The following is a 67805-nucleotide window of genomic DNA, read 5'->3' on the forward strand; positions in this document are numbered from 1 at the left end:
AGCCAGGATTGAATGCGTTGAAAAGAATCTAAGTTTGAACGCTGACGATTACGAGGCATACCTATTTACAACCGATTTACCATCCTAGTCGTTTTTATTCCATGAATCTTTTATAGCGTCAGTATTTCGTAAATCTGTGAACAACAGTCGAACGGTATTAGTTACTTTCAATTGATAAAATTTCTAAATAGTCGTACAATCCCCTTTGTCTCCAGAAACTCCATGGTTCTTTCAGATGAGCGTTCAACGCTACGTACTCGCTGCAACTTGCGGCGGCTCAGCCATGGCTATCGCAACCGCTATTTGTCTCACTGTATCGCTGCTAAGCGAAATCAATTCATTCTATGACGAAGTCATTACAGATATGAGCGAGTTCAAGGTAAGCTGAGGAAGAGTCTGACCGAACGATAGAGTTACGCTATTTTCGTTGTTTAGGGCTATGCTGATGATGCTTGGCAACAGATGCTGAAAACTACAGGAGGAGACCACGGCTTTGTGCTGGTCGCGAGAACACGTAGAGGATATCAGATCCCACCCACTGGGATTGAAGCCCCTCCTGAACTAGGAGTGGATGCGGCGAAATCGGCAGGTTCTGATGATGACGGCGGATCTCACGAATGCAGTACGTTCCACTGTCTTGCTTAATTTTTCACCTTTTTTGTGACCAGTTTGTTTGCATCGATAAAGTTGAAGGTATGAAAGTCAAAACGATTTGTTTTGCCTTTTTTAACGAAAAGTTGTAAGTTCTTTAAGAAAAAAAAGCACTGTGAGCTTTTCTAATAAGATACGAAACTGCACGAAAAGTTTCCCCCACACATATTGATGGGAACGGTTGGATAAGGAACAACTACAAAAAGCTCACTTCAATCAGGCGTTGTCAGTTTTCGAAGTGCTCCATTCCAGACTGCGCAGCACAATCAGCCAAGTGCCCTGCGGGACCACCGGGACCACCAGGAATCCCTGGAGCACCAGGAGGTTTGTATCTTGCTCCCATTACTGAACGAGGAATTCTACTTCACCCGAAGAAGCATTCTTTGATCTATCTGAGGATGGTAGTGCGTAAAAGTTTCACCAGCGTTGGTTGAACTCAATGGGCAGCTTACACGAACAGTCGGCTCAAAAAGGCCGAAAGCTCGGTACAGTTGCCCCAGCGGCTGCGCTCGAAGCGGCGTAGTGTAGCTTAATAGTTGGAATCGACGTGGACCCTCGCAAGCATCACCTTTCGCCTCGGTCCAAATGAGGCTAGCGATGGCCCCATCTCGAAAAACAACTTCACTTAGCTTCCGGTCGTTTTGACGGTCTACTTCACAATTTTGGTGATTTTGGTTCTGCAAACAGCATCCTTCCTTTCAACTGGATCAGATATGTAGCTGTACTCTTTCCAATAAGATCCAATACCATCAATTGCTCCCTAACGTCGGGTGGTTCTGGCGCGTTTGGTAAGAAGTTTTGCCGTGTCTGCTCAATCAGAGGTTGAAATCCGCTCTACTCCTTCCAAGTTTTTTATCTCTCTGGGATTGACAATTGGTTCCAGACTTGCCTGGGGGAATAAAAGTACTGACCTGAGACATCGGGTAGCCCCTGCAACTCACTGTATAGGCCAGTTACACGTTCGTAAACCACAAAAGGATTCTGAATTGAATTGAGAGCGATGGCAGATAACCTAACCAGATAAATAAATGGGAGACACTTTAGATAAACTTTGCTCTTTAACCTAATTGGTAGTGGTGTTCTATTACAATGTTGCAAACTTTAGAAGACGGCGAGAATGGAGAAGATGGAAAGGCAGGAGTTCCCGGAATGGCCGTAATGGTTCAGAAGATGATGGGGGGCTGTATCAAATGTCCCGCTGGTCCTTCGGGACCACCGGGACCTGATGGACCTGCTGGACCAGAGGGCCCTAGTGGGAAACCGGGAACGGTCAGTCGCTTTTAAAGCATTTTTGGTGTATTTCCAAAATTTTTATCTGAAACAGGATGGTGCTGATGGAACTGGAGGTGAATCTGGACCTCCTGGACCACCTGGTCCGCCAGGATCAGATGGAAAGCCTGGCGCAGATGGAACACCCGGAGAAGCAGGTATGTATTCAGACATTGCTGTTCCAACAAGTACGAAGAATTTTTTTGCAGGCGCACCGGGTATGAAATCCACAAATCCTCCTGGACCAGCAGGCCCACCTGGTCCTCCAGGACCAGCAGGACCCAATGGAGAGGTACGATTTCTGCACTGTAAACTTTAGCAGTTCCAGAAATTTGCTAAGTTTCAGGATGGTGGAAGTGCTGGTGACGGTGCTGCCGGTCCTGCTGGACCACCTGGATCACCAGGAAAAGATGGTTCCCCTGGCATTGATGGCGCACCTGGTGAGAAAGGATCTGATGGATCTCCTGGATCGGATGCAGCCTACTGTCCATGCCCTCCTCGTAGCATGACTGCAATCGGTGCTGGAGCTCAGTCAGAAACTATTGCAGGCGCAGGTGATGGAGAAAAGAGTGGAAGTGAATCACCAGCTGGCGGTTCTGGAGGAAATACGGCGGCGAATGCTGGAGGGGGAGGAGGAGCAGCTGTAACAGCCGGAGGAGGTGATGTGTCTGCCGGAACAAATGAAGATGCTGCTTCTAGAGCTGAAACGGCCAGTCGAGGAAATGGACTCGACGAAGCAATAGGAAAAGGGTCTTCTGACTCCAGCAAAGGCGCTGCGCCTGGGTCAGCTCCCGCAGCTCCAGCAGATGATGCTGCTCCAGAAGGAGCTGGAGCTCCACCTCCAGCACCAACAGTTCCCGCTCCTGCCTATCCAACTGCTCCTATTGAAGCGCTCAAGTCTGCGACGAGGTTGCGACGGTTCTTTAGGCGTTTCTGGGCCTGATTTGTTTTGTAATCGTTTCTATGCAAGCTGTTATGCTTTACATTAAAACTTTTACAGTTTGCTGTTGCAATCAAACATGTTTTACTAGGTTGTCGTTAGCTCAATTTTTCTCGCACGTTCTTGCACTTCCACGTATAATAATAGAAGCAATCACAGTTTTTGTGGAAATCTGGAATTTACTCGTGACATAATTTACATTTAGCAGCAATATCACTTCGTCATCTGATGGTGACAGATCCGTCATTCCCCTGGGCGAAGCGGCACATTTTTTTCGAACAATCATCTTTGTGCTCCGCTTATTGTTCGTTATTGGTTACTTAGCTTCGCAGCAAGGCACTATAGTCTTCAGTCTAAGTAATTCCTTCACAGAACCCTCCGCATAAAGTGAGGTAATGAAGAGAGATTCAGCGACACAAACAAATATGAACAGAAGTACGGGTTCTAGTAGTATTTATATTGTTTTTTGGTACTTCTAATCTCTCTATTTCATCCTTAGCATTTCTGATGATCCAGGATTATAAAAGAAGCGATCAATGAATGATTTGCGTCAAACATTAAGCGCCGTGCTGTCATCTTTTAAATGCCTTTCCTCGCCTCTTTTTTTGATCTCTCTGTCGATTATTTTAAATGCAACCACTTTCTGCACATTCATATCTACCACTTCGGATAGCAACATTTTGTGATATTACAGATATGAGCATTATCACCCCACTAATTTCTACTTAAGTGAAAAGTGGCTTTGTCATTTCAAAATGCACTCCTAATTTCCGCGAAAATATGCTCATGTCACAGAACTCGTTTCATCACTTGCCTCTAGATTTCAAGCCTTGTAATCAGTGTCACGCGTCCGTTGGAATTCTCTCAAAAGGAGGGAGTCGTAAGAGGGATGTAAGTGTAAAAGGGGGTTGTAAGGAGGAGGGAAGAAGAGGAATGAGGTGAAGAAGGCAAAGAGGAAGAAAGGATGGTGTTATCGCTGTTAAATAAACTGATATTAATGGGTGCAAATTTAAGTTATATATATATATATATCTAATACTTAAGTTTGTGGATTTGGAGGAGGACGGCGGATGTGAGTGTAGTGTAGCGGTTAGAAGATCCGCTTCTTGCATTTCTTCCTCGATCGGAGGCCCGAACCCCAAAAAGCCCCAACTGGTACCAGCCACCGAAAGTCATTGTGTAGGCCAGTTGCGCGTTCGTCGTCGAAACCTCACACGATTCTGAGCTGATGTGAACGTGGGGACGCATCCCAAGCGGATTGGTTAACGCCAGACACTTTATCCTTTATCCTTTGATTTTGTGAGAAGCCCTGGGAACAAATGGATGGGGCAGCGCTGCGCATTGCTGTTCTTATCGAAATGATCATGGATCAATCCCTGGCTGAAGTGAGATTTCTGCATTCAGCGTAAAAGAGCTGAATGAGAATTTTTCATACGGCAACGATGAATCTTCACAGCATCACTCAACAAAGCGACTTCGAGTAAACGATGGAGATAGAGATAAAACTAGTGCAGAGTTGGCTCCACGAGTGTCCAAATAACGACGTTCACAGTAGATTGAATGCACTAACATTTTACTAGGTTGTAGCGACACACCTTATCTATATTTCTGCTGAATTTGGTGGTCTAGCTTACCCAGTTTTTTTCGGAAACATACTAGAGAAACATTCCAAATTTTCCTCCTCATTTTCGAGTTTTTCTCCACTAGCTTTTGAAGGAACGAAGACACCTACAAAGATCAATATTTGCAGCTAAGGGTTTTTCCTAATATCCTGTGAAATATGACGCCAAATTTTTCGACTGTGCTACCGTGACCTCGTAAGGAAGGAGAGTGAACTTTCAGATTTTCGGTTGCGTGTCAAAATCTCTGAAACAAAGTCCAATGACTCAACTCGTCATTTACAAAAAGAAATTTGGTTGAAAGTATGTTATAGAGGAGAATTTTTACACTAGAACTCAATTATTTCTAGTTTCTTTTCAATCTCTCCAAAATAAGTTGTGAAGAAGTTGAAAAATGTGCTAAAATTCTCATCATCAACTCACTTTCAGAAAAGCCAGAAGGTCTCTAAAAAAGACAGTTCGTTTTTTACAGTACGAATCTTTCTTTACAAAACGGATGCTTAACTGTCCTTCTAGGTTTCTTTCTTGCTAGGCTATAAATTTTCGACCTAATAAAATTCTACCACTACAGCAGTCATTTCCAATCAGGGTCAACGTTCATCGATAAAATCACCTCGAAATCGCTCCTAAATGCTGCAAATAATGCTCTAAATACAATATTAAAAAGATTCCGGATGAAGCACTCTTCTGCTTTTTTTCTCGTTTTGCAAAAATCAATATTCCGGCTGAGATCAAACTATTTGTTGTCTGCAAACATTGTTAAAGAGTAAAATTATGTGTAAATAGCAGGAAACAACTGAAAATGTTTTTTAAAACGTGTCCTAATCCGTTATCAGTTAACTTTTTTTGTTTTGCAAAGATCAAGGTTCTACCGGGAATCGAACTCTCGAACATCAGTGTCGAAAGAGAAAAAATGCGGAGTCAAATACACGCTAAGAAATTACTCATACTTTCAACACATATGTACTGACACACTTCTACTCCTTGCAACCTTGCACTGTTGCAATGCAATCTGTGGCGTCTATGTAATATCATATATTTTTATTTTGCATCCAGCACCATATATTAGTATTTATTATAGTACTATTTATTAATATTCATTCTATTATAGTATTAAAAATTATTTATTAAGTGTGTAACTTTCCAAATTCCATTTATTACATTCGAATTTTGATTGCTGTATGAGAGACTATCACCTAGATCCCGTTGCTCTTCGAACTGGTCGAGAGGGCACAAGTGATCCTTCCATTTGGAAAGCGCGAGAGTTCGGCCTTACTTGAATCTTGGCATAGAAATTGCAATTTGTAGATTGTCAATTTGAAGCAAGAGCCAAGATTGAGCAAGAGCCATAATAAACTTTACTACGGCTAACGTTTCGGCGCCGTTACCTTCGTCAGAGCTAGAAAAGTCAGATCATTTGTAGTATATCCTCCCCTTCCCTCATCCACCACCACTAATCAATCCCTAAGATGCTACATCCAAAATCGAAACCAAAAGAGCCCAAATCGTTGTGCTTATCTCAGAAGCCGCATTCCCATGATATTAGCGGACCTCCGCGTGATAAAATCGCTCCGCTAATACTAATTAGGTCGCAACCCGCATATGACCCGGCAGATCAAAACCCGCAAAGGTCTTCATATAGAGCCAGCTCTTTGGTCACGGCTACGCACTCCTCCTTTCTATTCATTTTTGCACTTTTAGCGTTTATCCAAAACGCCTTCAAAGTTCTGTGAGCCACAATTTCGGATTCGTACAAAATAGATAGTATCGTGGCAGCTATGCAGAAAGGAGCATTTTCATGATATTTTCTGCGATTAGCTGCGAGAAGGATTGCTGCGTTTGAATGTTTCATCCCAGATGTAGATGTTCTTCAGTACGAACACAAAGTGGTCGCCCTGTTTCCCCAATATATTGTTTGCCACATGTTTTGCACGAAATCAAGTAAACTACACCAGAGACCGTGCAGTCGCCTGCCCTCGCGGTATTGGCATAACTCGTCCTCAGTCCGCATCCATCCTTACTTTGGATATTAGAATAATTCAAAGGAAAGATTGATTACTCGAGTTGGAATAAATGAGCTAACCAAGGAATTGAATAATTTGAGGGATTTGAAAGTAACGCAAAAAACTTTGTACCAAATACTGCCTTCTGTGAGGTCTAGAGCCACCGATCCAGTTACTTTAAATCCAGCAGATTACAAGATTGTCGTTCCACATTTTAATATCTAAGACTAACAATGAGAATTAAAAATATCGTCAAAAACGAAAAAGATGTGCCACTATGATTGTAATCGTCCAGTTGCAAGCACAATCCTGTGTCCACCTCACAGCCTGTCCAATACGGGCATTTCGAGCACGGTTCTCCAGGCTCGTATATGAGGCGGTCCAAATGATTGCCACTTAAATGTGTATAAATTAATGGCCGATGGTGGCTGACGAAGAACTCTTAGAAACGCATATGCGAGAAACACGTAATGACATATTTATGCCATCTGCTTTAGATTTAAAGGCATCACTCCACGAATCTGGAGTGGTACGGATTTGAGGTGGAATATTCGTATACGGAATAGTAGATTATGGACAGGAGGGTGATTCCGTCCATTTCTTCCTAATTGCCGTACGCTCCAATCCAACAATCCAACTCATTGTAGAAAATAGTGCGCCGGAACGCTCCAAGCCGTATCTTCCGGGCCGTTTTCTACGGCAATTAGGAAGAAATGAACGGGATCACACTTCTCTCCATAATCTACTATCCCGTATACGAATACTCCACCGAAAATCCGTACCACCCCAGATTCGTGGGGTGATGCCTTTAAATATGCTTCAGTTATTTGAATAACAGAGACTGAACAACCCTGTAACTAAAATAGGTGTGATGACCCAACCATTTGCCATGATCAGCATTACTGTTAGCGGTAGAATGACTTGTCAACCCATCTCACGGAAAAAGACCAACTTCGCTCTACATTACTGCGCAAAGGCTTCGCAAAAACGACGTTATGTCCACTGATGTCACCGTCGCTTTCTCTAAAATCCTTGAACAATGACTCTTTGAAAGAAGAAAGTACTACTGGACAGCCCTCACTGAGCTTTTTCAATAAGGATCATTTTTTCAGAAACAGCTCGAGCTGTGCTATCTGATACCCTTATTAATTTTCTTTTTTCAAATACTCATTGTCTAAGCATTTAAAAAATGCTCCGCTGGTTGAGGTGACTGGACATGCCGCTGTTTTTAAGGAAACCTATGGGGAGTGTATTATAAGTCGAAACTAGCCGAAATTCTACCAAGCACTGTTTCTTTTTGTTCTTTTTTTATGATACATCAATGGGTGTTTTCAGATAAGTAAACAAACAAATAATCATCATTTATCTGTCCGTCTCATAAACACATATTCTCTTTATTTTAACAAATAAAAACCCCCTGAATCTATTTCCAGCTCTGGATTTAATTGCTGGAGATATGATTGAACCATATTCAACTCACCCAGGATAATACCTACATACCACGTTGAATATTTCGCCACATTTCACAATTCCGCAACCGATCTCTTCAGTTTCTGCCCAGATCATCTGCAGTATTATCATTAGATGCCCACGGAAATAGAACATTAATATCAGGAACCTGAGTGAAGTAACTAATCGGCATTCCAAGACGTTCGATAGGGACCATCACTGTTCTAGTTACTGGATACGGTTCCCCATGGTGCGATTTCCACCACGATTCTACAGCCTGAATGATCTACCACTGCAAATTATAATTTATGCGCAAGGTTGCCCAAAAAGTAACGTTTTTTCAATGAGTATAAAGGATAAAGCGTCTGGCATTAATTAATTTGATTGGTATGCACCACAACGTCCACTTCAATTTAGAATCGTTTGAGCTTTAGGAACGTGTGACTGGCCTATACGGTGACTGTAGCCAGCGAGCCAACCAATGTATCAAGTCGGTGTTTTTATCCTACCAGACATGACTGTTATCGACCCCGAAAGGATGAAAGGCTTGGTTAGCAAAAGGGCGTTTTCAACCCAGCGGCCGATCGTGCGGTCACAGCTGGACCTCTTACTGACGGCTCCGACACAGGTGCATGAAATTCTCTTGAAAGAAACTTAGTAGCCTTTCAGTAGGTGAACAGACATATTCGTTCACCTTTTGACGGACTACGATTTCATCCAAAGAGGTCCGCCCTGCATATATAATCTAGGTGATTGGCGCACAGAACCGAGAGAATACACACGTAAGTCGGTAGGGCTAGAATTCTTCCTGTAATGTTGTTCAAAAGATTTTTGAGATCTCTACTATCTAATACTAAACAAGTGAAGGTTATTGGGTGTTTATACTGCCAGATAAACTTTTTGTGGTCATTTTCGGCACATTGACATAAAGAGCTAGCCGGACATGTAGGAGTAGCAGGCCTTTAATGCTACACACAAAACTACCTCACACTACCTCGGTCGATGAAAACGTGGTGCGGAAGTTCGGTGCACTTGCGTAAGCGGCTGTCCTCGAAGCGGCACGGTGAGGCTAACGGTTGGGTTCAAGATGGGACCATCGCTGGCTTCACTCGACTTGTTAATATGAAAGGAGCTAGCATGGATGCAACCTCTATCTCATCCGTTTGCTTTACCGCGCCTACTTAAGCAACTGCGCCAAGCTTCGGGAAAGGAAGTGTTATTCATCACAGAATGGTTCGCGTTCGAACTCAATGTAGACAGAAAAATCCATTGAAAGGTAAATAGTAGCTCTGACGAAATAGATTCGGTATTGTCATTACATCTTCTAACTAAGAACTCTTAAAGAACGGCCCCATGCAATTTTCGAATTTGGGATCTTTCGACCCACGTTGTCCTACTTTGATCAACGCAGTTATCGGTTCGAAAAAGTCACTCACCATCCTTTGAGTTCACAATCTTTCACTTTGAGAGAGGCTTATTCCCACATTCTAAGCACTGACTGAGAAGAAGGCGAAAAGAGATTTTGTAGAATTGTTTAATTCTCTTCTCTCGTACTTTTTGTTATTTTTTTGTAACGATCATTACTATGGTTGACCACCTGGTCAGTAAAACCTACAATTGGATGCCTATTACTGCTAACTTCGAATGCGATATTGTTACATCGTGTTTTACTTTTGTGTTTGTGGAGAATGCGAAAAGAAAAAAAATGTAGTTACCCATTGTAAGGCTTTTTCGGGAGTGCTTGCATTTTCAGGATGGACAGCAGCAATATTTTCCCCTGCTCCGTTTCCATTTCCAGGGTCAGAAGTTTCGGAAATGCACATCGAGGCATAGGCGAAGGCAAAAATTTCCAATTCACAGCTGTACTTCTAAAGTAGTCATTCTAATTACTATTATTATTACTATCACTATTGCCATTTGCGTTTGTAGCAAAAACTGAAAAATGGCAGTAATAATCATGGCAGCAATTTATTATCACTCCATTAAAGGCATCACCCCACGAATCTGAGGTGGTACGGATTTCAGGTGGAGTATTCGTATACGGGATGGGAGACTACGGAGAGGGAGGTGATTCCGTCCATTTCTTCCCAATTGCCGTAAAAAACGGCCCGGAAGATGCGGCGCCGCACAAGACTGGCGCGCTCCAATCGAACCTCTTGTACAAAATGGTGCGCCAAAACGATTGAAGCCGTATCCTCTCCGTAGTTTCCCATTCCGTATGCGAATACTCCACCTGGAATCTGCACCACCTCAGATTCGCGGGGTGATGCCTTTAAATCGACTTCCTCAGTAGCTGAGTTTTCAGCCGTTAAAAATGTTCCCTGCTATGGTTATTGTTATTTCGACTGAAACACGTTAAATGCGACGATGCTGACCGATAAGGCCAACCTGAAGTGTGGTTTGCAAATAGAAATTACGTCCAAGCAAGCTTTATGTGCAATTAAGAGGAAAAAAATTGCAAAACGAATTTTACATCTAAATTTAAAGGAATCAATCTGACGAGAAATGACGAGAACTAATCTCCATCATCATCTTTTCTCTCACATGTTCACACAATTCGCGGAAGATTTTCACCAAAAAAAGAAAGAGTGGATATAAAGAGAAATTTCTTGACGAAACTTCATGTTACCAATTTCATCATGTTTCCAGCTGGAGCTACGTTACGACCCACTTTCTTTCCCACCAGACCTTGCGCGAGAAAAGACCTGAACGTCTCGAAGAATGAAATCCTTCTTTAATCAGGAGAAAAGTGAATAAAAAAAACCTGCGCCAATTGTGCATAAGAAGAATGTTTTGGCGGAGTTTGTCGGTCATCGCTCTGCTACCTTGACACATGGTGTTACTATCTATAATGGGCATGTGAAAAGTATGAACTTTTTGTTGAACAATAATTTTTGAATGGCTCTGGAATTCTGTTGGATTTGCTTTGAAACACTTGTCGTTCGCCCGCCCTCTTTTTCCCGGAAAAACAGCTTAAAGGCATCACCCCACGAATCTGAGGTGGTGCAGATTTCAGGTGGAGTATTCGTATACGGGATGGGAGACTACGGAGAGGGGGGTGATTCCGTCCATTTCTTCCTAATTGCCGTAAAAAACGGCCCGGAAGATACGGCTTCATTCGTTTTGGCGCACCATTTTGTACAAGAGGTTTGATTGGAGCGCGCCAGTCTTGTGCGGCGCCGCATCTTCCGGGCCGTTTTTTACGGCAATTAGGAAGAAATGGACGGAATCACCCCCCTCTCCGTAGTCTCCCATCCCGTATACGAATACTCCACCTGAAATCCGTACCACCTCAGATTCGTGGGATGATGCCTTTAAAGGCAGCACATTGCGAAGCATTGGGATTTCTCCAGTATTATATAGGGGTAATAGTGTACTGCACGACTACGAGTGTGATCACGCTTCGAGGGCAATTCCATTTCCATCGTCGTCCAACCTCAGCAGGACGACTACTGTGACTCAAATAAGCAGTGGATGTTCCATAATCTACGCAATCGCCAACACTTTACGAAATGCTATCGCTCCACTGCCTACGTAAGAATTCGCGCCGTTAGCGACGCCAGTGCAACCAAAACTGTTTCACACGCCCTTTCTGGATTGCTGAGGAGAATTGAACGTGATCACGCTCACATTCGCAAACTACACTCCCACGGCTATCTATTTGTGGGAGATCCCAACATCGTCAACTCCATGGTAAGTTCCCTTTAATTTTTTTGCAAGGTAACGTTACATTTCGCCAAATATTTCAAAAATACAGCGTACATCAAAAAGCTCCTCATAGGTATAAATAACGATCTACTATCCCATCGGTTTTGAAATAATGGAGAAATAAGACTAAACTTCAATGAGAAAAGTTGTTTGTCCTAGATCTTAGAATGTAAAGATAAAAGAAAGAAGAAAGTTGATTTGACTACTTTCGTCCCACCCTTAGAAGTACTTGGATTCGTTTTGTCACGCACGTGTTCGCTCAGTATGATAATTTGCGCTGCTAGGCGATATAAATTCCTCAATAGGACCCACGTTATAAGTTTCCTTTTCCTAAATTTCTGCCCCAAAACTAGTGCCATTTCTGCGGTGCTAATATAATTAATTCGTTTTCTGCTTTCTTTGCGTAGACGATGAATAAATCTCGTACGACCTAATTTCCTACTCACATCGTACTCATATCAGTCCCTGTAAAAGAAAAGAGAACGAAGTGTTTGAAGAGAAGAAGCCTTTAAACGAGCCATTTTTGGATGGTGCCTCAGCTCTTTCCTTTTCAACGATTCGCACCTACAAATGTTCACCTCAACCTTAGTACTTCATTCCTAGGACTTATGAATCAATGAATAGCATTAATATTAATATCCCCTGTTGTGTGAAAAAAGCCAGCTCAATTGATCAGAAATTAGCAAAGAGGGGATGTCTTATTACATCACTCCTTTGTTTTCTTCCTGTTTTGTTTTCTGGTTTCCCTACTTGTTTTATCCAGGCCATTGAGTGCTTTAATAAATGAATAATGTTCATTACCTTGTGTTTGCGCAACAACGCCCAACTCCATAATTCCATCATTCACCGAGCGAAGTCCAATAACGCTGGGAGAATTCTCCAAATCTAACGAATTGTGGTGAGAATAACATAAGCATGTTCCATTCTGTGAAGTTTGTTTCTCCGATAATGACTTTTCAGTTTGTGGTTTTGTAGCAGGGATATTGCTCTTCGCGACTCCCACAGCTGTAGAATTCTTGGAACTTGACTGCGTAAGCACGCTACTTCTGGGGCCGCTACAAAGGCCGCTTTTCACATCACAGGACGAGCCGGGATAGGTTGTGCAATCAGTATCGTTGCTGCATCCGTTGCCAATCTCGTACATCAGTTCTCCTTTGTTTATATTCCTGGAATAGAAAATGTAATAGATGAGAATGAGTAGAAGAGATTCTATACATCCGTAAGATTGACAAAATGTAACGGAATCGAACTTCCTGTAGAAGATTTCACTACTTGCGCAAGTGCAGTAAGCTGCTTTATCGCGTAAGTTCTCCAATAGTCTAGGCGCGGATTTAGTCTTATGGACGTAATTGATTGTTATGTGAACTGAGGATTTTGCTTTGTTGATTTGTAGGTAGTTTTCCAAGCCTTCGCCGGTAGACTTGTAAAGCGCGCATTGACCCAGTAAGGAAGGCCCAATATCAAGGATATCCCCGAACGTTATCTTTAGGGGAGATGGGAAGGGGTCCTACCTCTGCTGAATGCGATCAGAGATTTGAGTGTACGCTCTTGGCTAGAAGTTACCCAGATATCGCAAAAAGGAGCTGTAGTCGACCATACCGCCAAAGTCTAACCTGACCCGGTGAAATGCCTAAAGAGGGAGCGTGGAACCTTCGGTAACAACTTTCCGTTTCGTTACTCTGAACTGCCGGAGACTGTTGAGTTGAGGGTGCTCCGGTCACTCGCTTCCCATATTCTTCCTTATGGTAGACGTCCTTCTGGGAGGTTATGGAGGTTTATGAAGCAGTGCAGCTCTGAAATGACTTACGGGAAAGAGCCGATGTGTCGAGTAAGTGTTTTTATCCTACCATACAAGTCTGGTTCCAATTTATCGATCCAGCAGGACTGAAGGGGTTGGTTAGCACTAGGGTGTCAAACAGTCAATAGTGCAGTCACGGCCGAACCTCTTACTGACTGCGTCACTCGCGCCACTTACGCGCTAACCATATACGACTGCGTACGAATTACTTCAAGTTTCAAAGGCTTCGATAGTTGAAAGGTATACGAGAGCTTACGGTGAGTCATAGAAACATGCGAATATGGCTGTGGTTCCACATTTTCTTTCAGAGCAGCCAACATGGGTAGTATTTGATCGAATCATCTGTAAAGCAATACAGCACGAGCTGGAATTAATTATGGTCTCTTGCTGCATCCGAATTACGGATGTTCAAAATAGTCGCTAAATTCAAAGGCAAGATCTAACTACAGTTGTGCATATCTTGACCGCTCCTATCTGTTCCGAACACGTGCGATGCACCGATGAACGAGAGAAATAAAGCGGCCGCTAGCGGCTGTTAAATAACGGACGCATAATTTTGTGCCACAATATCAGATTGTTACTATTATTATTAGGTTATTAGGTAAAGTCGTTTCAAAAAGACCTCGATGCAGCTACGTAAGTGGCTCCATCCAAACTATGCGGTTGAGCTAGCGGTTGCAGCCGAGGTGCACTTTTACTCTGATGACTTATGCTAAAGAAGGTCTCTCTTCTATTCTAACTGCTACGCTCACCAGCACCGCTTCGAGTCCAGCTGCTCACGCAACCATGCCTTGCTTCAGGTCGTCACCTCGTCGACCAGCAAGAGATCTAGGTCCTCTTGTGAGGCAAAATATTCAGTAAGTAATTAGTTAATATGATTTGCCACAACTCTGAGGTCACCTCCGAGGTTCTTCTTTCGAGTCAAAAAATTTGTCTGCCGACGATCGATTTTCCATGTAAATTCAATTGGGCACATCAGCTTAATAGTTCGCATCTTCCTCATTTCTCGACTGTAAGTTAGCTCAGTGCCGTAAATTATGCAGTCTGAGAGAGAAAGCAACTAGATTTCATAGCCTCTCTTTACTGCGAGTATCCTAAGATCCCTAAAAGTCAGTGGACTGTAGTGGGGGTGAGGGAGAGTAAGCACTCAGTGCTGCTCTAATTTAACTGTACTTTTTTAGGCAAAAAACTTCCGTAGATCACAAAAGCTGCTCTTAGGTGACAAATGACTTTCCCGTTTGAGTTTTAGTTCAGCAAGCGAAATGTCCATGTCACTGGAAGTGAACAGGTAAATCGGTCGATTCCTTAAAAGTTAGGAATTTGTCATCAAGGGTCTATGACATGCCGGCTAGAGCTAATAAGAGAAAGAGGGATTACAGAGCTGTAAATACTAATGCTTTGAGTTTATCTAACTTTACAAACAGGTTTTCTGGACATAGCGAGAATATATCATGTAGTGTGATTCTCTCTATTTCCGATATCCGCATTTGACAGTTGCGAAAGGCCTTGTGCTCTAGGAACGTTTTTCCTTTGTGCTCTGAAGTACAATTCGGTTAGAGCGGTGTTGAGCCCTTCTCCCACCCCCATCATTACCTTCACTTTACCCTCAAGTATAGTTATAGTGTAGTGTATAGAGTGCATAGTTGTATTCCAATTTCATGCACAATATCACAAAAAATGGAGCAGGAATGATTTTTTATAGACCAAGCTCTCAGAACACCTTAAGTGCGAAACGAACGATAAAACTATTATGGGTTGAACTTTGAAAAGACGACGTAGCTTATTCATGCATCATTGTACAGAAAAAGAGGAAAAATTTAAAAAGAAAAGAATCTCGGGGAGTTTTCAGCGAACTGAAGAGGGGATTCTTTTAGCGGCTTCACCGAAGGCGTGCTCCGTCGTCATGTAACAATACGTTTTATGTCGACTGCATATAGCTATAAAATGTGAATGCGGATGCTCAACGTCAGAATCCAATGCCTCGAATGTGGATGGGTTTGTGTTTTTAGGGTTTCACACAAGTCTTAAGTTAGTGATATCCACCTCTAGTGCCTAGTGTCTGTCATTACGCTAGTGTCCTTGCATGTTATGTACACATAGCTTGAGCATAAAACTAGGTCCTAGTCTTGGGCAATGAAGAAATACGAAGATACGAAAAAATAAGAAAGGGATTGGCGCCATTGGGTCACCATCGACAGGCTAATTTCGAATTTTAAAGATGTTTTCTTCCGTTCTTACCAATTTTGCAAATGTTGTGCACTGACTACTTGCGAACAAATTCTTTTTGTCCTCCACTCTGGTTATCTTTCTCCCATCTCTATCTCCCTCTCTTGCATCTTTTCCCGGATGCGTGGCGGTAGCCCGAGTGGTGGTGGGGGCTCCGCACCCGAGCGCGGAGGCTCTCTGCATCTTCTTTGCGAGCTCACGCTGAATGCGATGCGAGTCCCCGTTCGTCGTCGTGTGGAAAATCGAGCGTGCCAGGTTCGTTCGTTGCGCGAGACTTCATATGCGCCGCGTGTGGTCCACTGAAAACTAAGAAAACAGGTTGGATGGAATCCGAATTCTCGTGCACACTGCGATACTGCGCACGAACAATGAAAAACCGACGGTGAGTGACGGTGCGGCACAGTCGCCCACTGTCGCTCGTTCTTACCTCGTCACCGAATAGAAATTTGTGAACAATTTATATGTCACCATTCTCCCTCTTCGAGTTCTATCTAAAAACTGGCATATCATTGAGAAGTGAGCAAAATGGCGCCAACTTTTTGCCAAAAGGCAATAATTGTAACCTCCACTAGCTTAAGATTGTAGCTAAGGAATTTACGAGGACTCAAACTTTCATTGTTTTTCAGAGCATCGTTAGAAAAATTGTTGAAGGCAATCATATAAAATTGCTGATTTGTTATATCATTATTACAGTTATAATCTTACAAACTTACCCATCCAGTAGCAATGGTTCAAAGTGAAAATGAACCACAAATTTGCACAATAGTGAAAATCGCATGAATGAGTTAAAAAATAGATAAGCAGTTTCATACGGTTGGCTTCAACAATTTTCTGATGCTCTGATGAAATATGAAAGTTTGAGTCCTTGCAAACTTTCTTAGTGTAATCTCAAGCTACGTGAGGTTGCAAATACGCTCCCTTCGCAACAATATGCTAGCTATTGGATGGGACTCGAAGAGGGGAATCTAATGATATATAAGTTGTTATGAAAATTCTTTTTTTTTAAGATAAGAGCGAGGGACGGAAGTCGGTGTCGTACCGCCACCCACTGTCGGTTTTTCAATTTCAGTGTATGGTATTGTACATTGGCAGAGCAGTTTCTTTTTTTTTGCTTTAGAAATAGGAAGAGACATCACTGATCAGATCGCACAAAGATCGGAGCAGATCATAATGTGAATTCCTTCTTCGATAGAACTGTTGCCTTTGAACGTTAACGACCATTCTGATCCAGGCGTGCGAAAACATCACAAGCTTCAACGAGGCGGCGGTAAGCGTTCCATGAAAGTGAATTGAGAGCAAATACGGCGACCAACATTGGCAAAACAGAGTAAGTCGCCATCTCCTTGAAATGTAGTCGTGTTGCTTCCGAAGTACTTGCTCTCCGCTGTAGAAACCCATCGCTTTAGTGCCACTTGATACGGATCATCTAAGTAATACTCGTCGGCACTTGTAATGCTGAAAAGAAAAGAATGGCCTTCCTGAGAACATGTGAAAAGGGAACATATGTTCCCCATTAGGTCTATTGTCTCGCTGCGTTTTCTCTTTCCGGCTTACCCTCTCCCCTTATCGATCAGACAGATCGACCGATTTGTAACCCGCCTCGCGATGGCTTGTAACACACGGGACAATAAACCTGGTAAGGACCCTACACTTCATAATTCAGTGCATAAAGCGAACCACCACCCCTCGTCTTTGTTCGGCACCTTTCAACTGCTAATGACGCTAAGGTCTCCAAATAGCAGCTCCACTCCTTAAAAACAAACAGATTACTTCAGCACACGACATAATTGACCATGTTGGGATCTCTTCAGAAGAAGCCAGGATTTGGGGCGTACATTACGAATGTATGCATGCATACGGTCAATTCCACTCAGCCGTTCCGAAAAAAAGAGCGTGGGAAATGGTAGTGTAGTAGTTCTTCTACGAGGCACATCAATGACGTTTTCCCAGCGGCCTATTCAAATAAAACCGATGTGTGGGTTACTGAGGGAAACAGCGCTGGTACGAAGGTGGCGTTTGCTTAACAGAAAATTTCGTACAAAGAGACCGTTCCTCACCCCGTTTTTTAGAACGAGTTAGCTGAAACTGAGCGTGTACACACTCGTACTTGCAATCTACACCACTTCACCGGTTTATGGAGCCATCTCAACATCGTCAACTTCCTGATGTGCTCTCTTTGAGCGAGACTGCTACAGTAGTTTTAAAAAACAGTCTACCAATTTTCCAAAACAACATACTTACTATTTTATGCATGTTTCTTCCTCTCGGTAGTGCATGTGTGCCATTTTTCAACAGAGTTCCCTTTGCGATATTACTTCGGTAGACATTGTGATAATGCACCATTACGTTTCTCCTTGCATTTGATGTAGGTTCTTCCACAAGGCATAAGTCTTCATCGGCAAGAGAAATTTGAATGCTCTGTGAATGATCGTTCTAATCGTGCTCGATTGATGTGGCTGAACTGAGAAAATTCCACTCACAAGCATCAAAATTGCACCCAAAATCCTGGTTGATTGCGGCATTGATGATTGTGAATTAGAAGTGAGTTGAGTTCCAAATTACAAATTTAGACAAATATAAAGCTGAAAAGGAGAAGAAAGTTCAAGAGTAGAGAGCATTGTAAGGGGACAATGAAAATGTCAACAAGAGGGACTGACTGGAAAAAAATTTATCGGGCAGAAAAAACTTAAGCGTACCTTTTTGTCGTAGCAAATCTTCGAGATTGTGTTCGCAATAATACGGAAATCCGAAATAATCGAGGTATCTGGAATATTTATACTTAGCCAAACCTTGGCCCTGCCTTCAATTACTGGGTTATAGCTTCACCTTCGAGGAAGAGAAAGGTTCAAGGCTTAGCTAAGTTCTTCGAGTCAGCTCTCTTCAATCCTTTCTTCTCTTCAATTGCCCTTCTCTTTCTCCCTTCATATCTGATACGTCTATCCTAATAATACTGACCCCTGAGCAACCAACACTTTGAAATTTCGTTATTCGTCTTAATTCCAACTACGTTCTGATTAAGTATGAAAAATAAATAACAGAGTGTCTGGCACTAATCAATCCGCCTAGGATGCACTAACGCGTTCTTTTCGAGGTGCGTATTGGGTATTACGAGCGCGGGTCTAGCCCACACAATGACTTGCAAGGGCCAGCCGATGTATAGGGTCAGTGTTTTTATCTTCGCAGACAAGTTTGACACCAATCCACAAACGGCTGAGGAATGAAAGGCCTGCTTGGCTGTACGGCTTTCATTCCTCAGCCATTGTAGGGTGATTACGAGGCGAAGAGGATAAGAAGAGCGATCGCGAAGTCGCAAAGGGAATTACCGACTACACCCGCTCCTATGTTCTGATTTGAATTTTTTTTTGTGATTTCAGTCTTATCTGAGATCAATTAAATCTCAGTTGATCTGGAGATAATAATAACGCACAATGAAAACTTCCCAAAAATAATAACTAATAATTTTATTGTAAAGTGAATGTAATATTTGTTACAATCATGAACTCTAAATTGATTATTTTTAAATTTATGCGCTTATTTATTTATTCGCATACACCAGGGATACGCCAAAAGGAATGTCTATATCGCGCTAGAGTGCAGACAAAAATTCAGCTTCCGACTTTCTTCTTCTTTCGATTAGTGGGTTGTTCTAACATAGTCATTTACAACAGGACAAATCCTATTAAGAGGTAAGTTCGTCAAATCCGAGAATTTTCACAAGGAACTACTTCAAAGAGGGTTTGCATGATCTATTTAGTTTAACATTTCTATAAATCCTTAATGATTCTAGACAAATGAACAAAAACCTCCCAAAGCAAATTCGCTAACTACCACATTTACCTTCTCTTTTAGATTTAGAATTTTTTGATTTGATCATGTTTGGAACATTGCGACACCGTTCTATGTTCGCTATTTGCAAACCCAAAACAAGTCTTGTTCTAGATAGATAAATGGACATTAGGACTACTGTTTTCTCTTAAAGATCAATCAGGATTAGTTTGAGGCTCAAACATTCGTTGGGATTTTCCCAGCAGGAGAATTTTAAGAGGAGGTAGGAGTAAGTTAGTAACGGAGAGATAGAGAAGAAGAAGGAGGGAGAGAGGGGGTTGAGGAGAGAAAGGGGTGAGGGACAGGAGAGAAGAGGGGAGGGCGAAGGACGAGAGGGAGAATGGGAAAGTGTAAACGAGAAGAAGGAGGGGAAAGAAGGGAAAGGAAGAAGGGTATTCGATGTGGAGTATTCTAGTAAATACTACCCGATAGAACTCGGTAGGCCTTGAACAATGTGTAGGAGAATCGCCAGAAATGAATCGTTTCACTTCCTCCAAGGTAAGAAAAAAATGCCGTATGAGAATATTGAACATGAGAGGAGAGTTCTAAACGAAAGTATCAGGACATGACACCCAAGTCCTTGGTCTCGACACAAAGAAAAACCATCTAGTAGTACTATAAACACGCTAGGTCATAAACAACGCAATAGAAACTGTGTAGATAATGAAGTGAAGCAAAAATATCTGTAAGAGTAAAGTAACTTAAAGAAAGCACGACCCTTCTGAAATCTTATTTTATTTTGTATAACTTATTCGGTGCACCTAACACAATAAGAAATAAACTTGAATATATAAGATATCCGGAAGAGCGAAAATCCACGTCGAAAGAGATGACAGAAGAATTTTTCCGAAGCTGACAGGAGCATAAAAGTACTAAGTAAGGTTTCTTGGAAACATGCTTGCAGAGGGAACCTTTACGGTTTCCCACGTTAGCGAACATATTGCAGATAAAACAACGTGATTATATATGTAATTGTAAATATTGTATATTATATTATTGTATACTTAAATGCTGTTGCGAGAACATCCATAAAGTATGGGCGACTACTAATTAAAGGCATCACCCCACGAATGTGAGGCGGTACGGATTTCAGGTGGAGTATTCGTATACGGGATCATAGATTACGGAGTGGTGGGTGATTCAGTCCATTTCTTGCTAGTTCGCGTAAAACACGATCCGGAAGTTACGACGGCTGGCGCGCTCCAATCGAACTCGTTGTAGGGAACAGCGCGCCGGAACACTCAAAGCCGTATCTTCCGGGCCGTTTTTTACTGCAATTAAGAAGAAATTGACAGAATCACTCCCCTCTCCTACGATCCCCTATACGAATACTCCACCTGAAGTCCGTACCACCTCAGATTCGTGGGGTGATGCCTTTAGGTTGTCAGATGGACGCCTTTGTGAAATGCTCTGCAGATGCACATATAGACGATATGAAACACGGTGCAGGTGTGTAAGTGGTCACGCTTGAAGCGGTGCGTGATCGAGCGAGCACCCCTGCTACCACCGTTCATTGCTGTAGTTCGCAGTGGTCCCACCTCGACACCAACCGCTGTCTCCACCGCTCCGAGCGCACCCGCTTACGCAACGGCACGTGCTTCATGCCATTTTGACCCGACCCGCAGCGCAATGAAACTCTGCTTTTGACAAAACAGTCAAGGATCAATCGCTGAGAAAATGTCTTTGCATTTGGCGTAAAAAGGATATTTGACTGACGATGAATGATGACTAATCATATTATCACTCAAAAAGTATTTTTTACGACACTAACACGAAGAAAGGACATCTATAGTCGCTGATAGCAGTGAAATTCGTAGAAAAAAAACTGGCTGCACGAGCTGCTGGATAACGATTCTCATAGTGAGTTTAATGAGGTGCAATTTTTCTTAGTCGTACAGACTATCTCTGAGCAGAATTTAGCTCTTCAATCATTCCTAGTTTTCTGGGATCTAGTTGAGAGAAGTAGTAATTTCTTTACTATTTTTAGGTTTCTTAAATTATTAACCTTAAAGGGTGAGTGTCAAGTGAGCTGCTAAGACAAAAAATTTACTTTTATGAGTCCACCATAGTCTCTCTTTTTGAATGTGTGTGCGGATTTTTTTTTCAACCGCACTATCATAGACACACAACGAGAAAAAAGCGGAAAATCGGATTTTTTGCGCAGCGTACAGATGCATATGACAACGAACAAGCTGAGCTCACACTCTATGAAAGCCAAATTAGTTGAAAATATTTCATAACCACCAAATATCAACAAACTTAGAAAGACCAGAGAGCGATTAAAATCATAAATTCAACCTTTTTACAGTGCAAAATTCCTGGATGCTTGCTTACTTACTCCGCTAAGACTTTGAAGCACTAAATAATAGATGTTTATTTCAACTTATCAAAATTTTCATCGATCCTGCATTCAGTCCTGATAATGGCTGGTGTTTACCGCTAAAATCACCTCCAAATCGTGCTCATCGTTGTAGATTTATAGAATAGTGTCCAAGCTACATGTTTGACTCTGATTACTTCGTGAAGAGTAAGGAAGCAAGTATGAAACAGAATTGAATGGTATGAACGTAGCCGCTGGAAGGATCTAAGCAGTGCGTCGATTGACATCGAGTCTAATCCACTGAAAAGTCACCAAAGCCTGATAGAAGGTGAAAAATGCAGATTCCAGCAACCAGATCGTGGATCGAAATGTTGCGGATGCGAATTTTTGGAAGGCAGAGTGACAAATTGTGAGTTTTGTGATAGAATCTGTTTTTTTCAGGAAATAACCAACAGAAAACGACCAGCGCAAGCTATTTGATATCGATTGTTCTTCTTTTAAGAATTCAAATAATCCCTCTGGGCCCTCCCTCTCAAAATCCGAGCGTTCGAGCTATTCAAAATGACTAGAACCAGCTTGTGCTATTTTATGAATCTGTTGTAAACTCCCCTGCTTAGATATTTCTAAGGTGAATGTAGGATGAAAGTGAAGTTCTTGAGAAAGTAAGAGAATTAGAAAAAATCGGATTCTCTACACCGATTTCTTAAAAAAGGAGACAAGTTTCAGTATTTCCAAACTAGGTTCACGAACAAGGGATTCCACTTTCTCTTCTTCTTGTAGCAATTGCAATCACTTATGGGGAAAGCAGACTGAAAGTAGTAAGGTAAGGATTTTGAATTCAGGCTTGTCTTTCAGTGCAAAAATGGATAATCATCCTATACAATGACGCGATTAGTTCGTATGTGGGTGCGTTTGTGTCTGTGTTTGTGTTTGTGTTTGCCGCTTCAAAGACCTTAAAGGCACCACCTTGCGAAACTGAGGTGGTTTGACGCGTTTCAAGCGAATAATACGTATGCGGAGTAGCAGATTGTGGGGAAGAGGGTGATTCCGTTCATCTTTCCCTGTATCAGTTGTAAACGGACGACCCTGAAACGCTGTTTCTTACGACGGCTTCTGTAGCAATGCGCAACGATTGGACCGCGCTATTGCGATTCGTCGAAAGCCCATTCGAACGAATCGCAGGCGGGGTGGGGCGCAAGGGTTGCCCATGGGAGGTGGTGTATCTTCTCGCAGAATCCAAAAAGTGAAGGAATTGTGCTTCTTGATTATTCTAATCATGGTCTTTTATGATGACTTTTCTTTCGCAAGTTTTACCAATGTAACTTATTTAAAAATAACAAGTACGTCTCTAAATTTCATTTCTGAGAAAGTACATGATAATATTCAAAAGCTTAATTTAAACACTACAGAAAAAAAAATCGGCTTGAAGGTTTGTTGAACATTTATTCTTCGCTTTAGATTAGATCCTTGCCTTTTTTCTTTTTGGAGGTTTTCACCTTTGTTTTAGTTTTTGATAATATTTTTGTTAAGAATCGCAGTTTCCAGTGCCCTGGTCTCTTCATGTTATTCTGAAAAAATGTGTAGAGTAAAAGTATAACAAGCATTCGCTTCTAACTTTTTTGTATTCATTTTGAGATTCTGGGCGTCATCACATGTTTTTGGCACGAAATAATGAGACCGAGGAAGGACAGGTCCCATGATGTTGGCGTCAGAAGGCAGTGAGGCAGGTTCCACGATGTTGAAGTGGTGCGCGAGCGTCTGAATATAAAAAGAAACGAAAAGAAATGCAAAAGGGTGGGACGTGGCCTACAGCGTCAAAATGATGCGCGTAGTGGTAGGAAATGGGACGGGACGGATCCTTCAGCATCAGATAGATGCTCCAGCACCGAGGGGGCCTCAGATAGATGCGCCATTGCATAAAGCAGAAAGACGAAGTGGGACGGGTCCCATTTCGCCTTTCTGCTTCCTGTTTCTGCTTTCTGTTGCTGCTCATCTTTCTGTTTATGTTGTTGCTGTTGCATCCATTATTAGATTTTCAGCTCTTTCTATTCATTTTCATCTTGCCCTTTTGAGGTGTCAAGTAGATATCAACCAATCAAACACCAGTGTACATAAATTATACAAATGGTACAATACTTTAACAAAACGAGAATGCTAGAAAAACAAGAAAACTCGTCTTCTTCTGATTCCACGATCGATAAGGTCAACTGATACATAACACTAGAAATAAAATCATCCAGAATGGAGGGTACATGGCTGCAGCTTTGCTTTCCTCTTGCTGAATGCATAATTCTGTCTCATGTTCGCATAACATATGCTGTGGACATTCAGTGCATGGCACTCCCTTTTTGTAGATCACATGATTTAGATGATTGCCTCTGAACGATAATTAATATCTTTATGTGGGGCAGAATGCAGTTGTGAGGGGGCACTCAGAGGTGTCCTTATTTCTCGAAGCAAATAATGAAATCAATCGGGGCCCTAAGGCCTAAGCATTGGTCTTGGAGGATCTATGACATGTAAACTAAAGTTACTAAGAGAAAAAAGTAAGTTGGAGCTTTGGGAAATAACGGCGCCACTGAGTGCCCCGGAAATGAATAGCTAAGTCAACCGGAGGCCTAAAACCTTAGCATTAGTCTTAGACGATCTATGACATGGAGGCTAAAACCGCTAAGGTAAAAAGGAAGATAGACCCGAAACTACTAATGCTTTGACTTGGTAAAACTCTCCAAACGGGCTTATTGGAAGGAAGTGTATGGTGAGAAAATATCATCAAATGTAATTCTTCAAAGAAACCAAAAATGGCCTGAGGTGTGGATTTCCCGTATTCCACATCTGACTGTTGAGAACGGTCGTTACGCTCCATCGACGTTTTTCGCGCTCTAAACCCAGGTCGAGTGCAGTTCAATAAGAGCGTGCCTGAGCTTCCTCCTCCTACCCTCCCCACCTCCTGATATCCCCCCCCCCCCCGTAATCTATACTCCTTCTATTCGTAAAGAGATCCCTACATTCGCGGTATACTGCTTTTAATTTTTGTGAAATACCCTAACCTACCTCGGGGAATATCGGCACACCACATTATACGCCGCACCGCATTTCGCGATTCCGCAGCCAACTTCTTGGGTATCCGCCCACGCCATCTGCAAAATGCGGTTATTTGGGAATTCCAATTCTGCAGAGTATAGTTTGGGCAGGACTTGGGTAAAACGTCGAATCGATTTCCCCTCATGCTTCTTTTTGAACTTAACCATTCGTCCCATGACGCTCTGTTCCTTTCCTATTGTCTTCCACCAGGATGTCAGCGCCTAGGAAATATGTAACCTATTTCTTTAAATTGTATTTTCCTTGTTCTTGTTGAGAAAGGACTTGAAAGAATCAAGCACCCATCGAATCGCTCCTAAAAAAGTAAGGGCATTTTCCGTGTAGACAACTGCTACATTCTCTCCAACATCTTCTTGGCTCAGAAGATCGGACTCGTTGAAAGCACACTTTGCCGCGTGAGATAAGGCGAGAACCTCCAGTGCACAGTTGTACTTCTAGAAAGACATCGATTTGTATTTGGTTTTACCGATCCTAGTACTAGTGCCTTACCAATTTTACCATATTTGCTGCTGGTGGTAGTGTAATACCATTCGCATTTTTCACCAACCCTTTAGTGAGCAAAGACCTAGATCTGCAAGATCTGAAATCGGATCTTCGGACAATGGAATATGTCGGGAGTACCTTCGGTAGTTGTGCATCAGAAGAATTTTCCGTCGAAGTTCGTCCATCATTATAAAGTTCTGAGGACACATCGTGTTCGTTCCTGTAGTACATCTGCTTAATGTGTGGGAAGGAAAAATTAATATTCCATCGCTTTTAATATGCGGGGAAACACCACCGAGACAGATAAGGAATTAGAGTGCGGTCAAAACGACTTGAAGCTGCTGTCCGAGTAAAGCTAGTGATGGTCCCACCTCGATCCCACCAGCTCCACCGCGAGCACAGCCGCCTACGCAACTGAACCAGCTTCAAGTCTTTTTGTCCCGACTGTATTTGTATAAAAGGAAAGGTGTAAGCGTAGCAATGAACGCATAGCGGTCGTTTGAACAGAGATAAGTATAACAGAGATAACAGAGTAGAACATATAACTTCTCACCATTCGGCACCAACATTATTTCCACTTTGTCCTTCCCAAGAGTCACAACGGAAGAAGCAGCATCGCTGGTGAAATTCTCAAATGAAATCTATTGTATTTTCTAGCCATTTTTCATAGTGATATAAACATGTTGGAAACACTCGGGACCGTGCGTTGTGTCGGTATCAGTTGAAATCGTGCTCTTCAAAACTTCTTTCTTCCTTTTCCTTCTTTTCTTTTCTTTTCCTCCCAAACTGGGGAATGCATGTGTTGATTACGACTCTCACTTCACTCTCTCTTCACTAGGAGACGACATAAAAAAAAACTTTTGCGCAGTTAAGTACTGCAAAAAGCTTTGCAGAAACTTTTCACAACTTTTGGCTTCTGTTCAACTTTTGGCTGTTCTGAATTTTTCTCATGAAAATTACATCCGAATTAGGCGAGGAGAGCATTTTTAAGGTGATGCCGTTTGTGTAACACCCCCAGCATATCTGCGCAAGAATACGTTACGTTGCAGAAAAGATGATATAGTCGGGTCGAAACGGCTTGAAAGCTGGTGTAATTGCGTAAGCGGCGCGGCGAAGCCTGCTCTTCCGATGGAGGTGGGACCCTTACTATCTCTTTTGTTTCGGTACAATCAGCAAAGTTAGTGTACCACCTTGGGCGCAACCACTGGCTCCGCCGTTCAGTCCCGAGCTTGGCAAAATATCATGATCATGATATATAATAACGGGCTTATTCTGTCACGCGCGTGTGTGTGTGTGTGTGTGTATGTGTGTGTGTGTGTGTGTGTGTGTGTGTGTGTGTGTGTGTGTGTGTGTGTGTGTGTGTGTGTGTGTGTGTGTGTGTGTGTGTGTGTGTGTGTGTGTGTGTGTGTGTGTGTGTGTGTGTGTGTGTGTGTGTGTGTGTGTGTGTGTGTGTGTGTGTGTGTGTGTGTGTGTGTGTGTGTGTGTGTGTGTGTGTGTGTGTGTGTGTGTGAGTCACGAAATTGAAAAAGGGGTTCGACGGGCATGATACCTATAGAAGGGGTGCGACGGGTCCACAGGCGCCAGATACCTATAGAAGGGGGTGCGACGGGTCCACAGGCGCCAGAAACCTATAGAAGGGGGTGCGACGGGTTCACAGGCGCCAAAAACCTATGGAAGGGGGTCGACGGGTTCACAGGCGCCAAAAACCTATGGAAGGGGGTGCGACGGGTCCACCAGGTCAGATACCTGTAGAAGGAGTGCGACGGTCCAGGGTCGGATTGGTGCGGAACAATAATAGAAGGCGGTGCGACGGGTCCACCGGCGTCGGAGTGGTGCGCCGGCGCCACATAGCTATAATATGGGGTGCGACGGGTCCACCGGCGTCGGAGTGGTGCGCCGGCGCCAAATAGCTATAATATGTGGTGCGACAGGTCCACCGGCGTCGGATCGGCGCGCTGGCGCCAGACACCTCACCCAGACACCTCTATGAGAGGGTGCGACGGATCTCGCGGCATCAAAATGGTGCGCAATAACGTCGTGTGCATGTCGCAAAAGGTAAATGGGATGTTTCATACTCGTGGCCACTAGGCGCGTTGCTTTTCACCTTTATTACTCCTCCGCGTGTCTATTTCCCTCTCCGTTCGCCTCAAGTTGGTAGAATGCCTTCCTCAGAAGGTGGAAACATGCTTGCAAATGGCTGCTTAAATAGTAGCAAGATGTTTATGTGATCAAATGTAAAGCTTAAAACTTTATCTTTATCAGCTGGATAAAGTCTTTCACGTCATTTTGTGCTTAAACATCATTCATTGATAACTTTTGGAAGGAAACAGGAGGAAAACCCAAATTTCGACTAATACTTTCAAATTGTGTCTACATTATATTGGTATCGACGGAGTGTTTGAAGCTGAAGTTTGAATATTCTCCAAATGTAGAACTGACGCTGTTAGAAAGAAAACTATGAAATCTTTCGCCTTTATTTATAATTAAAAAAAGATGAAGAGAGATTGTTAGAGATACACAAGTCTAATTTCACAGAAAAGGGCACTAATATTGATTTTCGTTGATCAGTGAAGGGGAGCGAAGCGAACACCACAGAAAGTCTGAAGTCCGGCTTTAGCCAGACGTTCGGGCTGGTGTAACTATAACAGGCTTCAGCTCGTTTTCAATCGCATGTATCTGCCTCCTCAACCAATGTTATGTGTGTATGCATGTGTTACGCTGCAAGGTAGAGGAGAAAATAAGAATTTGTTACGCTCTCGTGCGGAGCATAGCCCAATTGAATGTGTTATCTGGATTAGGGGTAAAAAAAACAGAACAGAATAATCCCCAACATAGCATTCATTAGATATTATAGGCTTTTGGATTTGGAATGCTTGGGTCGAATATATTGTCATTTTTAAACCACTATGTCTCACGCTATCTGGTCGGTTGAAATTCTAACTCACAGAATCGTCTATGATTGAAGTTGCCGTTGAAATGGCATTACTTCGAGGAGCAACACAGAGACTGTTTTCTGTAGTACAAGTTGAATCCTCATAGGTCGTGCAATCAACGTCGGAACTGCATCCGTTGCCCTTTTCGTATATCAGTTCACCTTTCTCGATATCCCTGAACTGTTGTAGAAAACTTATGAGTGCATCTATTCGTTAAAGGCATCACCCCACCAATCTGGGTTGGTACTGGTTTCAGCCTGTAATGCCTCTACGGGTCGTAAATTGTGGGTAGAGGGGTGATTCCATTCATCTGTGCCTGTATCAGCGTAAACGGGCGACTCCGGAACGCTGTTTCTTATAACGGCATCTGTTGCAATGCGGAAACATTGCGCCCTCCCCCCCACCTGGGATTCGTCCGAATCGGTTTTTGACGAATCGCAGGCGGGAGGGCGCAAGGGTGGCGCGCTGCGATAGGGGACGTCGTAAAAAAAACAGCGTTCCGGAGTCGTCCGTTTACACTGATACAGGGAGAGATGAACGAAATCGTCATATTCCCCACAATCTACGACTCCGTATAGACATTACCCACTTGAAACCCCTACCACCTCGGATTCGAGGGATTATGCTCTTAAAGGCAGCACACCACGAAATTAACAATGTTTTGATTGTTCCATGAAACGATGAAAGAAAGAAAGAAGCAGTAAGGTGCAGATTATAAGTGTGAGCGTGATGGCGCTCAATTCCCCTTAAAGGCAGCACACCACGAATCTGGGATGGTACGAATTTCAGGTGTAGCTGGTCGTAGATTGTGGAGAAGAGGGTGATTCCGTTCATTTCTTCCTAATCGCCGTAAAAAACGGCCCGGAAGATGCGGCGCGTGCACAAGACTGGCGCGCCCCAGTACAACTCTTCGTAGACAGGTGCGACCTGGAACGCTCGAAGCCTCATCTTCCGGGCCGTTTTTTACGGCGACTAGGAAGAGATGAACGGAATCATCTCTTCCCCGCAATCTACGAACCTACCCACCTAAAATCCGTACCACTCCAGATTCGTGGTATCCTGCCTTTAAATGTCCCGGAAAACAGCGTGGAAACGGTCGCGTGTGCGAATGAGCAGAACATCAACGGACTGCTGACGCAGCATTTTCCCACGAAGCACCTAACGACGTACCACGTCTGCGAGTTAATGAAAAATCAATGAGTTGCTTGCGGTGCCCCTCGCGCGCGCGTATGTCTGCCTGCTCGCATTTGACACGTTTTTAGGTGTCTCGGAGAGAAATCCGATCGTTCTCCACGCCATTTTCGAAGGCAATTGGAAGGATTTGAGCGTTATAGCGCCTGTACTCCTAAATTGCATCTGCGACACTAATTTTTCGTGCAAGGATCCCAGCAGATCAACAGCTACGCGGTATGCTGCCTTTCACAAGCTTTAGTCGCTTTAGTAACGGCATCACGATCGCGGCGCTGGTGTGTTGAGCGACACGGTGAACTTGGCTCATAAAAGCTGAGTATTGCAGCTGGACTCACGGTGACTCATAGAAGCACGCGATGGCGGCAAAAGAACCACATCGTGTCTGAGAGCAGCCAATACTGGTGGTATTTGCGCGAATCATCTGCAAATTCTCCCTGAACACTGCAAAAATCCGTAACTGAAGGTTGTTTAACAAGTAAGACTAACATTTGCAAATGCATGAAGTTCGTTATCTTCCTTGAAGATGATCACGTCATTTCCAAACTGCTTATCCATCACAGCTGAGACCCATCTCGCTAATGCAAAAGGATACGGGTCGTCCAGCTCGTCGTCGCTTTCGATGCTAAGGATAGCCACTTTTTATTCAGTGCACATAAATTGGTACAAACGAAAAGAAAGAACGAACAACTCGTAGTTCTGTCCATGCAAAAGGTTCTTCGTCTTTCTTGCAGGGCAACCTTTAACTGCCTCTGATGCCAGCTTCTCCAAATAGCAATTCCAGCCCTCAACACCGAAATTGAACAATCAAACCAATTGTAATTTCCTTTATTTTTAGTTATCGCTAAGTGGAGAAACTCTTCAAAAACAAAACAGGATTCTCATTGAGCTATTTCAATACCGTAGCAAACCGATAATAGCCTGAGCGCTTTAGGTGGTGTCGCATTGGTGTCATTTCATTTTGTAAGACATGTCGCAAGTAGCATTCGCTGTCGATACTGTTCACACTACTGGTCATCCTTTGTGTCTCATAAGGGCACTCTTATCCTCATTCTTGAGTTTTCAAACCTAGAGTAGGGCCACCAGTGAGAGTTTCCAGCCCTACGCAGAGTAAAGCCAGTGTTGAATGTGGCTGCGTATCGTTTGACTTATGTTTGTGTTTTCGAACAAAAGGAAGAATTTTATCGAGTGTTCCTAAACCCGTATTACCCGCTGATACCCAAGCAAACGAGTAGTATTCACTACTCGTTTGCTTGGGTATCAGCGATGAGCCCACAGATCTACCCACTTTAAATCGAAATTGAACCTAGTAATTGACTGGGCTCGGGTTAAAATTGCGCTCGAAGTAGCGTGATGAAGCAGCCGCCTGCGATCGAGGTTTACTCATCTCTGCTGTCCCAGTGCAGGAAGTGAGAGTCCCACCTCAATCGCGTCTGCTATCTCCGCCGCACCACTTCGAGGGTAACCCCAACTGCACTAGCCTTTTCCTTTTGACACGGCTACACAGCTCTACCCATGTAAACTTAATTATGGACAAAAACACCAGTTGGCTTTGTTAGCTCCCTGCATCACTCAGTGTTATTGTCTAGTGATAGTACAGAGATCTATGCGAGGAAAAGAGGAATTGAGAAGAGCTTTCTGGGAACTCCTGAAAACCTTGCGTTTTCTAGCTTGAGCATGTCTACTTAAGACTTTCGGACCCTTATTCTTGAAAGCCCAGTTTTTGCAATCAAGCCAATATTTGACTTATTCCTTGTGGTCCCTGGTAGAAGTAGATATGTCATTTATTTGATCAAAAATGCAGTGTTAGCAGAGGTGTGGGTTGACCCATGAATGATCCAAAAACCAAAAAAATCAGATAAATGGCAAATAGTACACAAGAACATCTGATCCTCCTGACTGTAAAAATTTCTATGTCGTTCTGAAATGTATTTAGTAGAAAAGTTCCGCCACAACGCTAACATCATGGTATATAATAACGAGCTTAGTCTGTGTGTATGTGTGTGTGTATGTATGTGTGTATGTATGTGTGTATGTATGTGTGTATGTATGTGTGTGTGTATGTGTGTGTGTGTGTGTGTGTGTGTGTATGTGTGTGTGTGTGTATGTGTGTGTGTGTGTGTGTGTGTGTGTGTGTGTGTGTGTGTGTGTGTGTGTGTGTGTGTGTGTGTGTGTGTGTGTGTGTGTGTGTGTGTGTGTGTGTGTGTGTGTGTGTGTGTGTGTGTGTGTGTGTGTGTTTGTGACGAAATTCGAAAAGGGTGGTGTGGCGGGTCCACCGGCGCCAGATATCCATAAAATGGTTTGCGACGGGTTTTCCGGGTAGAATTGGTGCTCCGACGCCAGGTAGCTATAATATGGGGTGCAACGGGCCCCACGGCGTCGAATTCCTGTGTCGTAGTGTAAAAGTATCGTGCAGTAGCTTCGTGTGCATATAGCAAAAGGTAAATAGGACGTTGCAAACGTTTCATAGTCGTATCCACTTTCCGCGTTGCCTTTCACCCCTACGACTCCTCCTTTCTTGAGAAAGTGGAAACACGAATGCTAACTGCTGCTTTTATAGCAGCCAAGTGTTATCGTGATCTGATGTGGAACACTATCTTTATCAGTACGATGATGTCGTTCACTTCTTCACTTCAAAAAATAGTATGAAATCTTTAGCTTAAATTTCCTTTAAGAAGAAAACGTTGTTAGAAAAACAAAATTCTAATCTTACAGAATATGTCACTCTTACTAATTTATTTTCACTAATCAGTGATGGCGAGCGGAGCGAAAACCACAGAAAGTCTGATGACCGGCTTTAGTCGGACGTTCAGACTGGTAATACTATAATCGAACAAGAAAAGCAAAATTAAATTCCTTTTCTGGAAGCTCATCGCTCACCACTTCATAGACATTCGAAGCTCTTGGTAAGGGGTTGCCATTGACGTGGATTACAAGTCCTTGGGATATGCGGCTTCGATAAAGATTATGATCGTATAACATTAAATCTCGGTGGGCATTTGACATTGCATGTTGCAGAGGGCACAAGTAGTCTTGAGCTGACGCGAAGTGTAGTACCTGTGAAATACATAAACTGTACATAAATCAGAAGAAAACAGAATATAGACAATAGATCTCCACGCACCAGAACAAGAAACGTGCACGTTTCTGTCGCTGGTATCTGTATCGGCATTTCTTGAACAAATTCCCAACAGTCAGCAGTTTGTGAAGAACTGCGAGCAATTTTTTTGCGACTTCTAAACGGTGAAAAAAAATCGTTTTTTAACGATTTAAACACTGACAAAAACTAAAATTCATATCTATTTATTCAAATACGCCATTGGTGCACCCAAAAAAATAGACCATTTCTGTCAGAGTCAGAACAAAAAGGAAAAAATTCGTACTTAATTTTCTGCGAAAACTAAAACGTAAAAACTGGTGTGATCCATCTCCGGTCATTTTGGCCCCTTAAAAGATAAAAGTTTCACGTAAGAGAACTGTTCTCCCAAATTCAGAACATTTTAGATTAGTACATTGTTTGGACGAAGAGCGCTCAGTTTTACTTCATTAATGGGTTAACGTTTAGACATTTCCGCCGTTTCAATCTCTCCTTAAAAGCATCACCCCACGAATCCTGGGCGGGGCGCATTTTAGATTGAAAGTTCCTATAAGGGGTCGTAGATTAATGAGAGGAGGGTGATTCCGTTCATTTCTTCTTAATTGCCATAAAAATGGCTCGGAAGTCACGGCTGGCGAGCTCCAATCGAACTCGTTGTAGAAAATAGCGCGCCGGAACGCCCGAAGCCGTATGTTCCGGGCCGTTTTCTACGGCAATTAGGAAGAAATGGACTTAATCACTTTTCTCTCAATAATCTACGATCCCGTATACGAATAATCCACCGCAAGTCCCTACCGCCCCAGATTCGTGGGGTGATGCCTTCAACATTTTTTGGTGACGTCCTAAGCATACTATGCATCTTTCTGATGAGCTAGGCAAGCATACTTATTGTACTAAGATGTTCTCGTCATGGTTCTCTTGCTCGCAACGCCTAATTCGTGTCATCAAATTCAGTCATCGTTCAGTCGTCAAGTCATTCATCAAGCAAGGGTCCCACCGCGATCCTAACCGCTACGCTGCACCGCACCCCTTCGAGCGCAGCCACTTACGCAACTCCACCGTACTCAATTTCGTTTTGACTCTACTATTCTCGCGGTAAGATGCCAACAATCAACATAGTAAACTTTAGTAACGGGATAACTAACGAGAATTCCCTCAGACGCTGCTCTTAGGGGATGCGCGAGGAAAAATTGACGATGTAGACTGTTGGTATCTCACAACAAATATATGGGGGTGGCAGTCTATTTCACAACTATGGGCATGATCAAACTCAATTCCCGCTAGTAATCAAGTAGAGGACGTGAGAAACAATCTTGGTTGCACCTGTGTCTCCTGCAACTTATTAGGGGTTGTAGAGGGCAATGTGCGACGCATCTGCGATTATGCAGCTTGAGAAATTTCTGCTGCTTTTTCGAGGACAACGGAATTGTTGCGTCTATCGCTTAACAAGTTGCATCGTAGAAGGGGACTGCAGCAAAAGCTTCTTCAGACGCCCTTTTCGTGGTAACTAGCGGGAATTAAAGGCATCACCCCGCGGATCTGGGGTGGGGCAGACTGGGCTATGCCTATACGGGGTAAAAAGGTAAAAAAACGGCCAGGAAGATGCGGCTTCGAGCGTTCCGTTGTGCTATTTTCTACAACGAGTTCTATTGGAGCAGCCAGCATTGTGCACGCGCCGCATCTTCTGGGCCGTTTTCTGCGGCAATTAGGAAGAAATGGACGGAATCGCCCTCCTCCCCATAATCTACGACCCCGTATAGGCATAACATGCACCACCCCAGATTCGTGGGGCGACGCCTTCAAGTGCGATCTCGCGTAAATTTGTGAACTGCACCCCCACAAACCCCTATCTATTCGTAGTTGGACACCAACGTCATTAATTTCGTGATAAGGATAAAAGATTAGATGCATGACGCTTATATTTTCCTATGGGGACATGCCTACCTCTTAGGTTCTGGAAGTTTGGTATCCACATCAGGTAGACTCTAGATGTAGGGATTCGATTTCGATAATCCAAAGTGCACGTTCGGTTACGAACAGAGTGCCGTAGTTTTTGTCAGCTCGCTTGCGTGGGTTTTCTTAGCTCTAAACCGGAATGGAGAAGCAGGAAACGGTGTGGATTCTTCAGATACGAACAAGGACTCAAGAAAAATCGAGATTTCCTGAATGGACTCTACCGTAGTACTCCGCCAAATTTTCCTCCCATATGTGGGTCAATTTATCTCTCAGCTAAGTCAGCAGCGTCGAGCTATGAGTAATCTATTTTCCATCCCTTTTTTGGATTGGGCACATGGAAGGGATGTCGTAGATAGCAGTGCGGAGAGATTCATCAACAAAAAAAAATACCAAGGTGGGCAGTGAATTAGCGTAAAATTAAGTAAATGAATAGGAAATGGGCATCATTGCGTATATCTACATACTTACCAAGGCAGAAGAAGAAATCGAATACGAATTAGTTCTCTAAGACTTGGCGGTATGCTGAGCAGGCACAGATAGCCAATATCTCTTCAGATGGGTACGGGGATAGTGAAATGCTTCTGCTGTCGCAAGCAGTCCAAGTGATGAACTGCGAGCGAGGTTGTTCTGGAAGGAAACACTGAGACTGTTCCAGAAAGATCCCAATTAGGGGATCGCGCAGCGATCGAGAACTGAAGCATGAGAATGGCCCAAGACGGGTTTGACTTGGTACACTTCTTGCTGAATTCATATCAACAACGGCAAAGTCGCAGAAAGAATATTGTGGCGGTCTACATTTCGAGATTAGATTTTCTTTCTATTCTGGATTTTTGTAGCTCCGAAACCCTTATTGCCCACGATAGATTCCTGCGGACAAGCGTACTGGTAATTGTTTTTGGCATTGTTCAAACGTTGGAACATACTGACGGTCATTCTGGCCTACGATACAGTATCTATGCTTGACTAGAACTGGAATCATCCATAAATTTTGCACAGTATTTTGCCGGACTTTAAGAGAAAATGGTATGGGCAGCTTTCTACATCACCTAGGCTACCTTTTTTTTGCTGAGCGAATTGCCTGACGAAGCAGCATTTAGAACCCTAGAAACAGCTCCACATGAAAAACCAGATTTAATAAAATATCTGATTGTCTGCTGAAAAATAAAACATTCTCAGCGACTGTTCATGTCCTCATTCATATGCCTTTGGTCGACTAAACCTATCCCTACTTACAGTCCAGTAGAGAAATCACACTTCTACGGTTTCTCTCTTCTTCTGGACCAGTTTCTTACGAAGACGACGTTTTGATGATTCAATTCCCGCTGGTTCCTTTTTCTCTTACTTTCCTAATTGCCTTCAATTTGAGAACATTTGTCTGCTAATACCTGCCCTTTAACATGGGGGCTCTCACTTCTAAGTCTGTAGAGAATTCTCTTGTATTCGTTTTAGTTTTGAATTACTCACAATTTTCTCTCCTTATAGAAATTTTGATACTTACTTGTAAAGAAATTTGATACCGGTTTGTTTCATCTCGGATGTATTAAATTCGTAGCCCTAAAGCAAACACCTATTACCACCACCACTTTTTCAAAGTCATTTTATTACGTACTTCTAAATTTGAAAATCAAATGGAATAACTTTCACTGTTCCTCACCGCTTCTTTTTACTTTTGCTTCCGAATTATTTCAGCGTTTCATTGAATCAACATTTCAAAAACATATTCAGTGTATTTATTGTCTACAGTAACTGTTCAAGAAATGGAAACAATCTCTTTAAACAGGTGATATTTGGTCTCGTATCATGAGACAACAAGTCCTGTTTAAATCAGCAGCTCCTTTGCAGCGATATTCTGCAGAGGGTTTTATATCAGCCTAATCTTTTATAAAGGGAGGACTGTCTAGCGAGATTAGTCATTGCCGAAATGAAGTTTTGGCTGCGTTCGTATCCAAGAGCAAAAACTTTGGGAAAATGCTTCTTAAGCGCCATTTTCGAGGGCCATTAGTTTGGAAACAAGATCGAAGCTCTTCTAGGATATGGTTTTTTGAGACTGGGATTAATTCCTATTGCGCTCGAACGTTTGCTGCTTCCCCCTGAAGAGGCAACACAATCGAACCTGTCTGAGACATTCAAAGCACAGAAATTGTATCCACAAAAAAGTGGACCCAGGCAAGCCTTGTGTCTGGAGATGTCCTCTGGATGTAGTGTAGGGGTCAATGTCATAACGGGGATCATGGATTTTTTAAACTTTTAAATGCATTTTCTTGGTGTTTTTCCCGAAGTTACGCGCAGTTTTTTTGTCCATAATCTATAGTGTTTTAACCGAACTCTTAACTAGTCCGTTAAGTACTCCATTTTTCACAATCGAAGATCTGTCAAGGAATTTGGCGAGAAATCATTACTACAACACAGAAAGGCAGTGGTGTCATTACCGATGTCATTCATTTATGAATGCGTCCAATAGATTATCATATATAGATATAGATTTTAAGGACTATGCTCCTCTACCCGGGAATAACGAATTCACCAGAGATTAGGCCACAAAATTCAAATACTAAATTGGTACAACAAACGTCGCACGAAGAGTTAGCGACCGCAATTTCCTATTTCCATTTGTTATTCAGGAAACTCACCTATTCATCCCTATAACCATCGCTTTTTCCAAACAATCAACAGCAAAAATCACGGCCTAACTGCTTTATTGCAAGTTTGTGTTTTATTTCTTGAATATCGCGTCTAACGTAATCCAAATTGTTGTTCTTCTAGTACGTAATGACTGAGAATTGTTTATTTGCTTGCTACCAAATATTGATGTGGATATGAGCGAACGTGAAATGAAAAGCAACTTCTGTTCAAGTTGTTGTTCTGATTTGGTTGCATTCATGAGACCTTTGACCTGAGATTTTTCTGCATTCTGAATAAGAATAAAAAACTAAAGATCACCTCATATCCGGAGCACCAATTTTCCTTCTTTGTGAGCAAATAATTTTAGTAGCTTTTTCTTTGGGAGGTGCTAACGTTTGCGCTGCTCATTCTTGCATCTGCAATATCTGAGATAGTCATTCCGCCAATAAATGCCTCTTTTTCGGTTACTGTCCTGAAATTCATATCTTCTCTTCCGAACTTTAGCAGGTCAAATCATTTGGGCTTTTAGAGGCATTTTTTTATTTGTTCATGCCAAAGTCAATAGATCGATAGGACTAGATTTCATCTGCTCAGATATGTTCTTAGAGTGCACTTCTTAAGGTCATTTCACATCCATGAATCGCTTGAAACTTTTCCTGTTAAGGACTGGATAAGAGAAGTGTCGCTGAAGCCAAACTCGTCCAACTGGGCATTTCTTCATTTTCGCCAGGCTTTATCCAAGATATTGCGATGAAGGGACAATGAAGAGATGTAGGCAACATTTTCTAAAAGCTTAAAAGACTTCACGAATTTGTGCGTGATCGCACTCTATTTCCGCTAGTTATCCGGGAGAATGTGTATGAAAAGCCTTTGGCTGCGATCCTTCCTACGATGCAACTTGTTACGCGATAGGAAGCAGCAATTCCTTCGTCCTCCAACGTCCGCAATCCGACTTGTATTACTCGGATAAGCAGCAAAACCTTCTCAACCTGCACAATAGTAGATGTATTGCTATTGCTCTCATTCTACAACCCATAAAAACTTGTATCGTTGGGGACAATTTCTCCACCTGTGCTCTTCGCCTTTTTCTAGATTGCTAACAGGAATTGGGCTTGATCACGCTCATATTCGCCAACTAGGGCAGCGATGTAGCAACAATCAGCATCGGTCACTTTTTGTAGTGGAACTACTAAGAGCAGCTTCTGGAGGACTTCTCCACGTTAAATCAACAGACATACCTGAAACATATGTACTTTACCGGGACCACGATGAAGATGCACAACTCCGCCCACAAACCCAGGAACCTGCAATATCAGTTGCATTTGCAGTAATCAGCCTCTGAAACCATTTACAATGTTCTCTTCTCCAAAGTCCTGTTCTAAAGAATTTGCAAAGCATCTAAATCAAAAACTTCAGTTGTAGTTGTCCTAAAATTACGGAGAAGGAACTGTTCACGTTCTTCTAGTTTCCTCTGTTTATTTACTAGCATTTGTTCCCTCAATTATTCATTTGTTTATAGACGCGCTATAACATTACCAGCTTTCTGGCAAACGATACATACCTACGAGCAGTTGCACAACATAGCACAGCTCTCTCATCTACTTTACCGTTTCTATAGGACTATAAGCTGTAGTTTTTGAGCGATTAACAAATAACTTTAAAAAATGACAATCGTACTCTATCTTAGGAACCAGAACCAAACCACTTCTATGTTGCTCGTTGTCTACAAAGGTTAAAAATCCGTTAAAAAGTAGATCATTTTCAAGTTAGGATTAATGCATTCCCATCATCGATTTCTATAAAATTATTATTATTATTTGAAAGGCAAGGACTGTTGTCAATATACTGCACCTTCTATGCATGATAAGGTTTGGTAGAGAATGAAGACACTGCCATTTTTCAGGAAACGTTGAATTTCTAAATCAAACTTCAGATAAACAAATCGAATTAGATTTCAGAGTGCTAATGTTAGATTTACTCTACTACAGAAACCACTTACTAAAGAACTTGACAATTCATGAAAACTCGGAAATGTGCCACGATTATATCCGCAGTAATACCACCAATTCATTTTATTTCCGCGAAGGAATTTTTGCAATCTGCACTCCTCGTCCTTGTCAGACACTCTACTGAGCAAGAATGTTGTATGTTGGCGATAGATGACATTTGAGACTCGTTTCCGGATCTTTTTCGAGCGCAGCAAAGACCCCGATAATCTATTAAACAGCCATAATGTCTATTCGACTCTCCCGTAGTAATTACCTTGAATGGGTCTGACGTCAAGCTTTTTTCGGAAGAGTTCGAGATGTTGATCGGTTATGCATCCAACCATTTTATATGTACATATACATTTTACATACACATTTTTTTTACCTCTTTGCTAGTTTTATTTTATGGTATTTTGTTCCAAAATTGCCGCTGTCTCAGCTATTACATGCCCCTCATATTGCGGAAGTCAGAATGTAATCTTCGATCTCACGTGATGTACTAATGGATCCTTTTGTTCCGATACATATTTTCCTTCTTGGTCAAGAACGTGCTTTATCTTTCTTTTGGTATTGGCTCTACTTTTTCTCGTTTAGTTTGTTTAAATAGCGCATACATCTGCCCATTTTTTGACAGCTACAGGAGCTCAACTTTCTGCCACATAAATGCCCTCCGCATTTACTTTTTGAAAATCACATTGGGCGCGCGTGTACAAGTATGATTGTACCTGCATGTGATGGCTCTGCTTTCACAAAACGCAATCACGCATCTGAGTATACTCCTTGGCAATGTATGAACTATGTAACATGCAAAGTCACATGGCAAAACTTCCCCAAATATTGCAGGACCGTGCTGTCGTCCAGCATCTGTCTAAGCCCCTACCTTGATATGTCAAATGCCAGAGGGGAACAAGGAATCTATGACAGCAAAAACCCGTCTCGCAATGTCGCTGCCAGGTCAACCTCAACGCGCCACTCTGTCCAACCTCCTGCGACATCTGCATGCACCGTTTGCAGCCTTCTACGAAACAGTCAGCGATCGCCACATCATGAGTGACGGGAACAGTACACCATCTACTGCGGCGATGCTGATGAAAGGAAGGTAGGAAGTAGCGCAATAGCCACGAAGAATGGCTACAGCAACTCTGGAGGAGTTTGGACAATGTCGTCAACATTCGCCTATGTACGATTGCGACAAAAAAGAGAAATCAAACTCTGAGTTATAAGCGCTCACCTACAGAAAACGCTGAGGACTATATCTATCCATCGAAAACTCCTCTTATGATGAACTCAATTCGCTGATATCCATGATACCAAGCCAACAAGCAGTAATTGTCGGGATCGATCTGACTGCAAAGATGGGTCTCTGACAACAATTCTATACGCTTGGAAAATGACATTATCCCGCGAGGCAAATGTCGAACAACCCTAAACGTCCGGTAGACAGCAGACGAATCTCATCGTTGCTAAACGTTAAAAGGCATCTGCTTGCGTGGGGAGGGACAACCCTTCAATCCTAGATAAGCAGCGCAAGAGGAAAACGTCTACTCTCAAACTTCAGCTCGATTACGTCCTGATAAAGAACATTTCTCTGTCGGACATCAGGAGATTTAGAGCTCTCTAGAACGTCGCATTCCAATCATCTCAGTTCTTCTCCACTTAACAGTACTGTTCCAGAAAAATAGTCTTGAAGTTTCATATTAGCCGAGTTTCGATTTCGCAGCTCTAAAATATGATGAATGTAGAGAGAGTTTTCGCGAGCGTGCCTTGATTAATATTGGATTACTGTTTAAGAAGAGAGTAAATAAAGCCGACTCTCTCACTACATGTATTCACAATACCGCAAAGAAAATCGCCCCGTTTTTTTGATGCCGAGGAAGATTTGCACCCGCAGAGAAAAGATCCACGAACATGGTCGTGAGAGGACAGGATTCTGAGGGGTCACTGTTCTACTAACACATTGCGGCGAGAAAATGAGGAGGCTTTTACCTGTTTCCAACAACGCCGATGGAATCGCAGTCGGTGAGGCAACCCTAATATTCTAAAAGGATTTTTTTAGCATCTTGCTGAGTCAGCAAGCGCGTCTGTCCGTGTACTCGTTCGCGTAAAGCGACCGACATACACTGCAGTCATCGAAGAACCGCAGGCTGGGTCAGAGGTTTGCGATGCCACCGTAGTGATGAAGAGAAAGTCCTGCGGAGAGGGTGGAGTCAGCTTAGAAGTTTCTTGCTTGTTTTGGGATTTCCGGGGTGACGAATCTTATCTGTCCAATATGGACTGAAGAAACATGATTCGTAGAGCCCAGTTAATATAATTTTAGCAACATCAGCAGGCCTCTTCGTAGCGATTCCACCTGCGTCGTCGTCTACAACATTTGCTTCGAGCAGCGTGGTTGCAATATGTTGTGGATCGTATATTGAAATTAGCTCCAGCCTGTGGACAGGGACACCGCCCTCACAAATGCAAACAGACTTAGGTCTCTTCGAGATTCTAAACTGGAGTCAGGATAGACGAACAACCTATTGAATTTGTGTTTGAGCTATGTAATTTAGGCTGTATGCTGAAAAACGATAACAGCTGCGAGGGACATATTCACCAGAGATGCGCCAATTCCAATTCGGGATTCAACTCAATCACAAAGTGTCTGTGGTGGATAGCCAACACCAACGACGTCATGATGCGTGTCTCCACAATTCGCCTCATCATGAGGTATGGAGATTTGGGCAGCTCCGTCGACGGTGATAAAGAAGTTTGGCTGCTTGGAGAGAAAGCAGTTTAGACGAATGTGCACCGGCGGATGGCACTTAAAAAACATTGACATCTTGCAGGCCTTCTGAAGTAGTCATAGAAAACCGTCTTCGCTTCTTTGCTAGCATGATGAGGAGATCGACTGATTGTCTTGTCCTGGTTGTCATGAGGACATCAAACTCAAACTGGAAAAGGCTTCCTCCTTATCGTTCAAAAAAGTTATGGACGAAGGAGTAAAGGAAGTTTTGAGAGTCCTTGGCATTAGCAGGCAGTTCATTGGAGGCGTAAAGGCTCGCCGTTTATGGAATAGCGACGTTGAATAGATTCTATGCAAGCTCTGGCTGAAAAACGACCAGGATTGCGTCGTATATGTTTAAGGCCAACATACCCCGGTGAAGACACAGAGCTGCATTGAACAGTACAGCTTAAGTCGAGTACTGGGTCGACTGTTGGTTTAACAACAATGGCCTGAAGTTAGTTACTTGGTATTAAGTATACGGCCTCGTGCCGAACAAGATGAGCTCTGAAAAGCCTGACCCAAGAAAGTTGATCTCTCAACAGTATCACCTAACATCTTGGCCCTTTCAAAAATCATGTACAATTTGCTTTCTTTGTGCTTATTTCACCACCTAGACTGGAGCTGAACTAGGATCACGATCATTTCCAAGAATCTTCTTTTGAAAGTGTCACTTCACGCATAGAGCTCATCTGTGATGCATATTAGAATTACCATTACTTCTGCTCTAATTAGCTGTTATTTATTTATTTATTACTATTATTCAGTTCTGATTTAGATGCAAATAAGGCAAAGTGTGAAAGGATTAATTGGAAGTGTTCAGGTAAGTAATATTACAACGGTTAGTGCAAAATCAGAATCATTCTACAAGTCGCCACGAAAAACATCGTCTAGAAATTTTTAGGAGAGGTTTCATTAGAGTAGGAAATCTTTCTGCTCACGTTGAATTGGGCGAAATTTGCACCATTAGCAAAGTAGAATTGTTCCAAAACAACATAGCCACAGGAACCACTGTTGACCATGGAAAGATTCTATTAAATATTTTGGTGCCGTCAAATGAGCAGGTTTTGATCAATAATTTCTTATAGAATCATACCACATTTTTGGAGTTCAACCATACTTCTTACATGTGATTACGTCTCTTTGATTACCTCGAATCCAACTGCTCTTCGAACTGGTCGAACGGGCGCCAATGATTTTTCCATTCGTCCCGATCGCAGGCTGGACTCCTCTAGTGGTTCCTTCTTTTGCGTAGGACACGGAGGGTATCAGAATTTTCTTTGAAGGACCGTGTGAAAAAGTCTGACCATCGGATCGGAGATTTTTCTGTACTGCATTTAATATCGCTTGGAACCTAATCACTCACGACTCAGGTCCAATGATTGTCGTTGAAGTGCATCACGAGTCCGGACTCTCTTATTTTGCTGTCCTTGGAAAATATCTCTGATCTTTTCTTCTCTTTGATCTATGATGTGGAAGTGAATTCAAATTAGGACCCACTTGTGTGAACTCCCAGCATTTTTCTTTTGGATGCACTTTCAATAAAGATTACCGCATTTTGTTCCTGCTTGCAAAGTGTCGAGGTTTTTGGAGCAGTGGTCAAGACAAAAATACTATGGTGTTGAAGAGATGAACACGGAGCCAGGTGTTCTTGGTCTTTTTCACTACATTCTTGATGCTCTTATACGCTCCCCAGGCCACCGACACCAGATAAACGTAGCTGGTGAATTCAGGTATCTTCGTTCTGTAGGGTGTGAATGGTGCATCCGAGACCATTCCGTTACGGATGAATATCATCTTTTGCAGATTCTGTCGAAGACCGACGCAATCACATGTTTTGTCGAACTCGGTCAGCTTCTTTCATTCCTTCATTTCAGCTGATGCTATTGCTGCTAAGTTATTAGAACGATGTCATCAGCAAAACGTAGATGTTATAGCTGCCGACTATCAATCTTAGCTCACGTCTCCTCTCATTCCAGCTTTCGCAATGCGTTCTCAAGAGCGGTCGCGAATATTTTAATTTTGCCATTTTTCTAGAATGGCCAAATTCTGGTCATGAAGTTACTGTACAACTACCGTAGTACCTTTATACACTGAATAGAGACGCTTTGGTTCTCCAAGACCTCCATAACTGATTCCGTCCCAGCTGAGTCGAAGGCCTTTTTTTAAGTCGATGAAGGTGAAACACAGCGGCACATTGTACTCTCGCGATACCTCGATGAGTTTAGTTGTAATTGTAATTGTAGTTTAGTTGTAATTTAACTGTGGTTTAGTTATAATTTAATTTATTTTCGTGAGTAGGTTCCATTGTGTTCTTCTTCTTTAGCGTTCGTCCCGTTAGTGCCAGAGTCCTTCCTTCTGGTTAGATGACGTCACTTCTCCTAATCGTGGGTTTGATCAGAGGGGATGTCTGCTATCTTCACGTCATTGTGAACCGATAATGCTAACGCTGTTTCGGCGTTCCCTTGCACCCTTACTGCGTATCCTTCGGTCTTTTCCGAACTTATGGAGAGTGTACTTATCACTCCTTAGAACGTGACGTTACCGTCGAAGACGAGTTTCATGTATTTTCTTAGCTATGATAGCCACGCTTATACTCTGCTGGATATCATCGTTGATCAAAGCTGGTGACACCAAACGTCCATTGTAGGATTTTCATCTTTGCCACTTTGCGACGTTGTTCCACTTCCTTGTTTGCAGCATCCGAAGCGAAACAGGGGGAATGACAGCTACATATGAATTTGAATTGAAGCGGTCGGGCATCTTCTTGTCGCAGAACACACTAATGTTTCACCTGTGCAGCGTTGACAAGAACGCTAACTTCATGCACAATGCTGCTGTCGGATGCGATCATAGAAACGCGATATTTGAAAAGTGCAGTCATAGAAAGGTCAGTGCTGTGAATCTAACAGCGTCTTTTACGTTAGTCGTCATGTACCAAATTTTGCTCTACTATCGCGCCACAGTCTATGTTTGTTGTTTCAGTTCTTTCTCTCTTGAGCCGTGCATCAAGCGTGGCATCGGTGGTGTTGCATATGTGATGAAACCGCAGTGATTGGTGGGCGGATGGACACTGATGGTTCATTCAGAGATCTTCGTACTGTGAGACAGCATTCGACTTAGCCTATAGTTTGAAAGTCAGAATTATCCTCCTCGTTCCAATCAGGTTTTGTCCTACTTCGTTGCCAGTCTACAAGCGTCTTCTTTTCTTCGACGACTCGGTTCACAGACTATGTTGGCCAATTCAAAGAGCTCAAATCTCGCAACGTCCATACTTTTGCAGCCAGATCGTCTGAGCCTGTCGTTATCTTTTTTTCCTTCCTTACAGTGCTGATGGAGACTGAAGTAAGGAGGAATTCTTCCGTTTAGATACTCCCAAAGTAGCAATGCCATTGCTTCATTTTTCAATCTACCTAAAGTCATTTATCCTCGTTATTGATGTCGTGCAACTTTTCTGCATCCATGGTTTGGCGATTACGAGATCTCACAAGTGGTTGATTGGGCCGTTCGCCATCGCATGTATTGAGCTTCTCGTAGAGGTCACCTTACTGAGAGTTTTGCTGTAAGCACCACTTTCTTTGCGTATTTTTGTTTTCCCGCATTTTTTTCTCGAGATTTTCCATCTTAAAGTTTCTGGCATTAATCTATCCGCTTGGGATGCGCCCCCACGTTCACTTCAATTCAGAATTGTTTGAGGTTTACGAACGTGTATCTGGCCTATACAATGACTTGCGGTGGCTAGCCGATGTGTCAAGTCAGTGTTTTTATCCTCCCAGACAAGTCTGGTACCAATTTATCGACCCCGGAGGGATGAAAGGCTTGGTGAGCACTAAGGCGGATTCGAACCTCCGATTGATCGTGCAGGAAGCGGAACCTCTAACCGCTACACCGCACCCGCCCCTTTGCATCTTGTTGTTGAAAAAAGCGTTAAATGCCTTTTTCCAAAGGACTTTCAATTTGGCTTTCTCTGACCATATTCATGTCTTTTCTCTATCGTCGAACGGTAAAATCGTGCTGTACAGAGCATTGTGCTGGCTGCTTCAACAATCTCACAAAATGCGAGCTGCTACTTATCTTCGACTTTTTTGGCGGCTGGCAGCTGGATGTAGAAAATGATCTCGGTTTATTTCTCCTTCAGCCGCCATCACTTAACTCGACCGGGTCCGCATCGTTCATTGGTATTTTGTACTAGAGGCCTAATTTTGATTGTGAGGATGAGCAAACGATGTTGGGTCATAACCGTTCAGTAAAATATGACTTTTCGGTTAGTGACAAGTGCTTGATTTCAATGTCTCACCAACACGAAGTAAATTTGCATCCTAGTGATGAAGTCATAAAAATTAGCTAATTGAGTTTGCCGTTTTGGAAGTTTCATTTTTGCGATGACGAGGTTGTGCGAATCGGCGAACTCCATGAAACAATAATGTCTTCCGGTGGTGAGAATTCTTGTTGAGAAACTCCTGCAGTTCGTCCTCAATTTGACTCGAACAAACCGACTGAGAGTAGTATGCCGAAAAAAGGTGGATTCGTCGTCCATCAATTACTACTTCCATAAGAAGCCCATTTAAGCGCTCCACCATCGGGATTAGCTCCTCGAAATGATGAGAGACAATTACGCCAAGTCCATTGCTGCTGTTTGGACTGCCGTTGTCGATGACCTTGACCTTGAAGCTTTATCCAATGTCTTTCGGCTTGCTACCCGACCATCTTGTTTCCTTAACCGCGAAGATGTCAAACGGCAAAAGAATTGGCAGAGAACGTGCTGACGTTCCTTGCTGCTATGTTGACGTTATGACACTGATGCACACGCATAGTTGCCCCTTGATGCCGCCCAATATAAAACATCGGGGATCCACGCATATTTTTTATACTCAACCCCGATAGTGCACTTTGTTTCTGGGAGACTCTCTAATTTAATCCTCAATTTCTCTTGACATCAACCGTGTTAATGTAAAAGAAGGTTCCAACTGGTCTGTCATGCGGTTTCCAACTCATCAATCCCAATGGATAGAGTACCTGGTTAGCTTTAGGTGCAGATTGAACTTGGGACCTTTCGCGTGACACAGCTTAAAATTATCAAAGCATATCTAACAGTTTTATTAATTGTTTGCAAAGCCTTAGTGTTCTTGTGTTTATCAAATAAAAATCACGTATTCTCGATCTTCCAAAGGATGTGTTTTGTGTGTGGTTTTTTTTTTGCTGGCCTTCCTTGTGTAAGACCTTATCCATAATGACAGTTTTGTTTTCTCTTTTCTTTCATTTATCGAATTGTACACTTTTCAGCAAATGAATAGCTTATTAGCGTAAATTTTGACTATTTTACTTGTAAAAGAATTTTTCTCACATAAATAATACCTTCTTGTGAAAGGGATCACTGACCTGCCCATTAGGTGGGACACTGTTCTGATTAATAATGGTGATTATATTACTGATTAATTTCTATTGTAAGCTGAATAAAAAAATAAAGCAGAAAAATGGCAAATGGTGACAAGACTTCCTCTCCATTCCAATACATATACTTATATATTATAAGACATCTGAACACTACTAATTAAAATTAATATGAACTAATGAAAGATTGAGAGAGAGCACCAACAATTTTTTCCGTTGTGCGTTTCTTCAGATAACCACACAAGTATTGGGGTTATGAAGGAAAAATCCAACTTTGCGGGAATCCCAGAAAATGTGCGATTTCCTTATCTTTTACATCGACAATATGAAGAGACAGGGCAGCGAAATTGCACACATAACGAGCAGGTCTCTGGAACAGCTCCCTCGCTCCACTTTAATTTTGACTTTCCAAGTTTTATTTTTTGCGACGAAAGTTCTGTTTTTGACTTTCTTCATTTGTAACCTTAGCAACTTATATTTCGCGAGTAATTCGATTTTCTGTTTGGCTCAACACCTTATATCGTTTCTGTGTTCGCAAATACTGATTACTTGCACAACCGGTTACTAAACCAGGTCTTCTGAATAGAATCAAGCTGTCTTAAAGATACACAAAATAAAAAGTATGCTCAGAAGTAGTTTCTCAGCTCTCTACCCTGTAGGATTTAGTCTCGCATTATGGAACCAAGAAAGGTCTTTCTCATTCCGAGGCAAGAGAAACGTGTTCTCTTCCTGTTTGAAGTCTTGCACATCAAAATGTTTGTTATTCATTATTCCTTCCTTTCATTGTTCGTAAAAGATAACGTTTTTCCTAATAACTAGTTTTCTGTGACTTACCTTCTTAATTTTAGTGTTTTCTGAACTTAACCTAGATCGGCTCCCAGTCATGCGATTCTTTTTGTCGGAGTTGAACAAGAATCACTGTTAATGTTGGTTGTCCCTTCCGGATCTGTGAAGACAATCAAAGTTAGTCGGATTTGAAAACTAAATAAAGCTCATTGTATCTTCATCCCTCAACGAATCATGTTGCTCCCTTTGAAACAGCATTTAAATAGCTCTTTATGCGTTGGAAGGAACAGAGAAAAGTAAAATCTGCAGCTTATGTAATTACCAGTGGCTGTTTGCACAAATTTGAGAAAAACGATGTCTGTGCGGTGCATGACACATTACAATTACATGACAGTTCGTTGAACTTCTCTTTGTTAGGATGTGCGCTTCGATGAACTAATGAGAACAAAATGAGTGAACGATGGGCGTACTTTAATAATTCTTCGCCAGATGAATGTATACCTTTTTAATGGGATGCCTTCTATTGTGAACACAATTTTGAAACCTGAGAACAGCAAAAGAGTTGAAGAGATTTTTGACGAGTCACGAGGAGCACAGTTCTTACAAAAAAAAATTCCTGCACTTTCTAGCTAGCACTTTCTAGCTGTATCATTGCAATCATTTTGGCCTCTTAGATCAAGCTCTCCGGTTTCTGATGCAACTGGAACAGTGATTGCGTTCACGAACTCAGGTTTTTTTACTGTGGACTAAAGCTGAGGTTCCACCGCCACCGTGAGTACACCCAACACCCACCCATACCATAAAGTCGGACCCGGTGCTTCGACCGTCTTCATTTTTAAACGGTTGGCGAAGGAATCCTCATCACTTGAGCTGCACCTCATGAGCCAGACCCCTTCACCTGAGGAAGGTTCGGCTCCCCCCCCCCCCCCTATTGCACCTATGCCACCCACGCAATTGCACCACAAGTCAGGTCGTTGCCATTCAGCTGTATAAGAACCAAAATCATTTATTCAACATAACCTCATTACAACATATTTACACGTAGTGTTTAGCAGGATCGTTGTTCACTGGATCGTGGCCCTACACCTGCCTCTCAAGTTCTTAAACTGAGCAGCGTAGCCAGGTTACACCAGCTGTCATGGATGCGGCGCAGGACACTGAATTAGCTTGCGTTAATTAGTTGCGGACCATTATGGTACGAGCCTTACTCCCATAAGCGAACAGTACTAGAACAGTATCGTTTTTGATGAATTTCGAAGCAACTTAGTTTTGTCACATGCCTCTCTCCCGACATCGCAGCTTTTTCATAGCGTGACGGTGGTAATGATGAAACTTCTAGATAAAATTCTAATTCTTCCTTCGCTAGCAATTAAATTTTACGACGCAGATCATCGGTGGAAATAAAAGCTGCAGATTGCATTGCTTCTTTCAAAAAATCTAAATGACGACGAAACGTGCAAGCTTTCAGCAGAATAGTGATTAACAGACTCATTGCATGCATTGAAAGGACTTTTCGGATTACTGATCAACATCCAAGGAAAATGAATTTTTGTTGAAAAAGGGTTCTGTTTTTGAGGTAGACTACAGTTCATATCGTATGAATATATATATATATATATATATAATTAAAAATCAAGAGATACGGCATTTCTACGAGCCCTTTACTATTGCAAATTTCTCAACCTTTTTTTGATTGACTTAAAGATACAAACCGTTTGACCTGTTTCTTTTCCTTCAAAGCGGCACTTTTGAGCTTATCTAGCAATACAGGCCTCAATTTGACCTTATGATTCAACCTAATACGTCTTCCTCTTTAATATAGATTAGGAATCCTTTGAAAGCGATAGATGAGAGGAGCTTACTATTAATTGAAAAATTGCAGACTGAAAATAAATGTTTCGGCGCTGGCTCTTCACGATACGAATAGATGAAGCCGCCTTCGCCGTCTTTGACATGCGAGCACTTCGTCATTTCTATTTGCAGGAGATGAACTTTGGCTAAGATTCTTAAGTAAGCGTCTTTATGCGTACACAAAAATCCTTCTCATCAGTAACTTCTTATAAATAACTACAGTGTCTCAATTACGAATGTGGATGAAGGATAAAGTGTTCGGATAAAGTGTCGTTAATCAATCCGCTTGGGATGCGCCACCACATTCGCTTCAATTCAGAATCGTTTGAGGTTACCGAACGTGTAACTGGCCCACACAATGACTTGCGGTGGCTAGCCGATGGGTCAAGTCAGTGCATTTATCCTCCCAGACAAGTTGGTACCAATTTATCGACACCGGAGGGATGAAAGGCTTGGTGAGCACTAGAGCGGATTCGAACCTCCGATCGAACGTGCAGGAAGCGGAACCTCTAACCGCATTAGTACACCCGTCCTAATCACGAATGTATTAAATTTAAAAGAAGTGCATTCGTCTACGTCTCGCTGTTTCGGCTGTGTCTGTTTTCCCTTAAATATCTCGTCAGATGGTAGTCAGTTTTCTTTGAAGCAGCTTGTGGACTAAAACGGGCTTATTTCATTTCTCACGGACTTACATTTCTTCAGAATTTATACTATACATCTGGAATTTTAATAATTGTTCTTCTTATTGTAATTGTGTTCGCTAGAGTAATGATGACAAACTTTCATATCCCGGATTTAATGGCTTCTTCACTTGCTCTGCACGATTCGAGTAGATGAAGCCGATTTTTTCGTCTTTGATCTACAAGAACTTCTGGTGACTAAGCGGAGGCGATAGGTTGCACTTATTGCCCCAATCAGAGGCTCTGTGTGCGCACATATGAGCACGACGTATAAGACACATAAATCTTTTAAGTAGGATAAGAGAAATCATTTTAAAACCCCATAAAGTAGTAGTTTCTGGGAGTCTAAAGTCTACTAAGATCAAGATCAAGAATGATTAAGTCACTCTCACGGAAAACGGTAGCTAGGTAAGCTTCGGCGAATCTCACCAAGAGATTAGCGTCAATTCACACGAAGTGTTTGAATAAAATTTTTTCCTTTTTGAGAAGATCGGATGTGAACAATTTCCCCGAATTCTCTAGGTTTCACACATTCTTTGATGCTTAAAGTCCAATCAGGCTCTATCATGGTTAAGAAAGGCTTAAACTTCTCCTTCGTAAGAAGTGGCTTGAGAAATTCCTTCTTTGAGGTTTTCAACAACAGATATTCACAGACTTGAGGTTACACTTTTACCACCAGTGGCAGAAGTGGAATCTCGAGTCAGCAAGGAATGTGGAGTAGAAGTGAGCTAGAGTTCACGGAAGATCTTATTATCCATGCATAGTACAAGTGAAAAGAAGCGCATCTGCATTTTTCATCATTACTTGATTTTTACAGTTGGCAACCATCAACATATAGTTTTACATCCATCGCTCATTTCACTTTCGATAAGCTTAAAGGCATCACCCACGAATCTGGGGTGGTACGGATTTACGCGGGAGTATTCGTATACTGGATCGTAGATTATTGAGAAAAGGGTGATTCCGTTCATTTCTTCCTAATTGCCGTAGAAAACGCCCCGGAAGATACGGCTTCGAGCGTTCCAGCGCGCTATTTTCTACAACGAGCTCGATTGGAGCACGCCAGCCTTGTGCACGCGCCGCATCTTGCGTGCCCTTTTTTTATGGTAATTAGGAAGAAATGATCAGAATCACCTTCTCTCCTTAATCTACGATCCCGTATACGAGTACTCCACCTGAAATCCGTACCACCTCAGATTCATGGTGTGATGTCTTTAACTGTATTAGAGTTCTCACTGGGACTTCAAGTATTAGGCTGTGAACTTTCGAGAAGCACTCTTTCTTCTCCTTGCTAAGATTTTCCAAAAGCTTCTGGATTTATTTTTTAAAAACGTAGAAATAGGGCAGCTAAAAGGTTTCTCAATTATTCATCGCTCATTCGATTATATTGGTATTTCCATTAATTGTGGAACTTAAACTACGTGTCCTCCAACTGGTTGGAGTTCATGAGTTTCGACAAGGACACACCGCTGCCGTGGCCCATCGCAATAATTGCACAACAGTGAGTGTAGATGTAGCACATCGGTTCAAGAAGTTCAAAGAAGGGAACTATGAGCTTGACGACGAACCCCTTCCCACGGACACCTATCATTGATTTGGATAGATTGAAAGCCGCTATTGAAACCAATCGTTCTCGTACCACTCGTGATCTTGCAACTGAGTTACATTGTTCACATGCCATAATTGAAAATCATCTTCATGAATTGGGAAAGACGCAAACGTATGGCCGATTGAAATCACATGAATTGTCACTTGGTCAACTTGGAGCGAGAATCACTGCATGTACGAATTTGCTAAGTTACAAACGGAACTAAGGCTGGCTGAACTTGGTACTGCAGATGAGAAGTGGGTGATGTACGCAAATCATAACTGGAAGCGCTAATGGCTCGTTCCGGTGAACAATGAAAAAAGGCAAGCTCAAGGGCAAGCAAGACAAAGTATATTTCCTACACGACAACGCCAACTTTCATGTCACCAAAGTCATATGTCACAAAATTTTGGAGCTTTTTTGGGCCTTGATACCTCATCTACACTACTCTCTGGACATGGCTCCTACGGACTACCATTTGTTACGGTCGCTTCAGAATCATATGGAAGAAAAAACCTTGACAATTGGACCATCTCAAGATGGAAGTGGAAAAGTTTTTTTTTTAAGTTTTTGTGTAAACCAGCAGACTTCTAAGCACATAGTATCAAATTATTACCAACAAGATGGCAATACACATTCAACAACAACGTTTCATACATATCTTAATTATATTCTGTTTAAAAGAAATAAATCTAAAAAAAATAAAATTGCGGAAAAGATGCTTCTCGAAAGATTACAACCTAATATTTTAATCATTGTAGACTTACTTCACTTAGAGTATTCATGCTATGTACATATGAAAATATTAAACTATTGTATACATATGCTACATATTATGGTGTTGGACATTACAATTGACGAAAAAAAGATTTTTTCGGCGGACTGTATTCTGTGTATTGTGCATGTGAACAGGTGCAATGCGCAGTGTGAAAGCGGAGTTGCAGACAGCAGTTTTTCCCGAACTCGCAAACTCTGAAGACCATCTCCATTTTGGACAAAGCCTTTTGCACTGTGTAGCGCTCGAAGCAGGAGGTGCTATAGTGAGGAAACTGAGTAAAACAGCTGCCATTATCTTCAGTTTCATTTTTCTTCCAAATAATGGGAATGTGCTTTGGATTCTACTTTTACTACTCTGAAACTGTAACAATAGAACAAAAAGTGTTTTTTTTAATATTTCTCATCATTCTGAACGCCAATATGCATTGCCTCGAAAATGACTTATGCACTTTTTAAAAGGTCAGCAGAATTAGCATGCTATAAATAATGGCTTTTGGTTTCATTGAATATTCATTGTAGAGAGAAATACCGCAAATTGCTGAATAATTCAGGAATAAGGTACATACGCTCTGTTGTTCCGTTCTGAAACAACTTTAATTGGACTTTTCCTTTTCATTTTCCAATTTGCGAATTTTGCTTTTCATATTTCCATTGGATTTTAGATTTATAGTAGCTGATTTTTATGTGTTTAGATATTTTATAGATATATGCATAAATAGTAAATTATCACTGTTACCATGGTGTAGAAAAAGCGAGAAGCCTGCAAATGCTATAGAAACAAACACTTATAAGGAGTGAAGCTCTTAAAAGAATAATAATGAGTGGGGTTACTTATATTAATTGCAACCTGTAGTTTTTGGATTTTTCTTTTTGAATGCAAGATTCAGACTTCTTTCCTTATCCCGTGATCACCTCTCCTGTTGTGTTACTTATCTTATACTTACACTTCATTAAAAGATATCTTTACTCTACTCTTCTTACTTTTCGAAAAAAAAAAGATTTCAAAAAAAATGTTAGCGAGTCAAGAAAAGTGCAATGAAATATAGATAGAAATAAATTACAGACAAAAAACAATACGTTAAAGATGTTGAGCACGGCTTTATGGACAACTCCAATCAATTCTATGTCTTTTAATGGAATTTTATTCTAGTTTTATTATATTGCATGATCCCAGCGGTCACAATAAAATATTTTTAGGCTTAATGTGGACTTGAACTAAGTAAGTTATTATCTCTGCAACGAGATTATGAGGTACTTTAGCAAGGAATTTTTCAAGACTTCTTTATATGTATATCTGGGTCTTCTATATATTAATCTATACATAGACTCTCTAATTGATAAATTCCTTGTAATAAATACTTTCAGGAAAACGGGTGGCGTTGATTAAGTTTGCGGCGGTGCCTCCTAACAACCAGCTGTAAGTATGTGTATATGTGTATTGAAGTAAAAGCGTTGCGCAAGTACCGACGAGTAGTCGCTTTGAACTCGTCCTCTCAGCTCAAAATTGGTACCTCTAACGACTATGCAAGGGCTAAGATCTAGTTGGATGGCCATCAATTCAGAAAGATTCAGTGATATTCGCATTGGCTCTGTTCAATCGACTACGCAGAAGTGTGTAGAAATGTTGTTTCTACGAGCGTTTCCTTCAAATGACGTAGGATCTATTCACGTTGATACTTCCACAAAAGAATCCGATTAATCTCCTTTGCTCACTTCCCCCTAACTCATTGTGAACACTACTTCACTCGCGCTTCACTCGCACAGAGGTAAACTAACACCTCCGGTGATGTCAGCATCGCTGATAGGTCATCGGATAAGAAATAGGAAGTCATTTTGCGCATCATCTGCGTTTTTTTACCATTTAACAGTAAAATATGCCCAATATGACCAAAATGTACTTCAGTTCAGCATTTCATCGATAAGAGGACGCAATAAATTTAATTCTACGGCAAAGCAAACTAATTAACTCTTCTATTTTCCAATTCTGCTCGGGCAGCAAATAGACGAAGAATTCTTCAGGTTCACACCTCTGCTTGCATGTATTTTAATATGTTTCTGAGGTCTTGTACTAGTTACTAGTTATTTTTTGTGTCTTAGCCAGCCCTACGGGCATAAATATTCAATTTGCTAACTTCCCAAATTTTAGCGGGGCGGAATCTCTTGAAAGAGTGGGCGGGATTGTTCGAAGAGGAGGAAAGTGTGAAACGTCTGAGCACTCACTATGAGCTCTAAACCAACGAAGATAGGCGTATTTGGCTTCAATCAATAACTTATTAGATTCAGTCTAATCAATAATACTTGTACTTCATTTCTCCGAAGAGTTAAGATTGATGCTTTATATTAAGCGGATTTCTGGAATGGATAAGGGCTTGCTACTGAGCGAACTTAGTGCTTTATTTCTGGTACAGCGTTTATACTCTGGAACGCATAATGACTATTACGGCAGTGGAAAAAACACAATTCTTATGTTGTTTAAGTAAATCAGTCCAATCCTATTCAGTTGTAGAAGGAAGGAATTTTTCATCTCAAGAACTTCAAGTATGAATTCGTTTTTGTCTGCTCCTTCGTTCTTTCTGAAGACGTAGACGCTAGAGGAAGTCTTTGTTTTCAGGGAGTCCTTTGTTACTCATTGAATTTTTATCCGTCTTTATCTTCTTTACTTTCTTTATCTGATTTTTGTGATTTAGTCACTTTTTTCTTAACTAGGTAAGATAGCACTCATCTGCCTACTGAGGAGCCTCACGGGAAACTGACAAAAAAAGGAGGACCGCCTAGGAAAAGGAGAAAAGATCCATCATCTTAATTGTTAGCATGTGTACTCCTTTTGTTATCATTACATCAAGGCAATCTCTCCTCACTGCCATCTTCGCACATTTTTATTATACTCACTGTCTTCCTGTCACACTTATGGCAGTAATGACATCCGTTCGCACCGTGCATGACGTATTCGTTATCCATATACAACTTGAAAATCATCATATACTTCTTCTCAGATGCATGTACTTGTATGGCTGTTCGCGTTTTTTGCCGCTGTCATGTGTCAACCATTGTATGGGCTCGAAAAACAGATACTCTATGGGTTCCAGGATCCCGACGAGATACAATGGCGTGGAGATGTGAGTCCATTTTAGTTAGGAACGCAAAGATGAATACGTATGTATTTGGAGTGCTACAATTATAATTAGTTATAGTATATACAATTATAATTACAGTTAGTTTACATGAATGCTCCAAGAAAAAACGAGACCTATCGACGTATAAAGGTGATAACCACGTTAGTAAACCTTGATCATAGTTTACGCAAAGAAGACAACCCTAACGAAACCTGAGGTAGCAGTGATTAGGTTGCAAAGAAACTATGCAAAAGAGGTCATCTCAGTTTTCGCCTTCAAAATGGAGCGATTTCAAGCGCAATCTTTTAAAAAAAGCCATTCCTATACGCTCCAGATTTTTAAAAATGGCGTCTGTGTCGCAGTCAGTAAGAAATTCGCCACTGACTGTACGGTAGATCCTTGGAAAATTTCCAGAAGATAACCTAACCCTTCATACCTTGTTCATGAACGTGTTCATGAACCTGTAATGATCTGTAACGGAGTTTTCGTCCCATTACACGCTGTATTACGACTATGGTCCCCAGCTATAATACCTTCTTGGTGGCGCTGCCTAGATGTTTTGTTTTTTGATTTTCGTAATGCAAAAAGAAAACCTTTAAGAAAACCTTTATTTGTTGAATGTCAATCTTTATTAACTCTTTCCACTTCAATTTCACGTTTCCCGTTCTTTCTTGGTGCTAAGGTACCTGGAAGGAGGTCAGTAGGCGGAGCGTTTAAAATTTAAATTGGAACTGAGCTTTTGTAGAAAAAAGTTACAAAAAAGCTCAAATCTTATTCACTCATCAAAATTGAGCTCTAGGTCAACCACCGAAAGCCTGTGTTTATGGACTCCAAGACGACCGAAATCAGTTGCCGCACCGAACAATTTCGAAAATGCATTTCATGTGACCCGCAGCTCGAGTTCGAATAATCTCGGAAGTTCTTGAGTTATTTTCACTCACAAAAGCTGCATCCAAGTTTAGGTTTTTCGACACGTACATGTTTCGTACTCTGAATTCTTCGAATTCCCCATTTGGGAAGGTTTAGATCAGCCACGAAAAGCAGTTTTGCCTGATTTCGACCTTTTTTCGAAAACCGTTCAGTTATTTGATTAATGTGCTGAAAAAATGACATATTCATTTTCAGCGACTGAAATAACTTTAGATGTAGATTTGGACGTCCCGAAAACTAGAAGTTGAAAAAGTCGGATTGGTCTCCTCCCACTACCTTTGAGTAATTTTTTGAGGACTTGGCCACTTACCTAGTGATGAGCTTAGTTCGAAACTTTTTACGGCGTGGCTGCTTACGTAGTGTTGCTCAGTCGTTATTTGCCTTTGTCATCCTCCCGTTAGCTGCTTATTCATGGATATGCTTCCTTTTCCTGTTCCTCACCCTGGGCATGACGTGCTAAATTTAGATTATTGCGGAACGTTTAGTTACAAGAAGACTAGACCACAGCGCAGCTCCAATCGAACTCATGAAAATCTGCTGACCATTTGCGTTGTTGGGTAGAACTCACAGATCCATAACCATTCACGAACCAAACTTTCCAGCACAACACATTGTGCAAGGTAAAATATTGACGACCAGTTTTTAATCCGTCCTTATTGACTGCATTACACTCACTCTAAGGACGGTTCCAGTGCATTCCGCGAGAGGTTTCGCTGCGACTGCGCGATCGATGGTTTGGTACAATTAGAATTAGAGTCAACCAAACATTCTTACCCCTGGTGTCGGCAAATTCGAACGAGACTCCTCCGGAGGATAAAAACAATGACTTGATATGTACGTGGGTTGGCTCTCGCAAGTCATTGCGTTGCTCGCAGACACATTCATAAACATCAAATAATTTTGGATTGAAATGGAACGCGTAGACTCGGATCGCCTCCAAAAGGGATCCATCCGTGCACATTCAATCATCTTACTTGAACTGACTGCATTTGGGATAAACCGCTCATGAGAAAAACTCCGACACCGCCCCAACAATTACATTTCAAGTGCCTTAATCAACTTCAACTTGATGAACTGGGATTTCTAACAATTATCACATATCTGCCCCTACTAAGGTTGCTATCGACAACTACTACATTCGAGACACTTGTGAAAACTTTTGTGTTTGCTTAGCTCCAGAATTTTGAGCAGAATCGACCACACTTAACCACTTGCTTAGGAAAACTGCTAATAACAGCTACAACGATGAAGAATAGTGTCATTTAAAGAAATCACACTAGAGAAACTTCGAAGCGAACACAAGTTTTAAGATTCAAGATTCTTATTCACAAGAAATTAAAAAAATAGAGCAATTCCGACCTGATCAGTAGTTACGGCAGCTAATAACAGCGTAGTGACCGTAATTTCTAACATAAAATTTAATCATTTATAGGGCAACGAAATAACTGCAGTAAAGCGAGGACGTTTGCTCAACCTGATTGGACTGAACTCGCGATTCACTGATCCGTTCAGACAACGAATGATTAAAAAGAAGATCCGGTCAGTGCGAATGGATAACGGTCAGTTAAAATCGGAATCGGGAGAATAACGGTCATGCGCGGACGTACTGTGTCGGTGTGATGAGCTGGGTTCTCGGAGAGGGCGGTCACTGATGTCCACATCCACTAGTTTATGTTATAATAATTGATAGGACTACGGCGCAGATTCTAACGGAAAAAAAGATTTTACTACGATTACAACTGCGGAACAATTCTAGTCATTCAACAATACACAAAAGAAAAGCAAGTGAAGAACTAGCAAAAGCGGAAAAAAAATCATGAGGAGCTTGTCGGTGTCGTCGCCTTATCGATTATCGTCCCATCAATCGAGGAATTAGTATCTGAGTCCGTCGAGGAAGGAAGGCATCAGACTGATTCAACACGTTCGATGGTGACCGTAGAAGCTGTTCATGGCGTTTGGCAGAATGTGCTTTCTCGATGAGTTCAATATGCAACAAATGGTCAGCGGCTGGGAATAGTTTTCATCTTTTGTTGTTGATGCATCCTTTTAAATTATTAGTTTACGCACTTTATCAAGTTGTAGTAGATAAAATGTGCTACTGTTTTACATTTTAACAGACTTCGTATACGCACGTATCTGTAATGCTGGGAGCACCAAAGCAGGTAAGTTCCAATTTTTTCGCGTAGAGCTTGATCTCGCACTGATTTTCTTGGCCTTTTGTGTGACTATTGAGACGGTGACAACTAAAACCTTTTCAGCTTTTGATTTCACACCAATAACTGAGTTTTCACGGTGTTACACCATCAGTAAAGTTGGCTTTGGCTAAAATTCGACTTTTCACATTTTCCACAGATTCTATTTAGGTGTTCGGAAAGTATCTGCCGAAAATTTCGCAGTGGCGCAGATTTTTTGAGATGTTCTGGAAGTTCCCGTTTTAAATATATTATATAAGTACGCTACCGCTTGTATACAAATAACATATCTGGCTCCCTCTTCCTTGTCTTTTTCATTCTATAATGGGATGGAATGCTATCTCTCGGAATGTTGAAAAGGCTCGGTCAATGGCTCCCACATGCATTGAGCGACGGCAACCGCCAAAGACGCCTGGACATCTGCACTCAGTTGCTCTCCAGAAGCCGCAGATTTGACTGGCTGGACACCACTGTCACTGGAGATGAAAAATGGGTCCTCTACGTCAACCACACCCCCAAACGTGCCTGTTGCGCTGGCCATGAAATGCCGGATCCTTTCGTGAAAGGTGAAATTCATGAGAAGAAGGTCATGCTGGGCGTGCGTCTGGTGGAGAATGGGATCTACCGTTTCGAACTGCTGCTGGGCAACACGACAGTTACTGCCGAAGTCTACTGCGCTCAATCGTAAAGACGGGCCGACAAGATCCGCAAGGAGCACCCGAAGCTCGACAACTTTCGCCTGCTGCAGGATAACGCGCGCCCTCAGGTCGCGAAGAAGACTTCCCAGAAAATTCTTTAGAAGAGCCCGGATGGGAAGTTCTACAGCACCCACCGTACAGCCCGAGCCCCGAGCGACTACCACCCCTTCCGATCGCTTCAGCATCATCTGGAAGAGAAGCGCTACGATGATCGTGACCACCTCAAAAAAGGCCATCAGGCTTTCTTCGCTCCAAGTCACCGCTCCAAGTCGGAGTTCTACGCCAAAGGAATCCGTGATCTTGTGGGACGTTGGCAGAAGGTTGTCGATGTTGATGGAGATTATTTCGTCGAATAATAAAATGTTGTTAAAAAGTTGTATTGTTTTGAAATTTCGGCAGATACTTTCCGAACACACTAATATTTATTGGGTCGAAGAGGCTTTGCGAATCGAAAGTCTGACCACATCTGGTAACATTGTTAAGGACAATTTTAATATTAACAGATCCCAAAGCGGTTTACTCATTGAATCAAGAAGGTTGGCTTTGTAGCTTAGAGCATACACTTTAAATTCATGTTCTCCCCTCACTTTTGGTGTTTCAATTTAGTGATTCGCCAGAGAGCAGCGAAATAATGGCTAGATTTGCAGTGATTTAGAAATGAAGTGATTGCAAGGGTGAATGATCTTCAAAACGGAGTGCTCGCTCCATTTTTTGAATTTGATATGCGGTCCTAGTTGCAGTCCTTAAAAGTGGGAATGCGCGAGCTGAAAGAGCTTCTCCGTAACATATTTATTACATTATCGCCACCACCGATGACACGTACTGGCATCTCTCCAATATCCTACTAGAAAATACAGAAAATTTTGAGAGAAATTTCTGTATTTTCTAGTAGGATATGGAAAGTATGGAAGAGTGCCAGAGACGCGATGTATAGCCTTTAAATATTACTTACGTACTTATATACCTACGTAAGGAGAACAGCAGCAGCGCGCTGCTGACGGTTTCGTAGCTACAGATCTGAGTTCAAACGGATTAAGCAGTACGTTGCTAGATCAGAGAGATCCGACACCAACTTTGATATGTACGAGTTTGATGATGAAATTGTTTGATAGCCTTTGTTTTCTGATTTCAACGAGTATTTATTCAGAATATGTAAGCTTCTATGCGGATTGATAAATAAATAATATTAAGATTAATAAACGTCATTACAGTCATCCTGTTATCGTTCTATGAGTTTGTGATATCATGTGTATGCCAATGGCGTCGTCATAGTCCTGCATAGTTCGACATGCGTAACTCAAATGGGAGGCGCCATGCCTTCGCAAAGGCGCGAAAAAAGACCGGGATCTAAGAAATCACTGAAAAGTCAAACATGGTGTAACACCGTGAAAACTCAAGTATTAGTGTAAAATCAAAAGCTGAAAAACTTTTAGTTATCAGCGTTTCAATAGCCACACAAAAGGCCAAGAAAATCAATGCAACATCAGGCTCTACGCGAAAAAAATTGGAACTTACCTACTTGGGTGCTCCTAGCATTACAGATACGTGCGTATACAAAGTCTGTTAAAATGTAAAACAATAGCATATTTTGTCTACTACGAAAATAAACCTGAAAAAGTTATGTTTCTGAGCTCCTCAAGAATCAATAAATGCTCAAAATTGACAACAAACTATTTTTTGTGCTGTGATTGGCAACTACGTGTGAACTTTGAAGAATTATATCTCACCATATGACACCAGCAGACAAGAAGAACTTACCTCATGTTAAAATGCATGTTGTTCTGAACACTACTCTGGGGACATATCCAGATTCTGTCATTTATTCCTTGTTTTAAAGTTGTTTGAATTCAGCAAAAGCACAAAAAGAAACAATTTTTGAGGCTCTGACCAATACCAATACCAATACCAATGAAAAACTTGATTTGGTGTGAACTCATTCTTATTTTTAGAAATATCAAAACATAACATGATTTAGCACCCAAAAATAAATTTCTTACTCGAGAACTAATGTAATTACCCCTAAATGGGTGTGATTTTGGCGTTTTCAAGCATTATTCCGCACGTTTGGTACCTTCATCCAACAACGTATACATATTCAAATAGATCTCAACAAGTCGAATCTATGCAAAAATTTTGAAGAAATCTTCACTTTTGTGGAAGTACTAAGCGGGCGATGGTACCGACGGTGCCGCACCGTCAGTCACCGTCTGTTTTTCAATGTTCATGCATAGTATTGTAGTCGAGCTGTTGTCATAGGTTAAAGAGAAATTCTTTTTATCTCCAATTCATCTAACAAAAAAATAGCGGCAGGTTAAGGCATAGCATACTTACCACTATTGTCCTTCCCATTGTTAAAGAAATCGTTCGATGTCTCGGATGTTTTTTTCGTGTTTTTATTCTGAAGTCATGTTTTTCGATATCTTGATTTGACCTTTTTGTGTTTTTCATGTCTTATTCGGAGTTTTACATGAAGAGTGCAAATCTCAACTCCAGCGACTTTGTCGGAACCTTATCCTCAAATAAGTAAATGTAAAAAGTAGCATCGGAAATGCTCACTTTTGTCCACTTGACACTCAGCATTAATGATCGCAGAAAAGCAAGAATCATCTATGCCGGATGGAGCCGGATGTTCTTGCTCCTCTTCACTACATTCTCGATGCTCTTGAGTGCCCAAGCCGCTTGTTTCCTCCTCAGCTCGGAGATCAGGTCGTTCATCATGTTGATTTCCCGACCTAGATATACATAGCTAGTGCATTCGGATATGTTCGTTCCGTTGAGCGTGAATAGGACATCAGAAACCCATCCGTTCCTCACAAACATCGTCTTGCCTAGGTTCAGCTGAAGCCCGATCTTTTTACACATTTCATCAAATTCGGCCAGCATTCGTTCCGCCTGATTCATGTCTGATGTTATAAAAGCGATGTCATCAGCGAAACGAAGATGGTGTAAATGCCGGCCGTCAAATTTCACTCCCATGTCATCCCATTCCAATCCTCGCGTTCTCAAGAGTGGCACTGAATATTTTGGGTGAAATTGTGTCAGCCTGACGAACCAATTTCTTCACGTCCAGGACGACATCATTGTAGAATGTAGAAATTTACATGACCGCTTCGGTCTCAACTGCTTCAAAGGCTTTCTTTAAATCGATGAAAGTGACACAGCAGCATCTTGTACTCTCGCGATACTTCTATGAGTTTTGAAACCGTGTGTCGTACTTAATCCTTTTTGAAACCCTGCTTGCTCGCATGGCTGTTCCTCATCTAATGCTCTTTCTATCCTGTTTGGGATTATTCTTGTGAAGAGCTTGTACAGGCAGTAAGCAGATTGGACGATAGTTGCCGATGTCTTAGGGGTCTCCCTTCTTATTCAACAGCACAGTCTTGTTGGTTTTAAATTGCTCATAAACCTTGCATTCCAACAGATAACGAGTGTAGAGCCTCGCCAGTGTGTTGATGGGGACTGGCGGAGGGTACTTCAGATGTTTAGGCTTGATTTTGTCGAGACCGGGTGAAGTAGTTGTTTTACGATTGGCGATGCTCCGATGGGCGTAGTGAATGCTCTGCTCCGCCTCTGCAACTCCAGCCAACACTTCTGCTCTTCTCTCTTTGAGGCCTTCCTTTATCGCCTCTCCGCAAAGCCTTGCGAGCTCGGACGCGGGTTCTTGGTTGCCTGCAGCACGTGCAGCTCCACTCTGACATATCAGCTCTAGGGTTTTCGGAGACAGACATCTCTTGGTTGTTTTGAAACTCTTCGCTAACCTCGTACAGTCGTGAAGATGTTTTACAAGTCAACATCGTCGTCGATGTTGTCTTTGACGGTATCTTCCCAGAAGCCGACAAGCGAAACGAAGCTCTCAGTCGATGATGGTTCTGGAGATTGGCTTGGTGAACTTCGCAGCTTTTCTCCCCTCCGTGTGAATGAAAATCTTCCTCGAAGAAGGCGATGGTCCGATCCCGTATAAAACTTTGGTAGAACAGCGAAATAAGTAAGGCAGAACTTTTTACTGACGATGAGGTGGTCAATTCCATTGTGATACTCTCCATCGGGTGACTCCCACGTCTAGCATAGGGAGGAGGGCTTCTGGAATGGCGAGTTCCCATGGATGGTCTTAGTCGTCATGAAGAACTCTCAAAGCCTCTCTCCCTGCTCATTCCATTGAAGGCCGTTGGTTCCGATGTGAAGTTCTCCAGGCGTTCTTCTGGGACCAATTTTGGCGTTTAAATCACCAATAATAACCTTGTAGAAGGTAAGCCCTTCTGTGTAGAACTGCTCCAGATCCATATAGAAAGCTTCGCATTCTTCTTCTCCGTAGCTTGATGTTGGAGCGAACCACATTGGTGTTGAACCACATTTTCTCATCGTAAGTTTTTCGAAAGAGTCGATGCTTACTGCCATATTCCTGTTGACGAAGACACCAACTCCACCAACTCCTCTACTGTCGCATGTTCCTAAGAAGAGTTCTTCTCCAGTGTCGTACGCGGCATACAGTATGTAGCGTCGCTCTCCTCGGTCAGTCTGATGACGTCGTACTTAAACTTCATGGTTAGCATAATCAGATCTTCAGTGCATTGTATTCAATTCAAACCGCCTTTCTTGCACCCCAGTCACTTGATTGCAGGCTTTTGGCAGAACCAACGTGCGAAATACGGTAGTATCATGAGCCGATCCTGGCACAGCAGAAACATGGACTTCATCCCCTGATTCCACCTGCGTCTCAGGGCAGGTACAAGGTCGCTTTTGGTCCACGATTGGCCTCTTAACCGCCAGTTGGGAACGCGCCACGTAGCCTCGCGACTAACCGGCTGTGTTCCCTCTAATGAGGGAGATCCGTGGACGATCAGAAATACGACCAAATTAACTTGCCACTTTGAAAACGTATCATCGTTCAGCAATTGGCACCTATGGAATTTATTCAAGATCTGTGAATTGTTGAGTTATAGTTATAGTTAGTTTTTAGTTTGAATTACAAGTTCTTGGTACAGTATGTAATGTAATGCAGGTACAAAGCTGCCAAAAAGCAAACTCCTCATCCATTCCATTTCAGATCACCTCTATGACTACTAAGCGAGAAGTCTCTTCTACGACATTTATGGCTCCACTGATCTCGATGTTAAAGAACCGCCGTGAAACGGTGTAAATACGGACCTGCGCAACTATATTTTGTGAATAAATTTGTTCTAAAATTCTCGAAATCATCACCTACTTCTGTCTAATACTTCCTTCTGTTTGCTCTCCTTTTCATTTCTATTCGTTAAATGAGAAGTAGTAAAACGAGAAAAGAATTAGCCAACTTTTGGGAGGAGATGAAGACGAAATATTAAGAGCCGAAAGCAGAATGGATGCTGGGAGAAAGCGAAAAATGCAAAGAAGAATACCAAGGAGATATTTGTTTATTTTATCCATTCATTACGCGGTTGCCCACATTTTACGAAGATAGCATGCCAGTAGCAAGTAACAAAATAGGAAGATGAGCAATAATACATTACTCAATACGAGCAAAAAAACAGGCAAGAGTAGAGAGAGAAACTCGTTTAAGTCGAAGTCGAATGTGAATTACCATAGCCAGGATTCATGAGCAGTCCAGAAGAAGATAAGACCATCTTTGAAAGAAGCAGATTAAAATTTCAGTTTTATTAGATACAGATGCTTAAATATTTCGTATAATTAGAACCTTATGAAACAATACAATGAGATCCTGCACGAACAGCTTTGGAAAGGGACCCTAGAGGAAGTAGACGCCACGTCGCAAGAGTCGGGGATTCAACATCTACTTCACCAAGCAGTACAAACGGAACAGGACCACCAAACTAATCTTGCCATAGCTATCAGGAGTTCCTCTTCGAATTTCAGGATCGAAGACACAGCAGTGATTTTGGATGGAGAAAAAGCATTCCAACAAGCTTCCTTCTTGACGATCCATGAAGATGAAGACGATAAAGGCTACACTCGATGTTTATGGCTACGTAACTACAAGTGGCTGCCTACTTCACACAGTATTCAAAACTGCGATGCACAGGAGTAATTTTTGGTCTGATAACATCTCTCTAACATTTCCTCATACCAAAACAGTACATTTCCATCTCAACCAATACAAGGAGCATTTCCGGATAGGTATTAAGGATAGCTTATACGTGGAAAATCTGACTCCCACAACAAAATCGTTTGAAACTTACATATTTATTCAGGAGCTAAACAAGTTTTCTACGACTTCAACATGAACCTACGTGAATTCGAGTCGAATAGCTTCGAACAGCTGATATGGCAGATAATATAGCAGACAAGTCAACGAAAACACAACCAAAAATGCTAGTAATCATATGGAGTACAAATATGGATTGTTTTCAAATAATGAGTCAGCCGAAATGTCTCACAAGGATCGCAAACTGGATCGTAGCAAATACGCTGGTGTGGATATATGACCTGCTGTATTAGATGCTCTTAACACTTCATAAAACTAGAGTATGACCCCGTCCTTTTTGAAAAGAAGGGTGTGAATGGGATACAACTCTGTCAGCGACTCATACAGAAATATGGATGCTGGATTGGAAGGATTCGCAATGAATTTCCCTTGATGTATCTCTGCAAAAAAAAGCGAATGTATCGTGATGACATTTTCACATGCAAATTCTGAAGCGATAGCAACAAGTGCCTACATACGTACGACAATCTTTACCAATATCCTCATTGCAAGGGGTATATTCTATGAAGGACAAGGAGTAGGAATCACGCGCAATAGGTGTTCCGTTTATAGCCATCACCCCACGAATCCGGGGCAGTACGGGTTTCACATGGGTTATGCCTGTGCGGGGTCGTAGATTGTGGGAAAGAGGGTGGTTCCGTTCATCTCTTCCTAATCGCCATAAAAAACGGCCCGGAGTATGAGGCTTCGAGCGTTCCGGAGCGCTGTTGTCTGCGAAGAGTTTTAGCCTTGTGTACGCGTCGCATCACGCTCGAAGCCTCATCCTCTGGGCCGTTTTTTTACGGCGATTATCAAGAACTGAAAGGAATCACTCTCTTCCCTACAATCTACAATTCCGTATAGGCATAATCCATTTAAAACCCATACCACCCTAGATTGGTGGGATGCCTTTAGAGGCAGCGTATCACGAAACTGACGTAGTACGGAAACCTTGGGTAATCCATTGAGTTTGGGTTGTGGATTACGGAACTCAACTTGATTCCGCTCAAATTCCCTAGTTGTCGTGAAAAAACATTGCGTTCTTTCCCACAAGGTGAGTTGGAACGCACCATCATTGTGCACGCGTCTCGTCAACGAGCGAGTGGTCGGAAATCAATGATGTCTTCTCATCAGGCAATTCAAGCAAACCAAAAGAATGGCTGCTGAGGCGACCGGAGCATGTAAAAGGGGACGTACTTCAACCTCGAAGGAACAAACACCCTCTCCGTTTTTTACGACGGTTTGGGGGAAGTTGAGAGGAGCTGTGCTGGGTTCCTTAATCAACAACCAAAACTCTACGAGTTTTTTAAGGGTTTCGTACAACGTCAATTTCGTGATACGCTACCTTTAACAAATGCGATACTATACCAATTGCGTCATTCTCAGAATTCGAGACGCGTACATTTTCTCGGATTTTGAATTTGCACACATTTGGATAAAACGTCGACAGCTCGCTAACGTGGGATCAGAATTTTCAATGCTCGGATGGAAATCGGGGGTGATAGCGTAACATCTCCAAAATGAAGGAAACCAAGTGTTTTTTGTCACCATAGAGCAAAATGTACCACATTGCGTAAAACGAGTTATCAACCGAAAGATCTGAATGGTCATTAGTGGTGGACTGAATCCTTCATTTGTAACCCATCAGTAAGCTGGTCAAATGTATTTAAAATGTTTGGTAGC

At 42.1% G+C, this 67805-nt stretch overlaps 7 protein-coding genes across 13 annotated transcripts; 4 read left to right on the forward strand and 3 right to left on the reverse strand.

Annotated features, from left to right (window-relative positions):
- Positions 1–235: 235 nt before the first annotated feature.
- Positions 236–2863, forward strand: RB195_001287 (uncharacterized protein; the record flags this gene model as incomplete). The annotated part of the gene is made up of 7 exons (XM_064197993.1): positions 236–379; positions 436–622; positions 904–975; positions 1757–1920; positions 1976–2078; positions 2130–2212; positions 2267–2863. The coding sequence occupies 7 exons, from the start codon at positions 236–238 to the stop codon at positions 2861–2863; spliced, it is 1350 nt and encodes a 449-aa protein (XP_064053874.1).
- A 2888-nt stretch (positions 2864–5751) lies between these two features.
- RB195_001288 (uncharacterized protein) lies at positions 5752–32686 on the reverse strand (the record flags this gene model as incomplete). Of its 2 annotated transcripts, XM_064197994.1 has the most annotated exons (20): positions 6697–6877; positions 7963–8048; positions 8101–8208; positions 9647–9799; positions 10085–10224; positions 12441–12805; positions 13694–13779; positions 16977–17118; positions 24863–24948; positions 25006–25113; positions 25192–25344; positions 25400–25475; positions 25532–25613; positions 25947–26022; positions 28339–28501; positions 29853–29938; positions 30004–30139; positions 30203–30300; positions 32395–32571; positions 32639–32686. In XM_064197994.1, 20 exons carry the CDS (start codon positions 32684–32686, stop codon positions 6697–6699), a joined length of 2550 nt encoding a protein of 849 aa, XP_064053876.1. The 2 variants fall into 2 exon arrangements, with proteins under 2 accessions (XP_064053875.1, XP_064053876.1); XM_064197995.1 differs by lacking the exons at positions 10085–10224; positions 25947–26022; positions 28339–28501; ... (3 more) ...; positions 32395–32571; positions 32639–32686 and adding exons at positions 5752–5878; positions 10561–10636; positions 10696–10777 and having other exon boundaries at positions 6788–6877; positions 25532–25581.
- Positions 32687–40070: 7384 nt separating this feature from the next.
- On the forward strand, positions 40071–43895 carry RB195_001289 (uncharacterized protein; the record flags this gene model as incomplete). Of its 2 annotated transcripts, XM_064197996.1 has the most annotated exons (3): positions 40071–40276; positions 43486–43671; positions 43745–43895. In XM_064197996.1, 3 exons carry the CDS (start codon positions 40071–40073, stop codon positions 43893–43895), a joined length of 543 nt encoding a protein of 180 aa, XP_064053877.1. The 2 variants fall into 2 exon arrangements, with proteins under 2 accessions (XP_064053877.1, XP_064053878.1); XM_064197997.1 differs by lacking the exons at positions 43486–43671; positions 43745–43895 and adding an exon at positions 42003–42159.
- A 12109-nt stretch (positions 43896–56004) lies between these two features.
- Positions 56005–59934, forward strand: RB195_001290 (uncharacterized protein; the record flags this gene model as incomplete). Of its 2 annotated transcripts, XM_064197998.1 has the most annotated exons (3): positions 56005–56127; positions 58487–58593; positions 59688–59934. In XM_064197998.1, 3 exons carry the CDS (start codon positions 56005–56007, stop codon positions 59932–59934), a joined length of 477 nt encoding a protein of 158 aa, XP_064053879.1. The 2 variants fall into 2 exon arrangements, with proteins under 2 accessions (XP_064053879.1, XP_013302998.2); XM_013447544.2 differs by lacking the exon at positions 59688–59934 and having other exon boundaries at positions 58487–58642.
- On the reverse strand, positions 59584–60132 carry RB195_001291 (uncharacterized protein; the record flags this gene model as incomplete). Its single annotated transcript, XM_064197999.1, has 1 exon — positions 59584–60132. The coding sequence occupies one exon, from the start codon at positions 60130–60132 to the stop codon at positions 59584–59586; it is 549 nt and encodes a 182-aa protein (XP_064053880.1).
- Positions 60133–62459: 2327 nt separating this feature from the next.
- RB195_001292 (uncharacterized protein) lies at positions 62460–65544 on the reverse strand (the record flags this gene model as incomplete). Of its 4 annotated transcripts, XM_064198000.1 has the most annotated exons (7): positions 62460–62676; positions 62763–62958; positions 63160–63289; positions 63351–63635; positions 63703–63813; positions 64181–64473; positions 64581–64638. In XM_064198000.1, the coding sequence occupies 7 exons, from the start codon at positions 64636–64638 to the stop codon at positions 62460–62462; spliced, it is 1290 nt and encodes a 429-aa protein (XP_064053881.1). The 4 variants fall into 4 exon arrangements, with proteins under 4 accessions (XP_064053881.1, XP_064053882.1, XP_064053883.1 ...); XM_064198003.1 differs by lacking the exons at positions 62460–62676; positions 62763–62958; positions 63160–63289; positions 64581–64638 and adding an exon at positions 65502–65544 and having other exon boundaries at positions 63291–63635; XM_064198002.1 differs by lacking the exons at positions 62460–62676; positions 62763–62958; positions 63160–63289; positions 64581–64638 and having other exon boundaries at positions 63291–63635; positions 64181–64339.
- Positions 65545–65618: 74 nt separating this feature from the next.
- RB195_001293 (uncharacterized protein) lies at positions 65619–65966 on the forward strand (the record flags this gene model as incomplete). Its single annotated transcript, XM_064198004.1, has 1 exon — positions 65619–65966. One exon carries the CDS (start codon positions 65619–65621, stop codon positions 65964–65966), a length of 348 nt encoding a protein of 115 aa, XP_064053885.1.
- Between the last annotated feature and the right edge of the window lie 1839 nt (positions 65967–67805).

This window comes from Necator americanus, chromosome IV, assembly GCF_031761385.1.
Source record: "Necator americanus strain Aroian chromosome IV, whole genome shotgun sequence".
NCBI classification, from domain to species: domain Eukaryota; kingdom Metazoa; phylum Nematoda; class Chromadorea; order Rhabditida; family Ancylostomatidae; genus Necator; species Necator americanus.